General features: G+C 43.9%; 1 protein-coding gene across 1 annotated transcript in view; it reads right to left on the bottom strand.

The window, feature by feature from the left end:
• Positions 1-70,944: 70,944 nt before the first annotated feature.
• The window catches only part of FOXL3 (forkhead box L3), a 6,028-nt gene continuing 4,883 nt past the window's right edge, over positions 70,945-72,089 (bottom strand). The window contains exon 3 of the mRNA XM_069735425.1: positions 70,945-72,076. Coding sequence (XP_069591526.1) covers positions 71,606-72,076 — 471 coding nt within the window. The 3' untranslated portion in view covers positions 70,945-71,605. The remainder of the gene's footprint in view (positions 72,077-72,089) is intronic.

Here is a 72,089-nt window from a genome sequence, read left to right as displayed (position 1 = left end):
GATAGTGAAGTTGGTTGTTCTAATCAGTGCAGTAGTACGAGAAATCAGATACCGCCGTCTTCCGGTCTCTCACTGTTGCGGTAAACCCATAACAGATGAACACAGGCGTAGTAAATAGTTACTAGATCTCAGTTCATAATTAGGGATGATTGAAGAGCTTTGTAAACTCTCAAATAGATGCACCAAAAAAGGGGGAATAATAAATGAAACTCCAACAAAGAAAAACTACCCCTACATAGAGATACTCTTTATTTATTATCAAAAAACAACGTAAAAAAAATAATAGCAAAAATGTAAAAAAAAAACCCTTAGAAAAGGGAGTCATGGCAAGGGAATCCGGGTAGCGGCTTTGGAAAAAATTTTGAAAATAGCGATATGCCTAACATTATTCCTAGTAGGCCCTGGAATCTGATGACCTACCTGACAGCGGAGGTTGGTACCCTAAAATTGCGATGTGGCGCCTCCGCTCCATGACGGCTATTTCTAGGCCTTCCCTTTAATCTGTAATTAAATCACAGACAAAACAACAATGGACTACAGATCAAGGTTGATCTATATCACTTGTTGGCACCATAAATAATGCACCCAGCTAACCACCAAGCATAAATAATAGTGGTAAAGCCTAATTCAGAGATTTTTTTGCAAAAAACATATATAATGTGATCTTGAATATTTGTAAAAAAGTTAAATTAATCAGCGTCACTTTTGAAATGCTTATGGTCAACATTCGACAAGGGTTTGAGGCAACCGTTTGACTTGTGACTGACCCACAGAATATTAGTGTCATGTGAATTATACAATATTGTGGCCCTAGTTCACCTAGTAAAACAATGATTGAAGGGAATCTTCCATCATGTTTGCTACTCCATCTCAGACCAACATTATGTAGGAGAAGAGACCCCAATTCCAATGATGTATCATTTACTGAGCTGCTTGCTGTAGTTTTGATTAAATCATTATTTTATTTCCTGTAGATCTACCAGTTCTCTGAATGCTGAGCTCGGTATAACCCTGCCCACGCCACTGATTGGCAGTGTACACTGTACATAGGCAGAAAGCTGCCAATCAGCTGTGGTGGTGGTGGTATACATAGTTCATGAATATGGAGAATTACATGGCAGCAGGTTTATTAGTCATCTAATGATAATCTCCTGCTGATAAAACAGGGATTTTTTTCAAAACTACATAGAGCAACCCAATAAGTGACACATCATTGGAATCAGGGTCTCTGCCCTTACACCATAATGCTTCAATAAACCTGCTTATCAATTCTGTTTAAGTACAAGGTTTATGATTTTAAATATCATTTTATATTGAGATGAAAGGAACTTGTGGACTCCCCAATGTGGCAATCACTCCTGTCCCTATGCATTACAGCAAAGCAGAATATTATATGTGTGGTCTTTTCCGCAGCTGAGAGATGTTCACATCCTCCGACCTGTGTTTTGGCTGCTACAAATGAAAATAAACTAGAAATTATTTTGAGAACCAAAGACAATAGATAAGAAGTAGTAGTAACAGTTTCTAGGCAGTTACACAGAATTCTAAAAATGTTATCTCTACCCTGGCTACCCATATGTACCACCTCAAAGTCGTAGCCAATATGTCAAGCGTTTTTCCCATAGTAGGCAATATTTTCATCAATGTGGTCCGATATTTAAGGGATCTGCCCTTTTATCTCCTCTTTTTCCTTCATGACGCGGCTATTTTGCAATGTTTTACTTCTAAATTTACTCCCTGTTCATATCCCTGGGACCACAACCAATAGTGGTTGACTTCACACAGACCTACAACAATCCCTCATACATCTGGCAACAATATCGCTCTCCATCCCAAACCCACTACCATTACTGACTGGCTGCAGTGGACATCTCATTGACTTAAGAGGTCATCCCCGGTCTCATTGAGTTAAGAGGGCATCCCCGGTGGAGACCAACGGGGTACTGGGAAGTGCCAGACCCAGAACAGCAGAGGATCAGTAAGGTGGGTATGGCTATTTTTGCAATTTTATAACATTCTGCAATGGTTTCAAAATCTTTTTTTCTGGCTGAACAATCTTTTTAAGATTTTTTGTATTATGTTCATTTAAAGAGGACATGTCACCAGGTCAAAACTGCCCAGTCCTTGCTCTTAATTAATTCCCGCTGCTCCCCTTCCTGATTATTACATTTTTGTTTGTCACATTTCCCTTATGGTCTCAGAGATATGGGTATTTTTAGTTAGTGCTCATTTTTATGGTCTTTACCAAGGGGGTGATGCTCACAGGTTAGAGATGAGCAGATCAATTCACGGGACTCCGGTCTAGAGTGCAAGTCAATGGCACCTGGTGGCTAGGTGGGAGGCACAGATGACATTGCATCAGACCTGACAAGTCGAAAGCCATACCCCGGATGTTGAGAGGTAAGAGATTCTTGGGTCTCCCATCTAGCTCTCAGGTAGGAAGATTCCCCACGAACTAGTTCTGCCGTTTTGGAGAGGTGAGGCAAAATTTTGTGACACCATAGAATTTTGCACCCTGGAAGTCGACCTCCTTCCCACCCTCTGTCCATCGTTAACCAAGTTGAATTTAAAAGGCCAAAAAAATCAATTCGCGGGACTCCGGACTGGCATGCAAGTCAATGGTGCCTGGTGGCTAGATGGGAGGCACAGATGACATTGCATCAGACCTGACAAGTCAAAAACTGTACCAGGGATGTTGAGGGGTAAGAGATTCTTGGGCCTCCCATCTAGCTCTCAGGTAGGAAGATTCCCCAGGGACTAGATCTGCCATCTGGGAGAAGTGAGGCAACATTTTGTGACACCATAGAATTTTGCACCCTGGAAGTTGACCTCCTTCCCACCCCTCTGTCCATCGTTAACTAAGTTGAATTTAAATGGCCAAAAAAATCAATTTGCGGGACTCCGGTCTAGCGTGCAAGTCAGTGGTACCTGGTGGCTAGATGGGAGGCACAGATGACATTGCATCAGACCTGACAAGTCAAAAACCATACCAGGTATGTTGAGTGGTAAGAGATTCTTGGGCCTCCCATCTAGCTTTCAGGTAGGAAGATTCCCCAGGGACTAGTTATGCCATCTTGGAGAGGTGAGGCAAAATTTTATGACACCATAGAATTTTGTACCCTGGAAGTTGACCTCCTTCCCACTACTCTGTCCATTGTTGACCAAGTTGAATTTAAAAGGCCCAAAAATGTCAGAACTTGAGCCACTCTCACTTGGTTGCTCTTCATTCTAACTCATAAAGGTGGGTAACAAATCCGACCTATATCTATGAGATCAACATGCCCTAACAGGACATTAGGAAATTAGTTGTTTTTATGAGACAGCCCGTTCTTTTGCTTTAATACCAATTATCATCAATTGACGCTAAAAATATTTTAGTTTTTTGGATTTAATATTTGTTGTACTTTTTGTATTTTTTGTACCATATAACTATTTTTTAGCCTCTTTTTACATTTCTAATAAGCGAATCTTACCATTCGGATAGCCATACTGGATGCAACATATAGACCACTGACCTGTTTCTTGTGTTGTCTTGTTTCAGGCTAGACATAAAGGAGAGGCCTCATCAAACACAATCTTAGAACATCGAACTCAGTTTACTTGGAAGATCGCGATTCATGTCTACCTGCAGTATTTCAACGTTTCGTAATGAAAAGAATTCCTATCTGCCAGACTGATAATCTGAGGTCCTGCACAATGAGCTCAATAGATATGGGTCATAGAAATCAGATAAAGAGAAATTCTCAAGAAAACTCCAAAACTGCTGCCGCAGAGTCGATGGAAACACAATGCAAAACCCATACAAAAAAAATCCAATTTCCTATAATTTCATATGGGTGGGAATAAAGTGGCAAATATATTCCGCATATTTTTTGATTTGGAGTAGTAATTGCTATGTTTCAGCGCCCCAAATTTTGCTAACCATTGCAAACTAAAGAAGCCTTCAAATATTAGGCCTCACAAACACAGACAGAATTTGCACAATTTTACTTGTTTCTTGTACCATTTCCCCATATTTTATATGTTTTTTCTTCCCTACAGATTTCTTATGGGAACCATTTGTAACACGGTAATGTACACAGTAATGCACAGCATTTAGGGTCTATTCATACATCGTCCTGTAGATTAATGCGAAAATGTGAGGACATGTTAAACACCTCAAAAAAAAATGGCATGTCCTCCTCAGGATGGAATATACCAGATACAACTTTATGCAGCCAAAATAAATTTTGTTCAGTAGATTTGTTCTCAATAAAATCCATTTTGGAATCGAAAGTGCCCCAAAAAGACATTTTATTATACTTGGAGATCTCGCTATACCCCAAAGTATAATAATGAACGGAGGTGAAATAGTAAGAAAATAATAAAAGATAATTTTCACCTATTTTAGGTCCACCCCGCCCTGACCTAGACCCGCCGCTATCCCCTACCTGTCCTAGACCTGCCCCTGCTCTTTCTTAGGGTTGCCCCTCAGCTAAATTCAACACTTTTCCAGGATTTAGTGACATAACTAGAAGCTCCTGGGACTAAATGCAAAAACTGTAAGCTTTCCCTTTATTAATGTGGGGCAAGTACCTCCACAGTCCCTTTATTACTCCACATCACCATAGTACAAATTGACTCATAAATTAAGTTAAAAAAGATCAACATTACAAATAAATATTTTTCCATTTCTAAGTCTATGACCATTTTCTTTTGGATTTTGCCAAACCTAATTGTGTAGCATTTTGAAAAAATGCTTATCCCCCTCCTAGATTTCTTATGTTCTTGTATTGGTTTTCCATCCAGTAGAAATGGGTGAAACCATGGGAGTCCCAGAACATTTATTATGTTCTAAGGCCGGGTTCACATTGCGTTAACAGCAGCCCGTTCAACACATAAGGTAACGGGCTGCTGTTAACGCAAGTGCTGGTTTTGCAGCGCGCTAGCGCAGATAGAGCATCTGCTAGCTCTATCTGCGCTAGCGGTGACGGACCCGGAAACGCTGCAGCCCGCGTCTCAGGGTCCGTTACTCAATGACGGCACATCCCTAGCGTACGCCCATTGTGGGCGTGCGCTAGCGATGCGTCCAACATTGCTTTCAATGGCGGTGTTAACAGATTACGTTACACCGCGTTATGCCGCGGTGTAACGTAGTCCGTTTAACGGAGGCGCAGAACGCAATGTGAACCCAGCCTAAGGTTTCTCCAGATTCCAGAGAATAAAAGTAGGATTCAAAATAAATAAATATACGGTAATACCCACCAGTTCCACCGCGCAGGTTGCTCTTCAGGGCTCTTCAGAGCTTCGAAAACTTACTAGGCCTCACAACATCATGTAGTGCATCACCCTGAGTTGCCGTTTCATTGAGGTTTATTCAACATTGTGATGCCTAATTAGTACTGGAGGAGCCGAAGAGCCTAGAAGAATAACAGTATTATATTTATTTTATTTTTTTTTTACAACTTCCTGGCCTTAAAAGAATCCAGTAAAATGGCTGCCATTTTGATGGATTTGAGGGAAGCAAATAATAAAAAAAAAGTGGTTCCGGTAATCTAGAATTGTTTTTGTGAAATTCGGACCAAATTTGATTTGCTTATCTCAGAAATATTGTTATTTTTTTATAATATTATCATATGTAATCTAAGAAACAAAAATGACCAGCATCTCCTATCAGAATGAAGCAAATGTGAACAGTTGTAAGCAGCTATGACTGCATGATATACATACCATAAAGTGCATACTTTGCCCTACTTCGCACTACGATGTGGGCAAACTTTGAATACCGTATGTGAAATGTAAACTACATTACTGCTATATAGAATAGACTTGTAAAAATACGGCGATTAGAAAAAAATCTGTATATCAGAGGTGCTATAAATCTCTATAGGATCCTTATTTTTGCTCTGTATGAAATGCAGTTGTAATACAATTGTGTGCATGAAGTCGTAAGCATTAAAGAGGTTGTCCAGTCTTAGACTACGTGCACATGCTCAGTATTTGGTGAGTTTTTTACCTCAGTATTTGTAAGCCAACCAGGGATGGGTGATAAATCCAGAAGTGGTGATGTGTATCTATTGTACTTTTCCTCTGATTGTTCCACTCATGATTGTGGCTTACAAATTCTGAGGTAAAAAACTCACTAAATACTCCATGTGTGCACGTGGCCTTAAACTACAAGTCTGCAGTCACTCTATGACTACAGACTTGTGAGTCCTCACATTGCGTAGTGGCGGTCATGTGACTGCTAGTATCAGGGCCGTATTTAGAGTTTCTGCTGCCCTAGGCACTTTTAGTGCTGCCTCCCCCTTTGGTGAGTATGACACTATCGGCAGTGACTTTGGCAAAAATCGCTGATGTGAAAGTCGCCTTTTGCAGCAGATCCGACAGTTTTTCCGCATCTGCCGCGTAATGGATCACTTAGGGCAACACTGCGTTCGGCCTCATTCATTCCCTATGGGACTTACAGACATGTGCGGCTCTTGCGGTTTTGCCGCCATCCGGCAAATGCGGTACTTGCAGCAATGAGAAAAAACACTACTAGCAGTGTTTTATGTATCATCGTAAGTGCAAAACCGCAATTGCCGCACATGTTCGCAAGTAGCCATCATTACCTGTCCCTGCACCTTGCTAGCTCATCCCTATCCAACCCTCCCTGACCTAAAACTACACTATAAAGCTTCAGAAAAGCAATTTATTAACTGCCATATTCCTATGATAATGAGGGCTCTAGGCTACGGCGTAGACTGGGACGGGCCGTCTCCGGGTCTCCATCCTCTCTGTGCACACCCTCAGTCCCTGCCTCACTGCCTGTGCACAGACCTCCCTCCACCGCACCCGGTAATCACCGCTCGCAGTAGCATACCAGCAGAGGTGTATCTAGGGTTTCTGGCACCCGGGGAAAGAATTCATTTTGGTGCCCCCCCTCCGCCAAGGACATATGTGATTTGCACACTCAGTCATGTGCCCACGAGCTCCTCTCCCTAATGCTCTCAATGTTCAGTGAAAAACTAAGAGAAGCAGAAGAGAAGCTCGATGTCACAGGACCATAAGAGTATGTGTCCACGTTCAGGATTGCATCAGGATTTGGTCAGGATTTTTCATCAGTATTTGTAGCCAAAACCAGGAGTGGAACAATTAGAGGAAAACTATAATAGAACCATATGCTCCACTTCTGTATTTATCACCCACTCCTGGTTTTGGCTACAAATACTGATGTAAAATACTGACCAAATCCTGATGCAATCTTGAACGTGCACACATACCCTAAGTCTGAAAAATCGCATATGAGTGACGTGTCCATGTGACGACTACTGGAACTTGCAGAGCTGAATCCTGACATCGCAGCTTCTGAATTCTCACAACGCATGCACTGCACTTTTAGGATTCTCCCTTGCCGGTGGACGGTCATGTCAGCACAAGTATGTGATTTGTAGACTTCTGACCACATTCTGACTAGATGTGCCCGGCCTCGCTCAGTTCATTTTCATTGACGGAGGTCACGCATGTCTAGTCAGCACGTGATCGCATTAATGTAAATCCCCAGCATGAGAGAATCCTGACAGCGTGCAGTGTGCACTGTGAGAATTCAGAAGTCTGCAGTCACAAAGAATGACTGCAGACTCATCACAAGCCTGGACATCCCCTTTAAAAGGGACTCTGTCACCTGAATTTGGAGGGAACAATTTTCAGCCATAGGGGTGGGGTTTTCGGGTGTTTGATTCACCCTTTCCTTACCCGCTGGCTGCATGCTGGCTGCAATATTGGATTGAAGCTCATTCTCTGTCCTCCATAGTACACGCCTGCGCAAGGCAAGATTGCAGATTGTGCAGGTACAGTATGTACTACGGAGGACAGAGAATGAGCTTCAATCCAATATTGCAGCCAGCATGCAGCCAGCGGGTATGGAAAGGGTGAATCAAACACCCGAAAACCCCACCCCTATGGCTGAAAATTGTTCCCTCCAAATTCAGGTGACAGTGTCCCTTTAAATCTCCTAACATATATAAAAACATGAGAGTTAGCATCACAAATAACATTTACATCCAGGTACCTGATAGATGACGTCGCCTCTGGAGCCGTTCTCCTTTTCTTCATCTTGTCCAGATCCCATGATGAGTTTTCTCATCCACAGCCGTCTCTGCAGACTTCCATCTTCGCCGCTCTTTTGCAGAAAGTCTCCACATGACGCCCTTAAAGATACAAGTGTCATTATAATGCTCCCAAATAAAAAATTGCCCCTCACTATATTGTCTGCACAAAGTATGACCCCCACACTGTCCCTCTTATGGTACATGCTCTTCACACTGTCCTCTCCTTTCTATACCAGTCCCCTCTTCACACTGTCCTCTCACACTGTGTCCCCCTTATAGGGCCCAGTATTTATACTCCATATTTATACTCCATCCTCCCACACTGCGTTCATGCCTCCCCCATCCTCCCACCCTGCGTTCATGGCTCCCCCATCCTTCTCCCCTGCAAGCATGGCTCCCCCATCCTCCCACTCTGCGTTCATGGCTCCCCATCCTTCTCCCCTGCGTTCATGGCTCCCCCATCCTTCTCCCCTGCGTTCATGGCTCCCCCATCCTTCTCCCCTGCGTTCATGGCTCCCCCATCCTCCCACTCTGCGTTCATGGCTCCCCCATCCTCCCACTCTGCGTTCATGGCTCCCCATCCTTCTCCCCTGCGTTCATGGCTCCCCATCCTTCTCCCCTGTATGCACGGCTCCCCATCCTTCTCCCCTGTATGCACGGCTCCCCATCCTTCTCCCCTGTGTGCACGGCTCCCCATCCTTCTCCCCTGTGTGCACGGCTCCCCATCCTTCTCCCCTGTGTACATGGCTCCCCATCCTTCTCCCCTGTGTGCACGGCTCCCCATCCTTCTCCCCTGTGTGCACGGCTCCCCATCCTTCTCCCCTGTATGCACGGCTCCCCATCCTTCTCCCCTGTGTACATGGCTCCCCATCCTTCTCCCCTGTGTGCACGGCTCCCCATCCTTCTCCCCTGTGTGCACGGCTCCCCATCCTTCTCCCCTGTGTGCACGGCTCCCCATCCTTCTCCCCTGTGTGCACGGCTCCCCATCCTTCTCCCCTGTGTGCACGGCTCCCCATCCTTCTCCCCTGTGTGCACGGCTCCCCATCCTTCTCCCCTGTATGCACGGCTCCCCATCCTTCTCCCCTGTGTACATGGCTCCCCATCCTTCTCCCCTGTGTGCACGGCTCCCCATCCTTCTCCCCTGTGTGCACGGCTCCCCATCCTTCTCCCCTGTGTGCACGGCTCCCCATCCTTCTCCCCTGTGTGCACGGCTCCCCATCCTTCTCCCCTGTGTACATGGCTCCCCATCCTTCTCCCCTGTGTGCACGGCTCCCCATCCTTCTCCCCTGTATGCACGACTCCCCATCCTTCTCCCCTGTATGCACGGCTCCCCATCCTTCTCCCCTGTATGCACGGCTCCCCATCCTTCTCCCCTGTGTGCACGGCTCCCCATCCTTCTCCCCTGTATGCACGACTCCCCATCCTTCTCCCCTGTATGCACGGCTCCCCATCCTTCTCCCCTGTATGCATGGCTCCCCATCCTCCTCCCCTGTGTGCACGGCACCCCACTTTTTTCCCTGTCATACTTACCTCTCACCGGCGCGCAGCACAGAACTTCCTGGCATCTCAGCGTCTTCCTTCCTGTCTTCAGCGGTCACATGGTAGCGCTAATTAAGGGTGATGAATATGCGCATATTCATCACCCTTAATGATCGGTACCATGTGACCGCTGAAGACAGGACGGCGCTGAGACGCAGTTGCAGCCACCGCTGGAGGAAGGTGAGTATTACGTCTTCAGGGAGGGAGGGAAGGGGGCGGGAAGGAGGGAGGAGGGGGGGGCGGGAAGGGGGGAGGGAGGAGGGGGAGCGGAAACTTGACCCCGGAGTTTTATAAAATAAAAAAAAAAAAAAAAAGGAAAAAACCTAGCTCAAGGGCGCCCCCCCGCATCCCGCCGCCCTAGGCACGTGCCCTCAAGTGCCTAGTGGCAAATACGGCCCTGGCTAGTATGCGATGCGAGTATTAACAAATCTGCAGTTAAAGATCGCTCCTGTGTTTGGGACAGTTGCGAGAGACAGATGGCGGATGAACGATTGACCAAACGATTAATGGCCAACTCAGGGCCGGCTCCAGGTTTTTGAGGGCCCCTGGCGAAAGAGTCTCAGTGGGCCCCCCCTTTAACACATATCACGATTCATGATCGCATATAACACAGCCATGTAGTATATAACACAGCCCACGTAGTATATAACACAACCACGTAGCATATAACACAGCCATGTAGTATATAACAGCCCATGTAGCATATAACACAGCCACGTAGTCTATAGCACAGTCCATGTAGCATATAACAGCCCATATAGTATAGCACAGCCACATATTATATAACACAGCCCACGTAGTATATAACACGGCCCATGTAGTATATAGAACAGCTATGTAGTATATAACACAGCCCACATAGCATAACCAGCCCACGTAGTATATAACACGTCCCACGTAGTATATAGAACAGCCATGTAGTGTATAGCACAGCCCACGTAGCATATAACAGCCCACGTATTATATAACACGGCCCATGTAGTATATAGCACAGCCCATATAGCATATAACAGCCCACATAGTATATAACACGGCCCAAGTAGTATATAGAACAGCCATGTAGTAAATAGCACAGCCCACGTAGCATATAACAGCCCATATAGTGTATAGCACAGCCACATAGCATATAACACGGCCCATGTAGTGTATAGAACAGCCATGTAGTATATAGCCCACATAGCATATAACAGCCCACGTAGTGTATAACACAGCCATGTAGTATACAGCACAGCCTCCCTCCCCCCAAGAATGGTCCCATAGTCCAGTACTCACTGTTATAGTTACAACAACAAAAAAACACTCCTCACCTCTCAACATGCCCGCGATGCTCCCTGCTTCGGTTTCAGCGGCTGCCGCTGCACTGCCTGGCACTCAGCGAGTGCACAATGACGTCATCGTGCACCCGCAGCGGCGGTGTCAGAGGCAGAGTGGGGAATGATGGGAGAGGGAGCGTTAGGTGACGCTCTCTCCTCTATCATTTGCTTTGAACTTTACCGGCAGACGCCGGTATACTTCAATGCGGCGGCGGGGGAGTTGACGCTGGTGACAGGCGGGCCCCCTTGCCTCACAGATGCCCCATAGCGGCTGCATGATGTGCCGCTAGCTGAGGGCCCCTGGGGGAGCGGGGGCCCTAGGCAACTGCCTGCCCCTAACCCTGGCCCTGATTGGGCCCCCCTGTCTCACCAGGGCCCCGGCACTTGCCCGGGTACGCCGGGTGCTGACGCCGGCCCTGGGCCAACTGCTATTTAAGGTTTACGAGGGGCTATCTCTCTGGACTCACCAATTAATTGAGCGCTCTTCTTGTGTCATCTGTGAGAAAATTCCAACCACTTGATCCCTATCTTTCCCAACATCATCTTTAGCAGATCACCATATACAACAGTTCATTGGGCGATGGTTCCAAATCCACAGGCCCGGCTGACTTTTATCTGACATGTATGGGGGTCGTTACTCTGCTCCTGATATAAATAGGAATACCTTGAAGTTGGACTCGGAGCTAAATCAAACATATATACTGGGATCCAAAAAATCATAGGATCTGTAATTTTTTTTTCGGGGGGGGGGGTTTTATAATGGTGCATGGCTCTATTTTCTGAGAAATACATGACAAATATACTACATATAATGATATCATGGAGATCTCTCCAACTTTGCTGTAGGCAGGATCTCCTAATGCAAACGTCGGATTTACGATACAGCCCGCCATCAGGAACATTTCTGTCAGCGGGGCTTTTCTTCTCCTGAAGTCTCCAGGCCACAATACATGAGTGAACTTCCCTTTTGTACAGTTATGTGGAGCTGCTCATTCCAGCCATAATAGCCAAGAATTTAAAGTAAAAGGAAAACCAAGCTAAACGATCACCTGGGCAAACATAATCCCATGTCAAGTGATTTACAAGACAACGCTGACATAGAGACTACTGAACCAGCAGGGAATTCTGCTAAGCTTAAGGGGTTGATAACAATATTGTAACTTGAGACTTTTTTTTTTCTCCCAAAATCAAATAAAAATATTTTTGGGGTTCCTTGGTTACAATGGACAACAGCTTTAACAGATGGAAGCTGTAAGCTGGCGGCGTAACTTCTTAACATAGACATGTGTAGGTTGGTACTAATATCTGCCTAGTACTGCCGCTGGTAATGCTGGCTATAATGGGAAGTGTATACAGCTATCAAGGGATTATTTTTGTTTGGTCACCTTTATTAATATTTAATTCTACTGTATCTAAACAGGGAAGGTGAACAGGAGGATCGAAGGCCAGAATTCCATGATACGAAGTGCATCCATTAGTAAATAGATCTCTTGGACCTGATAAGGCTGTTGTATTTACTTTGAAAATTCATGTCAAAATAGCAATATAATCCATGATAAAAGTTTAAGCTCCAATTTGGCAAATAGTGTCCCACTTTACTCCTGCTGAATTTCTGCCCACATAGTCTGAATGACAGCTCCTAAGTGTACCTCCTCCTTGCTACTGCTGGTGAATCTTTGCCCATCAAGTCGGAATGTCAGCTTCTCAATTTCCCTCCTTCCTGCTGCTGAATTTCTACCCACATAGTCTGAATAATAATAATAATAATAATCTTTATTTTTATATAGCTGTTGTGAATTCTGTGGCAGAGCTCCCTCTTGTGGTCACAAGTGGTACTTTGGCTGGTTCTCTCTGTGAGCTTCCGTTGGTGGAGGAAAGTGGTACTGCGGCTTCTGAGTTTCCTTCCTGAGGTGATGTGGTGAAGTCGTTGGGTGCTGCTCTATTTAACTCCACCTAGTGCTTTGATCCTGGCCTCCAGTCAATGTTCTAGTATTGGACCTGTTTCCTCCTGGATCGTTCATTTGTGGACTCAGGCGCTGCTCTGAATTTGATGGACTTGGAGTATGCTAGGCGTTGTGGGTTTTTCTTGGAGCCCTTGCAGTGTCCTATTCCATTGAGAGGAATTGATGCTACGCCTTTGGCCAAGAATAAGCCTCAGTACTGGACCCAGCTGACCATGTGCATGGCTCCTGCACATCAGGAGGTTATTCGCTTTCTGGTGTTGCATAATCTGCATGATGTGGTCGTGTTGGGGTTGCCATGACTACAAGTCCATAATCCAGTATTAGATTGGAAATCCATGTCTGTGTCGAGCTGGGGTTGTCAGGGGGTACATGGTGATGTCCCATTTCTGACTATTTCGTCATCCACCCCTTCTGAGGTTCCTGAGTTCTTGTCTGATTACCGGGATTTATTTGATGAGCCCAAGTCCGATACCCTACCTCCGCATAGGGATTGTGATTGTGCTATCGATTTGATTCCTGGTAGTAAATTCCCAAAAGGTCGACTGTTTAATTTATCTGTGCCTGAGCACGCCGCTATGCGGAGTTATGTGAAGGAGTCTTTGGAGAAGGGGCATATTCGCCATTAGGAGCAGGGTTCTTTTTTGTAGCCAAGAAGGATGGTTCACTGAGACCTTGTATAGATTACCGCCTTCTAAATAAGATCACGGTTAAATTTCAGTACCCCTTGCCATTGTTATCTGATTTGTTTGCTCGGATTAAGGGGGCTAGTTGGTTCACCAAGATAGATCTTCGTGGTGCGTATAATCTTGTGCGTATTAAGCGAGGCGATGAATGGAAAACTGCATTTAATACGCCCGAGGGCCATTTTGAGTATCTAGTAATGCCATTCGGACTTGCCAATGCTCCATCAGTGTTTCAGTCCTTTATGCATGACATCTTCCGAGAGTACCTGGATAAATTCCTGATTGTGTACTTAGATGACATTTTGATCTTCTCGGATGATTGGGAGTCTCATGTGAAGCAGGTCAGAACGGTGTTTCAGGTCCTGCGTGCTAATTCTTTGTTTGTGAAGGGATCAAAGTGTCTCTTTGGTGTTCAGAAGGTTTCATTTTTGGGGTTCATCTTTTCCCCTTCTACTATCGAGATGGACCCTGTTAAGGTCCAAGCCATCCATAATTGGACTCAGCCGACATCTCTGAAAAGTCTGCAAAAGTTCCTGGGCTTTGCTAATTTTTATCGTCGCTTCATCTGCAATTTTTCTAGTATTGCTAAAACATTGACCGATTTGACCAAGAAAGGTGCTGATTTGGTCAATTGGTCTTCTGCTGCGGTGGAAGCTTTTCAAGAGTTGAAGCGTCGTTTTTCTTCTGCCCCTGTGTTGTGTCAACCAGATGTTTCGCTTCCGTTCCAGGTCGAGGTTGATGCTTCTGAGATTGGAGCAGGGGCTGTTTTGTCGCAGAGAAGTTCTGATTGCTCGGTGATGAAACCATGCGCCTTCTTTTCCAGGAAGTTTTCGCCTGCTGAGCGAAATTATGATGTGAGCAATCGAGAGTTGCTGGCCATGAAGTGGGCATTCGAGGAGTGGCGTCATTGGCTTGAAGGAGCTAAGCATCGCGTGGTGGTCTTGACTGATCATAAGAACTTGACTTATCTCGAGTCCGCCAAGCGGTTGAATCCTAGACAAGCTCGTTGGTCGTTGTTTTTTGCCCGTTTTGACTTTGTGATTTCATACCTTCCGGGCTCTAAAAATGTGAAGGCGGATGCTCTGTCTAGGAGTTTTGTGCCTGACTCTCCGGGTGTATCTGAGCCGGCGAGTATCCTCAAAGAGGGAGTAATTGTGTCTGCCATCTCCCCTTATTTGCGGCGGGTGCTGCAAAAATTTCAGGCTAATAAACCTGATCGTTGCCCAGCGGAGAAACTGTTTGTCCCTGATAGGTGGACGAATAAAGTTATCTCTGAGGTTCATTGTTCGGTGTTGGCTGGTCATCCTGGAATCTTTGGTACCAGAGAGTTAGTGGCTAGATCCTTTTGGTGGCCATCTCTGTCGCGGGATGTGCGTACTTTTGTGCAGTCCTGTGGGATTTGTGCTCGGGCTAAGCCCTGCTGTTCTCGTGCCAGTGGGTTGCTTTTGCCCTTGCCGGTCCCGAAGAGACCTTGGACACATATCTCTATGGATTTTATTTCAGATCTTCCCGTCTCTCAAAAGATGTCAGTCATTTGGGTGGTCTGTGATCGCTTCTCTAAGATGGTCCATTTGGTACCCTTGTCTAAATTGCCTTCCTCCTCTGATTTGGTGCCATTGTTTTTCCAGCATGTGGTTCGTTTACATGGCATTCCTGAGAATATTGTTTCTGACAGAGGTTCCCAGTTTGTTTCGAGGTTTTGGCGAGCCTTTTGTGGTAGGATGGGCATTGACTTGTCTTTTTCCTCGGCTTTCCATCCTCAGACTAATGGCCAGACCGAACGAACCAATCAGACCTTGGAAACATATCTGAGATGCTTTGCTTCTGCTGATCAGGATGACTGGGTGTCCTTTTTGCCTTTGGCTGAGTTCGCCCTTAATAATCGGGCCAGCTCGGCTACCTTGGTTTCACCGTTTTTCTGCAACTCTGGGTTCCATCCTCGTTTCTCTTCAGGGCAGGTTGAGTCTTCGGACTGTCCTGGTGTGGATACTGTGGTGGACAGGTTGCAGCAGATTTGGACTCATGTAGTGGACAATTTGACTTTGTCCCAGGAGAAGGCTCAACGTTTCGCTAATCGCAGACGCTGTGTGGGTCCCCGACTTCGGGTTGGGGACTTGGTTTGGTTATCTTCTCGTCATATTCCTATGAAGGTTTCCTCTCCTAAGTTTAAACCTCATTTTATTGGTCTGTATAGGATTTCTGAGGTTCTTAATCCTGTGTCTTTTCGTCTGACCCTTCCAGATTCTTTTTCCATACATAACGTATTCCATAGGTCATTGTTGCGGAGATACGTGGCACCTATGGTTCAATCTGTTGATCCTCCTGCCCCGGTTTTGGTGGAGGGGGAGTTGGAGTATATTGTGGAGAAGATTTTGGATTCTCGTGTTTCAAGGCGGAAACTCCAGTATCTGGTTAAGTGGAAGGGTTATGCTCAAGAAGATAATTCCTGGCTCTTTGCCTCTGATGTCCATGGTCCCGATCTTGTTCGTGCCTTTCATATGGCTCATCCTGGTCGTCCTGGGAGCTCTGGTGAGGGTTCGGTGACCCCTCCTCAAGGGGGGGGTACTGTTGTGAATTCTGTGGCAGAGCTCCCTCCTGTGGTCACAAGTGGTACTTCGGCTGGTTCTCTCTGTGAGCTTCCGTTGGTGGAGGAAAGTGGTACTGCGGCTTCTGAGTTTCCTTCCTCAGGTGATGTGGTGAAGTCGTTGGGTGCTGCTCTATTTAACTCCACCTAGTGCTTTGATCCTGGCCTCCAGTCAATGTTCTAGTATTGGACCTGTTTCCTCCTGGATCGTTCCTGTGGCCTGCTGCTCTGCATAGCTAAGTTCCTCTTTGCTATTTGTTTGCTGTTTTTTTCTGTCCAGCTTGTCAATTTGTTTTTTTATGCTTGCTGGAAGCTCTGGGACGCAGAGGGTGTACCTCCGTGCCGTTAGTTCGGTATGGAGGGTCTTTTTGCCCCCTTTGCGTGGTTTTTGTAGGGTTTTGTGTTGACCGCAAAGTTACCTTTCCTATCCTCGCTCTGTTCAGAAAGTTGGGCCTCACTTTGCTAAATCTATTTCATCTCTACGTTTGTCTTTTCATCTTAACTCACAGTCATTATATGTGGGGGCTGCCTTTTCCTTTGGGGTATTTCTCTGAGGCAAGGTAGGCTTATTTTCTATCTTCAGGCTAGCTAGTTTCTCAGGCCGTGCCGAGTTGCATAGGTAGCGTTAGGCGCAATCTACGGCTGCCTTTAGTGTGGTTGGAGAGGATTAGGGATTGCGGTCAACAGAGTTCCCACGTCTCAGAGCTCGTTCTTGTTTTTTGGGTTATTGCCAGGTCACTGTATGTGCGCTGACCTCTATGTCCATTGTGGTACTGAATTACCTTTCATAACATATAGCGCTAACATATTCCGCAGCGCTTTACACATTATCAATGACCTCTTCAGTGCACTTCTTCCCTGCTGCTGCTGAATCTTTGCCCATCTAGTCTGAATGGCAGTTCCTCAATGTCCCTCCTTCCTGCTGCCACATTTCTACCCACATAGTCCGAATGACATCTCTTCAGTGCACCTCCTCCCTGCTGCTGAGTCTTTGCCCATCTAGTCTGAATAGCAGATCCTCAATGTCCCTCCTTCCTGCTGAGATCTCACACTGTTCAGTATAAGCTGCAACTGTCAGTCAGGAGGAGTGAGTCAAGACTGATCACACACCTATGCAAAAAGGTTAGGGTTTGTTTAAAAATGGCCATCTGGGTGGGGCCTTTGTTTTCTCAGAAGAAGTGTAGGCATTCCATGTAGGACAGAAGGACTAGGAAATATACCCTCAGAAAAGTGGCCAACTATACAGATGGGACCAAAACTGTCATTCTGTAAATCCCATGTGCTTATATACATCTGACATGGGCTTGAATTTGAAGGTGACCCAGGCAATGTTTCTGTTGAATAAGGGCAGATTTTGCTTGTTTTTTCTTGCAGTTTTTGCATTTTTTTTGTGTTTTTGGCATGCTAGATTTATCCCTTGTGCATGTTGATACAGTTTAGTGCAACAAAAAAAAAAAGTCCTATTCTACAGAATGATGCTTTGGCACAAAAAAAAAGCAGCATGGGGTCAAGGGGTGAAAAACACGAAAGAAATGGCGTGGTCTAATGTGCAAAAAAACATGCAAAGAACAAAAAAAACTGATGACAAAAAAAACAAGGTGTGTGCGTGAGGATTCTGAAATCTCAAAGACTTTGCTGGTATTGTAAAACGCACCTGAAAATTTGCATTAAAAAATGCAGAAAAAAAAAAATGCTGAAAAAGTGCCTAGTGTGAACCTACCCTTACAATGCAGAGGATCAAACTGGAAGCAGAGCCACATCAAAAATTCTTATGTAAGTTGTGCAGACTTTACGGCAGAAAATACCGCAGTCTAATGTATATATAAAAAAGTAATCCACGCTCTACCCCCAGGTGATGTCATGTCGACAGCCAATCACTGAGCTCACTCAGCAGGACATTCCATCTACTTGGTTAAAGTCACTGAACTCAGTGATTGACCACGACCCTCATCAGCGCTGCAAGCAATCTCAGGTGCTGGGAGCAGAGACAGAGACTGCGGTACTTGGGGACATCGAGTAAAGTTTTTTTTTAATTATTTAACGGCGCCTATAGATGGGGGTATTCTGAAAGGGGACAACCCCTCTAAATTATGCCTTATGTGAATCCGACCTATAACGCACATATTGGCCCGCTTGCTTGTGAATATTAGTGTGTTCAATCCAAAAATATGCAAATGAGCTCTCCCATCCAGAAAGTAGAAAACTGGCCCTCTACTGCCACCCATTGGAGGGAGACCCAATTTTAAGTCAATGTTCAAGCCTCATATATTTGGATTTTTAACCTTCTTATAAAGGCAAATAAATGATCCATCATGTGACACTGACTTATAGGGCAGACGCCACCGATGGTGACACCTAGCGTCAGTTTTCATCCACCCACAGTTATGGGTGCAATCTTTGTTTTTCACAGTACCTATAGTACTGAATGAGGCTGATGATTTTGCGCGGAACGATCGTTTTGCGCAATATTGCGCAGACACGACTGATATTGATCTGATCAAAATGGGCAACGCAAGTCTATGTGTTTGTAAAGAAATCGGATGACGTCCGAATGCGGTCCAATTTTTACGGACCGTCGAAAAGGAGAAGGTGGAGAAACTTTTTTTTTTTCTCTCCAAGGACGAGAAAATCTGACGACCAAACTTTGTTCCGAACTTTGACTCTTTTTTTTCTCGTAGGTGGAAAACACTGATGTCTGAATGAGCCCTTAGGCACAAGAGGAAAAACAGCCCCACGAGACCTCGTCAGAATTTGTAATGTATAAAATGCAACAAGAAGTTAATTGAGAAATTCAGTTCCATTCGTTGGACGTCATCACGGGGGTCTGGTTAAACATTACATAAGGCGAGTGCGGGGTGGGTGTCGGTTCCCGCTGTCCCCGCTGATAGAGTTCCTCTCCTTTGGGTCATGATCAGTGCGATTTTTGCAGCTGACATCATACATTTAACACTTTATCTCCCGCGGATTAGTTCAGCTGATCGTGAAGCCTTCGGGATACTTTAGGGAATAATCAAGACTCTCGACCCCACCTTGAGTTTTCGAATGTCTTTATTATTTTTTTTTTTTTCCGCTGGCATTGAAAGCATGACCTGCTGATTGTGCTCAAGACGGCAGCCCACTCCTTAATGAGCAGAGATAATTATTTGGCATTCTCATTCATTCCTTGGAAAAATAATCATTCAGAGCCATAGGATGAGGAAAGAGGTGGGTGAGATAACTGCCAAGTTACAAGATGCAGATGTAAGATGCTTTCTGGTGCCAGCGGTGCAAAAAAAGGAATAAGAAAGGAAATAAAAAAACACTTGTGCGACTGCCGGATATTACAATACACGTAATATTAAGTAAGGCTGAAAAAAAAAAATATCATTTTTAATTCTAGTGAAAAGTGGAAAATGTTTAGAAATTTAAAAAATTAGACCCAAAAAATAACCATTTGGAGAGATAAATTTAACTACTGCATTTTTACCACTGAGTCATGTAAAAGTCAGACGGAAGTGCAGGGGGACTATAAGGCCATGTTCATACTGTCAGTATTTTACCTCAGTATTTCTAAGCCAAAACCAGGAGTGGGTGATAAATGCAGAAGAGGTGACGTGTTTCTATCAAATACTCACCATGTGCACAAGGCCTTAGGGTATGTGCACATATTTAGTATTTGCAGCAGAATTTTCTACAGCAAACTCCTGAATGTCCTGCATAGAATATGCTTGTTTTTGATTAGTTTTTATTTGTGTTTTTTTTTTCTCTAAATTCAATTATATGTGCAAAAACTGCTGCTAAAATGCTGAAAGAATTGACATGCTTCAAATCTACAAGAAAAAAAAACTAAAAAGCATGCTGGTAGTGTAAAATGCGGTGGTTTTGTGGTTGTAAAAAGGCACTGCAAAAACGCCATGTGTGATCTTACCCTTAGGCTATGTTCACACGTTGCGTTTTTGCTGCATTTTTTTAATGTAAAGTTTAAGCTGTGTTTGAGCTGACTGTTAACAGACAGTGTGAATGCACACCTAAGTATTGCAGTTCTTTCTACATATGCTCCGGCTCAATTTTTTTGTTTTGGTTCTTTTTTTGTACTTTGTACAAGCAGGGGAGTGTCTCTTTTTTTGGGTTGTTTATTTTGTTGATCTAGCTTTCTACGGATGCGTGGTTCAACAGTTCGGACCCAGGTCCTACTCTGCCCTTCTGTTTTTATGTCTACTGGCATACGGGGAGGCGAACTACAAGAGTTAAGAACCATCCCGATTGGGGTACACTTTGTCGAGGTGGGGTGGCTTTTTGCTTATCGAAAAAATGTTAACTAAGTACCCTATGCTATTTACATGCTCTATTACTATTCACCTACTTATTACAGGGTATTTGCTCATTTTGTGCTTATCTTAGGCTACTTTCACACTAGCGTCGGTACGGCGCCGTCGCCATGTGTCGGCCCGATGTACCAACGCAAACTGCGAAAATAATGAACAATGGGGGCAGCAGATGCAGTTTAACAACACATCCGCTGTCCCATTGTAAGGTCCGTGGAGGAGAGGGCGGAGTTCCGGCCATGCATGCGTGGTCGGAAATGGCGGACTCGACGCACAAAAAAAGTTACATGTAACTTTTTTTTGCGCCGACGGTGCGCCAAAACACGACGCATTTGTCGCACGACGGATGCGACGTGTGGCCATACGTCGCAATGCGTCGCTAATGCAAGTCTATGGAGAAAAAACACATCCTGCGGGCACATTTGCAGGATGCATGCGTTTTTTCTCCAAAACGACGCATTGCGACGTACAGCAAATAACGCTAGTGTGAAAGTAGCCTTAGGGTCTGTCTGTTAAATGGCCACAGTGTGAATGCGCACCTATGCATTGCACTTATGTAAGGAGGTTGCTTTCCCTGCTCCTTACCTGGAACCACTTAGTCAGACAGCTGGGTTGTCGGGGGAAGACTTTCTGCCCTGGACAGAAGGGACCATGTGACGGCTGGGGCAGGGAGGAAGAGACGGGGGTGTGGTCAGAAAAGAGCAGAGTGGGAGAGCAGAGCGCGCCAGACAGAGGGGACAGCGTGCCAGAGAGAAAGCAGGCTGCAGCACCGCGCTCCTCATGACAGAGTGCTCCCCGTGAGGGCACTAAGGCTGCAGTGAGAGTGGGGACTTGGAAGCCTCCATAATCAGAGACGACGTATCCCCATACAGTGACCTGAGTGCGCAGCCCCGGAGACCGCACTGACCAGCCAGGACCCCTGAGTGTGACTAAGGAAATTGCTCAGTGTGTGTGAGAGAGAGAGAGACTGTCAGCCTATTCCAGAGACTCCCAGCAGAGTGGCTGTGTGACTTCCTGCTTCCAGCTGCACAGGGAGAACAAGCTGCGGAGGCTTAACCCCGGAGTTTCCAGGAGACAGAGAAGAGACTTCAGGATCTCAAGCCCTGCTGGTGACTGTATGCACAATGGAAAAAGGACCCTCCTGTCAGGACCTCCCTGGACTGATAAGTTACAAGAACACTCGTTAACCCTTTTGATTCCGCTTAACTGTTTACTGTTTGATTTGTCTCTATTAACCCCCTGTTTACTCCCTGCAAGGAGAATTTTACCCCTGTTAATAAATCCCCTTCAACAGTTCGTCTGTCTGTTCCATGGTGACATACTCAACCCTGCACCCTATTACACTTATACCACCATATACCCTGGCTCAATTTTTTTGTTTTGAAAAAGTATACATAGTGGTAAATTGATGAGAGCTGTGGGTTTAAGATCCGCAGCAAATCAGTTTAAATTAATAAAAAGCAAACATGCAATAATCAGACTGCTATTAAGTATTTTGGTGTGGACATATGCAGAAAAAATGAAGTGGAAAAAATGCAGTGTTTTCCACTTATGGTAAAGTAACGTGGTGCTGGGCGGTAGCCGTGGGCAAGTTACTCATCTCCTTTGCATCGGCACGTTACATAAACTGGAAGTCCTGGCTGCGTGTGTGGACTTGTGTTGTGATGGCGCTACACCCATACAGGCCGTATGTAACCAATGTTGCTGGTTGGCCAGGACCAGATGTTTCACACTTTAAGTCGGGAGACCACCAGTTTAAAATAAACATTTTACTGACCATTGCCTTGGGGAGGGTTATATACAAGGGATAGTGGGTACATATCTTCTCAAACCTAACATTTTCCTCACACAAATTCAATCCCTTTCTCTTGTCTCCATTTACTTGTCCTCTGCATTCACCGTTCCTCCATACTTCACCACAACCCAGCTCGACACTACACTTCAGTTAGCAAGAGTCCTTTACTCAACCAATGGTTCCGCATCTTCTTTCCCCTTAGGGGAGCTATGGTGCAAATATGGCTGGTACTTATCCTCTCTGATGCTTTGGAACTCGCGCACGGGACACTATCTTCATCTCGCCTACTCTGTCCTGTCTAGGCCCTTTACCTTTAGGAGTTGTAAATTTTGGGCCATGCAGCTAGGCATACTCCTAGGACCCGTCTCCAATCTATCACTCTGTCGCTCTGTCATGCTTCCTCTATTCTGCTCCCGATCACGCTATCTCTCTCTCTCTGGTCTTCTCTCACTTCTAGGGGCACCCAAGAAATGCGGCACTGCTCACACCAGACCTTAGGTGTCTTCTCTATACACTACGGGCCCTATCTAGCGTTCTAACGGGAATTGTCTCTTGTCCCTTCAGCTTAACCCCTTCTACTCTGGGCTAGTCCCAAACATTAACTCTTGCTTTCCCTACTGTCAGACAGCACCCAACATTAACATCATTAACGCAAGTCATCATTCACATTACACAACTTCACAAGATACTTGTTCTTCAAGGGAAGAACGCTTGGCAATATGTCCATCTCTTTTCAGTAGAATACCGTAAATCGACATGTCATTCCTTTCTAAAACCAAAATTGCATATCCTGGTTTTTTTTTTTACCTGTGGATTTTCACTAGTCACTGGGGACACCTATGGAAGTAAGGGCCCTGGTAAATTGCCCATTTTACCCCACCCTACCGTCGGCCGTGCCTGAAAGTCATTGCTTACTTTGCAGCTATAACATAAGGTTCATCCACAAGAAAACAGCAGCCAAGTGCCAAGACTGGCAAAGATGACAGGGGCATCGGTGCTGGAGCAGAATGGAATTAATATCACTATGATAGTAAATTCTATAGGGAAAATCCATACTTAAAACTTGAGAAATTGACATTTTGCAGATATGAAACTCGCACCGCAGTTTACGCAGCATGAAAAAAAGCACAGTGGGCAGGAGATTTCTAAAAACTCATTATGGGAAATTAACAAAATGGATTGTTCTCGACAGCACGTTTGCATGTTTACACAGGACAGTGTGCTGCAGAGAACAATGATTTTAAGGGCTCGTTCACACAACTGTATTTTCGGTCTGTGAAAAAGAAAAGCCTGAAAGGACTCGGACCAATGTCATTCTATGAGGTCGTTTACATTTTCTCCTTCTTAGGACTGTGTAGTCTATGTGCTAAAGCTAAATGGGCATTTTTCAATGCAAATTCAACTCCCTTGGACTTGTACGATCCACAGCCACTGAATGTCACTGGGGGTAGCCCTAAACTGAACCAGGCTACCACTTGTTTGTTAAATGAAAAGTTGAATCCGCAAAAAGTTCTGTACTTCCTAAAATAATCTCTGACACTGTATTATTTTTCAATATCTCTGTTTACTGTGCGTGAAAAGAAACATTCTAAGGGCAGGCGCAGACAACCATAGATTCTCTCATCCGTAAGAGCTCATCCTAATCACGCTCTGATCAGTGTGATTCGATTCTCTCGGATGAGGGGAAGATGTAGAAAAAAATGTCTCCATCTTCTCTATTCTATGAGACCGTAGAAACCGGACTGCACTCAGATGTCATCCGAGTGCAATCTGATGTTTTCCATGAGCTTATTGATCTGCATGGCCGAGAGCGATCCGAATATTGGACCAAACTTGGACATGCTTCAGTGTCTGTCCAAGGATAAAATCGGACACGTGCACGGCCTCATATCAAAATATTGGTCTGGGGTGATCCAGTGTTTCGTCGGATCGCAATGGGACCGAAAATACGGTCGTCTGAACCTGCCCTTAATGGAATCAACTCAGAAGCTGGAGCTTGTACGGTTTTAAAGAACTGAGGTTGGATGACGCTGGCAGACATTTCACACGGAGCAGAGCAGATGTGGCGCCATAATTTGGACATTTTAGCACATACATATATGAATCCGACCTCAGACTGGGGCCATAACCCAACTTATGACGTGTTATCTTCCTGGATTCCTTTTATTACACGGAAAATATACTAACATTGACATTTAGTCTTAATGTACAGTACATTGAAGTAATATGCAAAAAACTGCGAAAAAGTTGGAAATATCGTCGCACTCCACATAATGTGCAACTTTTTCATGTCAACTGATGCGCATTGGTTAGTGAAGTATAGAGGTAGGTGATCCAAGAGTGTATTGCTACAAATTTAAAGGGATTATCCAGCATCTCTCACTTCCACATCTGGAAGTGAGAAGCGCTGATGAGTTGCATTGGCAGGTGCTTGTCAGGTCTCATGCACATAGGCACTGATGAGTTGCATTGGCAGGTGCTTGTCAGGTCTCATGCACAGAGGCGCTGATGAATTGCGTTGACAGGTGCTTGTCAGGTCTCATGCACAGAGGCGCTGATGAGTTGCATTGACAGGTGCTTGTCAGGTCTCATGCACAGAGGCGCTGATGAGTTGCATTGGCAGGTGCTTGTCAGGTCTCATGCACAGATGCGCTGATGAGTTGCATTGGCAGTTTGTTAGGTCTCATGCACAGAGGCGCTGATGAGTTGCATTGGCAGGTGCTTGTCAGGTCTCATGCACAGATGCGCTGATGAGTTGCATTGGCAGTTTGTTAGGTCTCATGCACAGAGGCGCTGATGAGTTGCATTGGCAGGTGCTTGTCAGGTCTCATGCACATAGGCACTGATGAGTTGCATTGGCAGGTGCATGCCAGGTCTCATGCACAGAGGCGCTGATGAGTTGCGTTGACAGGTGCTTGTCAGGTCTCATGCACAGAGGCGCTGATGAGTTGCATTGACAGGTGCTTGTCAGGTCTCATGCACAGATGCGCTGATGAGTTGCATTGGCAGTTTTGTTATGACCTGGTGGTTAGGAGCACCCGGAATGACCTGATAGTTAAACCACATACAGGACAAACTCTGGGATGTGGGAACTCTGCTGACTGCAAGCCCTAATCCTATCACACACACTAGAAATAGCCGTGGAGCGCTCCTGACCAGACCTAGGCGCCTCGTCACAGCCTAAGGGCTATCTAGCCCTAGAGAAGGAAAATAAAGCCTACCTTGCCTCAGAGAAATTCCCCAAAGGTAAAGGAAGCCCCCCACATATATTGACTGTGAGTAAAGATGAGTCACAAACGTAGAAATGAAACAGGTTTCAGCAAAGGGAGGCCAGACTAACTAAATAGACAGAGGATAGGAAAGGTAACTTTGCGATCAGCACAAAAACCTACAAAAGACCACACAGAGTGTGCAAAAAGACCTCCGCACTGACTTACGGTGCGGAAGGGGCCACTCTGCATCCCAGAGCTTCCAGCTAGCAAGACAAAATCATAATAACCAGCTGGACAAGAAAACAGTGAACAAATAATGACAATCAGGAACTTAGCTTCGGCAGGAGAAGGCAGGTCACCAGAGAGATCCAGGAGCGAACTGAACAAATGCAAAAACATTGACAGCTGGCCTGGAGTAACGATCTGAGAGGAGTTAAATAGCAGAGCCAACTAAAGGATAAACCACGTCACCTGTGTAAGGAACCTCAGAAGCCGCAGCTTCACTCATAGCCACCAGAGGGAGCCCATAGACGGAACTCGCCAAAGTAACATTCACGACCACAGGAGGGAGCTTGACAACAGAATTCACAACAGTACCCCCCCCCTTGAGGAGGGGTCACCAAACCCTCACCAGAGCCCCCAGGCCGACCAGGATGAACCAAATGAAAGGCAAGAACAAGATCGGCAGCATGAACATCAGAGGCAAAAACCCAGGAATTATCTTCCTGACCATAAACCTTCCACTTGACCAGGTACTGAAGTTTCCGTCTCGAAGCACGAGAATCCAAAATCTTCTCCACCACATACTCCAACTCCCCCTCGACCAACACCGGGGCAGGAGGATCAACAGAGGGAACCATAGGCGCCACGTATCTCCGCAACAACGACCTATGGAACACATTATGGATGGCAAAAGAAGCTGGAAGGTCCAAACAAAATGACACAGGATTAAGAACTTCAGAAATCTTATATGGCCCAATGAAACGAGGCTTAAACTTAGGAGAGGAAACCTTCATAGGAACGTGACGAGATGACAACCAAACCAAATCCCCAACACGAAGTCGGGGACCAACACAACGCCGGCGGTTAACGAAACTTTGAGCCTTCTCCTGGGACAATGTCAAATTGTCCACCACATGAGTCCAAATCTGCTGCAACCTGTCCACCACCGCATCCACACCAGGACAGTCCGAAGGCTCAACCTGCCCTGAAAAGAAACGAGGATGGAAACCAGAATTACAGAAAAAAGGAGAAACTAAAGTAGCCGAGCTGGCCCGATTATTAAGGGCGAACTCAGCCAAAGGCAAGAAGGACACCCAATCATCCTGATCAGCAGAAACAAAGCATCTCAGATATGTCTCCAAAGTCTGATTAGCTCGTTCGGTTTGGTCATTAGTCTGAGGATGGAAAGCCGAAGAAAAAGACAAATCAATGCCCATCTTAGCACAAATGGACCGCCAAAACCTCGAAACAAACTGGGAACCTCTGTCCGAGACGATGTTCTCTGGAATGCCATGCAAACGAACCACATGCTGGAAAAACAATGGCACCAAATCAGAGGAGGAAGACAATTTAGGTAAGGGTACCAAATGGACCATCTTAGAGAAGCGATCACAAACCACCCAAATGACCGACATCCTTTGAGAAACAGGGAGATCAGAAATAAAATCCATGGAAATATGCGTCAAGGGCCTCTTCGGGATCGGCAAGGGCAAAAGCAACCCACTGGCATGAGAACAGCAGCACAAGTCCCACAGGACTGCACAGAAGAACGCACATCCCGTGACAAAGAGGGCCACCAATCTCTGGTACCAAAGATTCCAGGATGCCCAGCCAACACTGAACAATGAATCTCAGAGATAACTCTACTAGTCCATCTATCAGGGACAAACAGTTTCTCCGTAGAACAACGGTCAGGTCTATCAGCCTGAAACTTTTGCAGCACACGCCGCAAATCAGGGGAAATGGCAGACAAAATTACCCCTTCTTTAAGAATACCCGCCGGCTCCGGAACACCCGGAGAGTCAGGCACAAAACTCCTTGACAGGGCGTCAGCCTTCACATTCTTAGATCCCGGAAGGTATGAAACCACAAAATCAAAACGGGAGAAAAAGAGCAACCATCGAGCCTGTCTAGGATTCAACCGTTTGGCAGACTCGAGATAAGTTAAATTCTTGTGATCAGTCAAGACCACCACGTGATGCTTAGCTCCTTCAAGCCAATGTCGCCACTCCTCGAATGCCCACTTCATGGCCAACAACTCCCGATTGCCCACATCATAATTGCGCTCAGCAGGCGAGAATTTTCTAGAAAAGAAGGCACAGGGTTTCATCACCGAGCCATCAGAACTTCTTTGCGACAACACAGCCCCTGCTCCAATTTCAGAAGCATCAACCTCAACCTGAAAAGGGAGCAAAACATCTGGCTGGCACAACACAGGGGCAGAAGCAAAACGTCGCTTCAACTCCTGAAAAGCCTCTACAGCCGCAGAGGACCAATTGACCACATCAGCACCTTTCTTGGTCAAATCAGTCAACGGTTTAGCAATACTGGAAAAATTAGCGATGAAGCGACGATAAAAATTAGCAAAGCCCAGAAACTTCTGCAAGCTCTTCACAGATGTCGGCTGAGTCCAATCGTAAATGGCCTGAACTTTAACAGGGCCCATCTCGATAGTAGAAGGGGAAAAAATGAAACCCAAAAATGAAACCTTCTGAACTCCAAAGAGACACTTTGACCCCTTCACGAACAAGGAATTTGCACGAAGGACCTGGAACACCATTCTGACCTGCTTAACATGAGACTCCCAATCATCCGAAAAGACCAAAATGTCATCCAAATATACAATCATGAATCTATCCAGGTACTCTCGGAAGATGTCATGCATAAAGGACTGAAACACAGATGGAGCATTAGAAAGCCCGAATGGCATAACCATGTACTCAAAATGGCCCTCGGGTGTATTAAATACCGTTTTCCATTCATCACCCTGTTTAATTCGCACAAGATTATACGCACCACGCAGATCTATCTTGGTGAACCAACTAGCCCCCTTAATCCGAGCAAACAAATCAGACAGCAGCGGCAAAGGATACTGAAATTTGACTGTGATCTTATTAAGAAGGCGGTAATCAATACACGGTCTCAAAGAACCATCCTTCTTGGCCACAAAAAAGAATCCTGCTCCCAATGGTGACGACGACTGACGAATATGACCCTTCTCCAAGGATTCCTTTACATAACTCCGCATAGCAGCGTGCTCCGGCACAGATAAGTTAAACAGACGGCCCTTAGGAAACTTACTACCAGGAATCAAATTAATAGCACAGTCGCAATCCCTATGAGGAGGTAGGGCACTGGATTTGGGCTCTTCAAATACATCCCGGTAATCTGATAAAAACTCAGGGACTTCAGAAGGAGTGGAAGGCGAAATTGACAGCAATGGAACATCACCATGTACCCCCTGACAACCCCAGCTGGACACAGACATAGATTTCCAATCCAACACTGGATTATGGACCTGTAGCCATGGCAACCCCAAAACGACCACATCATGCAGATTATGCAAGACCAAAAAGCGAATATCCTCCTGATGTGCAGGAGCCATGCACATGGTCAATTGAGTCCAATGCTGAGGTTTATTCTTGGCCAAAGGTGTAGCATCAATTCCTCTCAATGGAATAGGATACTGCAAGGGCTCCAAGAAAAAACTACAGCGCCTGGCAAACTCCAAGTCTATCAAATTCAGGGCAGCGCCTGAATTCACAAATGCCATTACAGAAAAGGACGACAGAGAGCAAATCAGAGTAACGGACAAAAGAAATTTAGAGTGTACCGTACCAATGGTGGCAGACCTAGCGAACCGCTTAGTGCGCTTAGGACAATCGGAGATAGCATGAGTGGATTCACCACAGTAAAAACACAGCCCATTCCGACGTCTGTGTTCTTGCCGTTCAGCTCTGGTCAAAGTCCTATCACACTGCATAGGCTCAGGCCTATGCTCAGAGAACACCGCCAGATGGTGCACAGCTTTGCGCTCACGCATGCGCCGATCGATCTGAATGGCCAAAGACATAGACTAATTCAGACCAGCAGGTGTGGGAAATCCCACCATGACATCCTTAAGGGCTTCAGAAAGACCCTTTCTGAAAATTGCCGCCAGGGCACATTCATTCCACTGAGTAAGCACAGACCACTTTCTAAACCTCTGACAGTACACCTACGCTTCATCCTGACCCTGACACAAAGCCAGCAAGATTTTCTCTGCCTGATCCACTGAATTTGGTTCATCATGAAGCAATCCAAGCGCCAGAAAAAACGCATCTACATCACGCAATGCAGGATCTCCTGGCGCAAGGGAAAATGCCCAGTCTTGAGGGTCACCACGCAACAAAGAAATAATGATTTTTACTTGTTGAGTGGGGTCACCAGAGGAGCGGGGTTTCAAAGCTAGAAACAGTTTACAATTATTTTTGAAATTCAAGAACCTAGATCTATCCCCAGAAAATAAGTCAGGAATAGGAATTCTAGGCTCTAACATAGGATTCTGAACCACAAAATCTTGAATGTTTTGTAATCTTGCAGTGAGATGATCCACACAAGAGGACAAACCTTGAATGTCCATAACTACACCTGTGTCCTGAACCACCCAAAGATCTAGAGGATAAGAAAGACAAAACACAGTGCAAAGAAAAAAAAATGGTCTCAGAAGTTCTCTTATCCCTCTATTGAGATGCATTAATACTTTTGGGCCAGCTGTACTGTTATGACCTGGTGGTTAGGAGCACCCGGAATGACCTGATAGTTAAACCACATACAGGACGAACTCTGGGATGTGGGAACTCTGCTGACCGCAAGCCCTAATCCTATCACACACACTAGAAATAGCCGTGGAGCGCTCCTGACCAGACCTAGGCGCCTCGTCACAGCCTAAGGGCTATCTAGCCCTAGAGAAGGAAAATAAAGCCTACCTTGCCTCAGAGAAATTCCCCAAAGGTAAAGGAAGCCCCCCACATATATTGACTGTGAGTAAAGATGAAAGTCACAAACGTAGAAATGAAACAGGTTTCAGCAAAGGGAGGCCAGACTAACTAAATAGACAGAGGATAGGAAAGGTAACTTTGCGATCAGCACAAAAACCTACAAAAGACCACACAGAGTGTGCAAAAAGACCTCCGCACTGACTCACGGTGCGGAAGGGGCCACTCTGCATCCCAGAGCTTCCAGCTAGCAAGACAAAATCATGATAACCAGCTGGACAAGAAAACAGTGAACAAATAATGACAATTAGGAACTTAGCTTCTGCAGGAGAAGGCAGGTCACCAGAGAGATCCAGGAGCGAACTGAACAAATGCAAAAACATTGACAGCTGGCCTGGAGTAACGATCTGAGAGGAGTTAAATAGCAGAGCCAACTAAAGGATAAACCACATCACCTGTGTAAGGAACCTCAGAAGCCGCAGCTTCACTCACAGCCACCAGAGGGAGCCCATAGACGGAACTCGCCGAAGTACCATTCACGACCACAGGAGGGAGCTTGACAACAGAATTCACAACACAGTTTGTTAGGTCTCATGCACAGAGGCGCTGATGAGTTGCATTGGCAGGTGCTTGTCAGGTCTCATGCACAGAGGCGCTGATGAGTTGCATTGGCAGGTGCTTGTCAGGTCTCATGCACAGAGGCGCTGATGAGTTGTATTGGCAGGTGCATGCCAGGTCTCATGCACAGAGGTGCTGATGAGTTGCATTGGCAGGTGCTTGTCAGGTCTCATGCAAAGGCAGCATGTATTGTGCACCTGCCATTGGGTGGGCCTCCATCCTCGCTGGCACCTGCTGATAAAAAACTCATCAGCTGCCTCCTGATGCGGAAGTGACTGGTGCTGGAGAATCATTTTATGCTCACAGGCGGTCATATAAATCAGAACAGAGTGCACGGACTGGCCGGTGGCTCTCCCGACCCAAGCATGTCAGCTGCATAGAGATATGAAGCTGTCACGCGTGGGTAGGGAGAGCTGCCAGCCAGTCCGTGCACTCTGTTCTGATTTATACGGCAATCTCATTGTGCCCTAAGCATTGCAATGAGGGTTTCCATTGTAGGAGTCCATAAAAGCTGGATGGCAGCCACTATAGGAACAAAAATGCTATCCTCATATTTGTTGCAACCCACCTTCTCCAGAAATATGTGACAGTTTTTAAACACTTTTTTCTTTGTGCTGTGTGTTGCAAATAGTAAATAAAAACAGATACATAAAACAAAATGAAACAACTCGGAGCCAAATATATCTGTTCTGCAGGATTTATACCCCACAACATTTACATGAACATTTACGCTGCAGTCAATAGCTTGCAACATATTCACTGTACTCTACTGCCATCTAGTGTGGATAAAGTACCGTACACCACAAAAATAATAATTTACTTATCTGAATTTTTCCTTTCCTGGAGACCACAGGTAGCACACACCTATGGGGTTAATTGTCCCTATGGCACAGTCCAATAGAGACAGATTAATTAGCAATAATGCAGAGTAATTCATTTAACTATTGATAGTAACTAGGGCAGGTTTTATACAAATTCCGGCCCTGGGCAAAATTCAAAGTTAGGTCCCAAATTCTGAAATACTTTGGTAACAAGAACGGCACAGACAATTCAGTATATTAAAATCAAAATAATTACTAAAAAAGGCGACACAACTGGAGCACCGTGTTAGTTTTTTTTTCTTTTTAAAAGTCACAAAACACTTTAAGGCTGTGTTCCTACGACGAGTATTTGGTGAGTTTTTGATGTTGTAGATTTTCTGTATCTATTTGGTCACGTTTTTCTATTGCATTTTTAGTGCATTTTTATACATGCGATTTTATCGCCTTTTTGACGTTGCGGTTTTTGTCTCATTTTGTTGTATCATGCTATAAATAAAGCTGCTTTGTTTTTGATACTGCCTGGCTTTGACAAAACTTTATTGATACAGTCATGATCCCTTATTGACCTACAGCTTTTTTTGCATCTAATGAGAAAGTCTATGAGAAAAATCTGCACATAAAGCTCAGTGTACCTGCAAGCGAAATTGAAACATACACCCCAAGTTAGTTTAAACTATATGTAATAGACGCACAGTGGTCAGGAGATTTTTATAAATCCCATACAGTTTCCTGGAATTGTAAGATGCTGCGTTTTTGACTCAACAAAGGGGCCATGCCAAATCTTATCAAAAACTCATCGTAGGGAGACAGTCTAAGGCTATGTGCACACAGATACTTTTTGACACAGATTGTGCCCTGATAGTTCAGTGGTCCCACCCAGAAAAAGGTCAGTTGCCCCGCCCAAGAATAGTTCAATTGTCCCGCCCAAGAATAGTTCAATTGTCCCGCCCAAGAATAGTTCAATTGTCCCACCCAAGAATAGTTCAATTGTCCCGTCCAAGAATAGTTCAGTTGTCCCGCCCAAAAATAGTTCAATTGCCCCGCCCAAGAATAGTTCAATTGTCCCGCCCAAGAATAGTTCAATTGTCCCACCCAAGAATAGTTCAATTGTCCTGTCCAAGAATAGTTCAGTTGTCCCGCCCAAGAATAGTTCAGTTGTCCCGTCCAAGAATAGTTCAATTGTCCCGTCCAAGAATAGTTCAGTTGTCCCGCCCAAGAATAGTTCAGTTGTCCCGCCCAAGAATAGTTCAATTGTCCCGTCCAAGAATAGTTCAATTGTCCCGTCCAAGAATAGTTCAGTTGTCCCGCCCAAGAATAGTTCAATTGTCCCACCCAAGAATAGTTCAATTGTCCCGTCCAAGAATAGTTCAGTTGTCCCGCCCAAGAATAGTTCAATTGTCCCACCCAAGAATAGTTCAGTTGCCCCGCCTAAGAACAGTTCAGTTGTCCCGCCCACAGTGATCACATCTGCTAAATATGTCATAATAGAAGTTACTTAGTAAAAGAATTCTTAGCATTGGAATCTTCGTGATTTCCTCAGTCTGTTCTATGCCACAACCATGGAGCAGGTAAATAACGTCACTTGTTGCCTTTACTACCTCATCTATACTTGTGGTGTGAATTACTGGTGGAAATTGTGTACATCTACAAACATTTGTATTTTGTTTTGTTCACGATCAACTCAAAGAGCACAAAGGCTTATTTTTAGGCCAAGTGAAGCCCTAGTGGGTGTATGAATTTGGGGGTTGTAAATAATTTTGGGGGTCAGGCTTGGATAAAAAAAACCTTATCATCGCTATAAAAAATTGTAAGCATCATGTTCAACAACATCCCTCTAATCTGTCCTCATTTTACGGTCTTCATATTGAGGACAAAATACATGGAAAATTCTGAAAAAAATGTGTATTCTGCTAAACCCTGCCCCATTGCAAGCCATGTAAAACAAACTTCAGTTCCATATTGGTAATTATTTTGTAATTTACATCTGTGGCTCCTCCACCACTGACGCTGTTGCTTGTGCGGCTATTTAAAATTCAGGTGTGGGGTCCTGTGATTTTAAGAAACATACTTTCATAAGTTAATTCCAAGTACTGTGACTCACAAGATTCAGCTTCTGTCTGCATCACTGTGAAATTTCCATGCATTTTCACTTCCTCACCCACAAGTAATTCATTTACCATGCTCATGCACAGTTCAGTTGCCCGCCCATATACAGGTTTTTGCCCCGCCCACACATAGTTCAGTTACATTGTCCACAAATTATTCTGTAGGCCCACCCATGCACAATTCAGTTGGCCCTCCAGTTCAGTTGCTCCATTAATGCAAGTAACTACCCCCATGCACAGCACAGTTGCCCCTTCCACACACAATTCAGTTGTGCCACCCATGCACAATTTAGTTGCGCCATTCATGCACAGTACAGTTTCCCCTATGCACAGTTCAGTTTCCCCATGCGCAGTTCAGTTTTCCCACCCACGCATAGTTCAATTTCCCCACCCATGCACTGTTCAGTTTAACCCCATGCACAGTTCAGGTTCCCCACTCGTGCAAAGTTCAATTTCCCCACCCATGTATGGTTCAGTTTAACCCTCATGCACAGCTCAGTTTCCCCACCACGCACAGTTCAGTTTCCCCACCCACGCACAGTTCAGTTTCCCCACCCACGCACAGTTCAGTTTCCCCACCCACGCACAGTTCAGCTTCCCCACCCACGCACAGTTCATTTTCCCCACCCATGCACAGTTCAGTTTAACCCCATGCACAGTTCAGGTTCCCCACTCATGCACAGTTGTTTCCCCACCCATGTAACATTCAGTTTAACTCCATGCACATTCCAGTTAACCCTCATGCACAGTTCAGTTTCCAACATGCACAGTTCAGTTTCCCCACCCATGCACAGTTCAGTTTCCCCACCCATGCAGTTCATTTTCCCCACCCACGCACAGTTCAGTTTCCCCATGCACAGTTCAGTTTCCCTACCCATGCACAATTCAGTTTCCCCACCCACGTACAGTTCAGTTTCCCCACCTACGTACAGTTCAGTTTCCCCACCCACGCACAGTTCAGTTTCCCCACCCACGCACAGTTCAGTTTCCCCACCCACGCACAGTTCAGTTTCTCCACCCACGCACAGTTCAGTTTCCCAACCCACGTACAGTTCAGTTTCCCCACCCACGCACAGTTCAGTTTCCCCACCCACGCACAGTTCAGTTTCCCCACCCACGCACAGTTCAGTTTCCCCACCCACGCACAGTTCAGTTTACCCTCATGCACAGTTCAGTTTCCCCACCCATGCACAGTTCAGTTTACCCTCATGCACAGTTCAGTTTCCCCACCCATGCACAGTTCAGTTTCCCCACCCATGCACAGTTCAGTTTCCCCACCCATGCACAGTTCAGTTTCCCCACCCATGCACAGTTCATTTTCCCCACCCATGCACAGTTCAGTTTAACCCCATGCACAGTTCAGGTTCCCCACTCATGCACAGTTGTTTCCCCACCCATGTAACATTCAGTTTAACTCCATGCACATTCCAGTTAACCCTCATGCACAGTTCAGTTTCCAACATGCACAGTTCAGTTTCCCCACCCATGCACAGTTCAGTTTCCCCACCCATGCAGTTCATTTTCCCCACCCACGCACAGTTCAGTTTCCCCATGCACAGTTCAGTTTCCCTACCCATGCACAATTCAGTTTCCCCACCCACGTACAGTTCAGTTTCCCCACCTACGTACAGTTCAGTTTCCCCACCCACGCACAGTTCAGTTTCCCCACCCACGCACAGTTCAGTTTCCCCACCCACGCACAGTTCAGTTTCTCCACCCACGCACAGTTCAGTTTCCCAACCCACGTACAGTTCAGTTTCCCCACCCACGCACAGTTCAGTTTCCCCACCCACGCACAGTTCAGTTTCCCCACCCACGCACAGTTCAGTTTCCCCACCCACGCACAGTTCAGTTTACCCTCATGCACAGTTCAGTTTCCCCACCCATGCACAGTTCAGTTTACCCTCATGCACAGTTCAGTTTCCCCACCCATGCACAGTTCAGTTTCCCCACCCATGCACAGTTCAGTTTCCCCACCCATGCACAGTTCAGTTTCCCCACCCATGCACAGTTCAGCTTCCCCACCCACGCACAGTTCATTTTCCCCACCCATGCACAGTTCAGTTTACCCTCATGCACAGTTCAGTTTCCCAACCCATGCACAGTTCAGTTTCCCAACCCACACACAGTTCAGTTTCCCCACCCACGCACAGTTCAGTTTACTCACCCATGCACAGTTCAGTTTACCCTCATGCACAGTTCAGTTTCCCCACCCATGCACAGTTCAGTTTCCCCACCAATGCACAGTTCAGTTTCCCCACCCATGCACAGTTCAGCTTCCCCACCCATGCACAGTTCATTTTCCCCACCCATGCACAGTTCAGTTTAACCCCATGCACAGTTCATGTTCCCCACTCGTGCACAGTTGCTTCCCCACCCATGTAACATTCAGTTTAACTCCATGCACATTCCAGTTAACCCTCATGCACAGTTCAGTTTCCCACATGCACAGTTCAGTTTCCCCAGCCATGCACAGTTCAGTTTCCCAACCCATGCACAGTTCAGTTTCCCCACCCATGCACAGTTCAGTTTCCCCACCCATGCACAGTTCAGTTTCCCCACCCACGCACAGTTCAGTTTCCCCACCCATGCACTGTTCAGTTTCCCTACCCACGCACTGTTCAGTTTCCCTACCCACGCACTGTTCAGTTTCCCTACCCACGCACGGTTCAGTTTCCCTACCCACGCACAGTTCAGTTTCCCTACCCACGCACAGTTCAGTTTCCCTACCCATGCATAGTTCAGTTTCCCCATCCACGCACAGTTCAGTTTCCCTACCCACGCACAGTTCAGTTTCCCCACCCATGCATAGTTCAGTTTCCCCATCCACGCACAGTTCAGTTTCCCCACCCACGCACAGTTCAGTTTCCCCACCCATGCATAGTTCAGTTTCCCCATCCACGCACAGTTCAGTTTCCCTACCCACGCACGGTTCAGTTTCCCTACCCACGCACAGTTCAGTTTCCCTACCCACGCACAGTTCAGTTTCCCCACCCATGCATAGTTCAGTTTCCCCATCCACGCACAGTTCAGTTTCCCTACCCACGCACAGTTCAGTTTACCAACCCACGCACAGTTGAGTTTCCCCATCCACGCACATCTGACCCACCATATTTGACATTCCTGCTCTAATATCCATTATTGACCGTTTCCTGACTTCATCATTAGTCAGGTAGTAGGTTCTCCGTCTAAGATTAGATCTGAAGTTTCTTCTTCGATTTCCCATCAGATAAGGAAGCCATATACAGGAACATGGATCTGGAACGATGAGAAGAAGGAACTCGAATTCCTAAGGTAAGAACTGACCCTTCATCCTCATCTCTCATCTCTATTATTTCTCTCCAACTCGCAGGTGGATATTAAGTGATTGTGGTCAGTCTCTTCTGTAATATATCATCTACAGTGGCAATAAATGTGGAGCTTCCTTTTAATGGTCAATAGCTGCGAATTATATGTGGATGGAATACTATATGGGAGTGCATCATTTTCTATTAGATGTTATTTATTAAAAATCACTCTGATCTCGAGTCATTCAGAAATAACCCTCATAGACGGGGTTATACTCCAAGACGTCCCAAGGTTAACCCTTTCTGAAAATTATGTGCACTATAAAGCCAGTAAGGAAAAGGAGAAAATGTTCAAGTCTACAATGATGCAAAATAGTTTATTCAGTGGAAGAATACAAACAGATAACTATATGAAAAATACAATTAAAATGTACAAGGAAAGAATAAAATTAAAAACATTGTATTATCGCATTTCTGGTACACCCTTCCAGGGTTTTTCCCAGAAACAAAAGTACATTTTAATCAATAGATCTTGGAATAATAATAATTTCCACAATTGGATGTGTTTAAATAAAATGTTCCTGTGCTGAGATAATCTTATAAATGTGCTCCTGTTGTGGCTGTGTCTGACCGGGCAGGAACATGGTCTGATCGTACCACATCTCCTGGGCAGGGGAGGACACAAAAGAGAGAATACAGAGAGGACAGCAGGGGATTGCAAATGATTCTTTCTTTTAGGTAAAATATTAATTAAAAACAGGCAGGGAAATGTCACAAAAAAAATCAGCTGCGATCCCATGCTGTCCTGTCCATATATGTTTTTTTCTCCCCCTTTTCCTGGCCAGATGTGTGAGCCTGCCTCCTATGACTCCTGCACCATCACAGCCGCCCCACATTCCCCGCTAAGTTACATTCGGATTGTACAATGCATTCCTACGTTCCTCCCAAATTCGGGGGGGGGGGGGGGAAGTGTGTCTTATAATTGGAAAAATATGGTATATTGCACCATCATGGGACTGAACAGTTTCTCCTGGCATCCTGGCACAGACGGTTTCTTGCTCCGATTGCTGCAACCATATAGGCGGGTGAGCTGGACTTTCTTTTTATATTTAGTATATAGCCAGTGCTCATGTTTGGGATGATTTAGTCCTCAGTCTGCCGGTCTGGACTCTTGAGTATAAGCCTGTACGAGGATGAATCATTTCCACAAGATGGCATCTAGTCCCTTTTGCCTGTATACCTATTCTTCTCTTCTCTGGATCCTGTTCCTTATAGTTCTTCTCTTATTATAATATTACTTTAGACAGAGCAATGTGCAGATCAGGAAATCCCTCGGTTGCAGGAGCAGCATTATTCATGGGATCCAAGGAGAACCTTCTATTTCTGGATCGCCCAGCAGACAGGTACCATTAGCATAGCCTTACAAAAGAGAAACGAGCGGATGAGGAGAAGTTGTAACATCAGATACTGTGGAGAATTAGTGGAGTGATATAAATTTTCACGTCTTTCATAAGAATGAAAACGTTTACTGTTATGTTCATAGACGCATCCACAGTATAGGAGATAAATGTACGATCAGTGGGACCCCCGTAATCCCCAGTACTGAGTCTTTTGTCCTTTCTCATTACACAACCTCGTTGAGAAGAATGACTAGGTTGGCGGTCAATCACAATCATGTAATGGTGGTTAGGTGCCCCAACTGTGGCTCCATCGCAACGTAACAAAAGTTTTTATTAGTGTAAGCTGTGCCCGGGCATTACATTTCAATTTTGGCAAATTAATACGTCAATGGTGGCTACTGAAAACCCTTTGGAGACTACAGATAGAGGGCTATCAGGTAGGGGTGGCTAGTTTAGGAGCAAAACCTTGTTTTACTAAACTTGTTTGACAAGGATAATGACCTGTTCTCATACTTATATGTTGTACAAGTGGACATTCTGAACAGCTGAGAAACCAGTAACTTAATCTCCTATTGTCGCTTTAAGACAATCATTCACCTACTTCAGACCACAACTAGGAACTACATTTTCAGAAAGGACCTTCACCCCGAGGTACATGGTTCTACCAAGAATGAGACAACATGACAAAGTGACTCTGGAAGACGTGAAGAGTAAGTATGGTCAAGGTGACAAGTACATGACATGTCTATGTGCCATCAATCCATTGGTGAGGGGACAAGTGAAAACCATAAAGGAACCCAATGATTTTTTTTTCCCCATTCACTTGGTGACCAACAGATCCATCTCATGTGTCCATTCTTTTCCAGGGGTTGCTTTAACTTTGATTGAGGACCAACATCGTCTGTGCCTAACATCTGAGTTTTCTTCTGTCCTCGCGTAAGTTATTTCTAGAAAACCAACAAAATATTCTGTTTCTGTTCATCTTGATTTAAGTTATAGCGATGGAAACTTGATAGATCCCAGAAACCTTCAGTGTCGAGAATCTAAATATCTTCCACTGTGTTAACCATTTTGACCTTCATGCTGGATCTAAGTAGCGAAGCCAAGGATATGAGGAGTCTTCTAATGGGGCCACAACTACTAGGGGTGTGGTCCAGCCCTGACCTTCCCACCTGAGCTTTATCTACTCAGAAATCTTTTCTATACATCAAAAAAGAAAAACTTGCTGGAAAGCTGTACCGATGTACACAAAACCCGCAGGCAACTTTACTATTGCCCCATGGACTATATGGGTGGTAAGAGGTGGTAACGGGGCAGAGAGAATTGATGATTGGTGTCTCTATGTTTTATGAGCATTGGTTCCCAAAACTGTTATTCCAAATATTTCTGGACCCATATGTGATTTATTGGAGTCACTTTTCATCTTTTGTCTTGTGGTATTTGCTGATGGTTTTTTTGGACCAAATTCTTCAAAACGGCACATTTGACCCATTTTGGCACAAAATAGAAAAAAAATGCTCTTTTATTTCCATAAACCGGTTTTTGAAGGATTTAACACTTTCGGTCTTCAAAAAGTTGCTAAAGTAAGTCAAATCGAAAACTTCTCCAGGGAGAACTGGAGGGAGATGTGTAAAAAAAAAAAGTGAAATTTGGTTAAATTTGCATTACACGAATCTGTCTTAAATATCCGGATAAGCAAAGTTATCAAAGAAAAGTAAAAGACTTAAAAAAGACAAAAAAATGGTACAAAATGTATAATAAAATGCAAATACTAATGCCACTAAAAAGGAGCAAATGACGCCAGAAAATCGGAGGAGCAACAATGATGAATCGGGGCCAAGGAGTCTTAATTAAATAAACTGTTATAATTTTCCTTTAGATCTAAAGAAGTGGATGAATTCCTCTTGGCCGTGATTAATTATGTATACTGCCATCTAATAAAAAGATCTCGAGGAAAAAAGCCAGAATCTTTACTGCCGTAAGTGTCTTTACGAAAAGGATCATGAGTCTGACATGGAAAGAAAGGGCTATTCATTGTCCATTATGCTGCCCCTCAACCCCTCTAAAGGGGAGTCTTTCATACAATGCTGTTTATTGGTGTTTTTCAGAGTCATAATACCTCCAGAAAAAATGGCAGAGTTGTCCGATCTGGAAAAAAGATCAAGAGCCGCACTGAGACAACTGGCTGTCAAATACTCTGCCATTATCCTTGGAGCAGGACTGGACGATCGGCACCACTTGGCACGTGGAAAGTACGATATCCTTCTAGAAAATATCGAGAAACTCAAAATCCCATAATTTTATGATCAACACAAATATAGAGAAAAGTTTTGTACCAGGCTACAATAACAGTCTTCACAATCTTCACTCTCCGCTAAGCACATGCTGCCATTTACGAGTTTACGTGTACACCATGAGGATGTTCTCCTGGCTGCTCTACCTCCCAAAACGCTCATTTTATTTTCTTTCTCCTGTATTTATGTTCTAGGAGCAAAATAACAGCAACATGGAGGGATCGGAGATTCTTTGAGGTACCAGCATTAAATTTCTAAGATATTTCCCCGTGAGCTGAGATCGATATGTCCTGGTGTGGACCTGGTGCTGACCATCTTCTCATTTCTAACATTGGTTGTCTTTGTTACCTTACAGTCTTTATTCAGCCTCTGTACTAAAGTTTCCTGGGTGACTTTCATAAGGAAAAAGCTTGAAAAAATTGAGGATGAATTAGGCAGAATCTTCAAAACAGAATATTTCATTTCAAAATTGTGGTTGAGGAACCTGCTTGGAGAGGACAGGTACAGCACTTGCTGACCATTGGTGTAGGGTCAACATACAATCCTAGTTATAGTGAACAAACGGCGGTGTATCCATATGATGGTGCAGCTGCAAAGGGACATGGTGCCTAGGAGGGCCCAAAAGACCAGAATTATAAATGGCACTTGACCGTATTATATACGTAATTTTTATTGGGGCATTTGAGCTCTGTCATTAGTCACCTTATCAGAGGTCATTCATGGAGGACTATACATATTTTTATATGTGACACCATTACTTGAGTCACCTTCTCCAGAGAAGTTTTATTGGGCACCAATCTATTTACCAAGCCTATATCTATACTTCAGTCCTGAGCTAGGCCTCTCTACTCGTAAGTGACGCACTACCTGCCCTCCTACATCCAATTGTTAGCCATTTATTATTACTTCTAATATTGATTTTCTAATAGGAAAACCAAACTACCATCAATTCACTGCTGTAGAAAGCTGCACTCCCCACTAATTGCCTCCATACTTCCCACCTCAGAGGACACATCTCAAAAGACCATGGTTGAGTATTCGTTCCCATCTCGGTAAGCACTTGATCATGTCGAATATCCATCATTTCCAGAAGCTAATGAATGGTTCAGGTAGTGTGGTGCCCAATCTACTAGATATCACTCTCTTATCACCTCTCGGTGGTCCCAAAGCTTCGTCCATCAGATGAGTGCCCGTACTGAAGGCTCCTCACTTGTCCAAACAGTTCTACTTGACCTCACCAGAAGCGGCCATTATAAAAATTAGGCTTTGTTGTTAATGTGCCAGGAATGAGGGTTGTCCAAAATGTTGGGTCTAAATGTCAAATAAGTTCTTCATAAGAACAAGAGACGGAAAATCAGAAAGGCCAGGTGTCATGCACAATGGATGTTGGCGGTGTAGGACGCTAGCTGGGCACTTTATGTGCGTCCACGTGATGAGCTTTTCCTGGAAAATGTGAGTTTTATTTTATTTGGGTACTATGCACAACTCTATATCCTGGGACCATGTGGTACGGTAGTCATATATAAAGATGATAGTAAGTATGGTGACACATGGTAGAACTAGGAAAAAAAACCTGTGCTGTGTCCACTGCTGTCCCTTGTTCTTTTCCCAGATGTTTGGGAGTGATGCAAGACTGTGATATGTCCTGATATTAGCTAGTATGACAGATATGGATTCATCATGTGCTCTTTTCTCCTCTGTCTTCAGTCTCGGGATAATAGGAGAGCCAATCAAGAACTTTCACTTCCAGGATTTAACACCACTTGAACCTGGTGAGGAGGAAGAAAGCACCATTTAATCCTGGGACCACTATGATAACCCAAAGATGATTGGACATGGACCTTACTCACATTTGACTCTTTAACTCGATATCATCAATTTACATGGATGTGACATGTTCTACCGGATATGGCAATACTACAAATACCCGCAGCATACCACCCCACCCACCATCACCACCACATATGCCATCAGCCAGCTAATAACACCCTGCTCTATGCCCACATCAATCTGAGTGTGTAATTATTTATCTCGTCTACTTTGGGCCATCGAATTATAGCTATGGTCACTGTCTCTTACAAGATCAACACAGTCATCTCCTGCTGCTGTAATCTGTCTAAACCTTGCCGCATGGTTAGGATACATTTTCTCAGGGTGCATACACAGCTGATTTTCCATACAAATTATTATGACAATCGTTTTCGGTATTCCTGTGTCTGAGGTTTTAAGAAAAGTCATGTAGATGCTGCAGAATGTCTATTTATACAAAGATGAAATGTGCCGATTAATCAAACCATGTCCACAATGACATCCAAGGTGGAAGTTTATGTTCTGGGAGGTCCAAAGGAAAAATGTCTCATTTGCACGTCTTATCATTTTTTTTTTTTTTTACATAAAATCTTCATTTAAAAATCAAAGGCGTAGCCACAAAGGATAAGGGGCAACGATCCCCTAAACATACAAGTGTATGTAAAAACAAAGATGGACCACAAATGATACATAGAAGACTTAATCCGTGAAGACTACTGCTTATCAGTGTGGGGAAGGGATTCTTCGCTATAGGAGTCACCACAGCGTTTTTGAAATGCGAGAATGATCGAATTGTAGCCATAACAGAGGGAGGGAAGGAAAGTAAGGGAGGAAGAAAAGGAAGAAAAGGAAGAAGGAAGCAAGGAAAGGAAGAAGGAAGCAAGGAAAGAAGGAAGGAAGGGAAAAGAAAGGAAGAGGAGAGAAAGAAGGAAAGGGAGGAAGGAAGAAAGAAGGAAGGAAAAGAGGGAGGCAGGGATGAAGAAAGGAAGGGAAAAGGAGGAAGGAAAGGGAAGGGAGGTAGGAAAGAAGGAATAAAGGGAAGGGAAGGATGAAAGAAAGAAGGAAGAATGGAAGGAGCGCAGGGAGGAAGGAAGGCAAGAGAGGGAGGAAGGAAAGGAGGGAGCAAGAAAGGGAAGGGAGGGAGGAAAGGGTGGAAGGAAGAAGTAAAGGAAGGTAAGGGAGCAAGGAAAGAAAGGAAGAAAGGATGAAGGCAGGAAGGAAGGGAAGAAAGGAGAGGAAGGAAAGGGAAGGGAGGGAGGGAGAAAGGAAGGGAAAAAAGATAAGGGAGGAAGGCAGAGACGGAGGAAGAAAGGAAGGGGCAGGGAAGAAGGAAGGAAGGGAAAAGAAAGAAAGGGGAGAGAAAGAAGGAAAGGAAGAAAGAAGGAAGGAAAATAGGGCGTCAGGGATGAAGAAAGGAAAGGGAAAGGAGGAAGGGAAGGGAGGTAGGAAAGAAGGAAGAAAGGGAAGGGAAGGATGAAAGAAAGAAGGAAGAATGGAAGGAGCGCAGGGAGGAAGGAAGGCAAGAGAGGGAGGGAGGAAGGAAAGGAGGGAGCAATAAAGGGAAGGGAGGGAGGAAAGGGTGGAAGGAAGAAGTAAAGGAAGGTAAGGGAGCAAGGAAAGAAAGGAAGAAAGGAGGGAGGCAGGAAGGGAAGAAAGGAGAGGAAGGAAAGGGAAGGGAGGGAGGGAGGGAGGAAGGAAGGGAAAAAAGATAAGGGAGGAAGGCAGAGATGGAGAAAGAAAGGAAGGGGGCAGGGAAGAAGGAAGGAAGGACACTGATGAACCCAATGTTCACACTAGAAACTTCAGGCCTAGGCTTAGATAGATCCGTGTGTTCTTGTATTTGCTGCACTTCCATCCAGTAAAGTCAAGTGTTCTAAAATCTCTCATGTGAATTGTGAACCATCAAAGAGACGTCCTTCATGGGCATCATGTAATTTATTTTGGAAAACCAGAGTCATGTGGACGAGATTTATCTTATATGTTTTATGTTGGGGAACTAGAAGCCATTGCCCAATAGTATTAGGCTGAGATTCTTCAGGAGCGCTGTCAGAAGCTGATGTCTCTCCATTCATCATTCTTGCAGCAGGTTACAACAGCCAAAGATGCTCTATGAAGTATTACTGAGATGACTGAATCAATTTGATGCAAATTAAATTCATGTTGAATTTTAGGACATTTGCTTGACTCAACAAATTTACACAATTCGAGATGCGAATCATCCAAACAATGCTTGCCGCCATATTGCACATTGCAGAAAATTGCATCAGCCAGAGAAAAGTCACAGGACCTCAGGCAAGAGCACAAAGGCTTCCTCTAATGCTTTGCAGCTATCATATCATATAGTATACTACTGCCAATCAGGTGGAACTATCAGAGCCCGTATAAAAGCCGCTGCAAGGAAACCAGCAGCCATTTTAGTGTGAATCAGGAAAGTCAGATGACATGAGAGCTCACAGCTCTGCAATAGAGGTTCGAAGAGAACGAGTTAAAACATATGACGAATGCCCCAGTCAGTGTGTGCGGCACAACTGTAGCAGCGAGGAAGATGAGTGAAGTTTTCTACGAATAATACAGAGATTCATTTAACCCTGCTGTTGTCTTCGGTCAAAAACGACCGACCTTCAACTTCAATATTCTTTAAAATATTCAAGATGCGGCTCTGAAACCCGTGGTCAACCGACCCATCCTCATTTAAGTCAATCAACCACAAGTTTCAGAACCGCATCTTGAACACCCCAAAAAATACCAAAGTTCAAAATAGTCTCCCCAGACCGGAGACAACAACAGGGTTAATAAGTGAAATAGCGATTGCAACAGTGCCAGTGTGATAGATCAGTTATATGGTCGTGCAAAAAACCAACCCCTCATGCAGCTCCATTGAAGGGTAAATATAAAAGATATGAATCTTGGAAAATAGCTGTGCTACACACCTGTCCCCGACTCCACTTCCTTCCCCTAGGTCCGCTGCCCTCTGTTGCGCTGCACGTTGAGTTTTGCAAGTTGCCCGGCGTGGTTCCAGTGATATATGACATAGTTTACGGGGTGCAGCAGTTGTGATACAATCCCAGTTTTCTCTTCTGCAGATCCAGCAGAGCTCGGAATGCTGAGCGCTATATAACCCTGCCCACAACACTGATTGGTCACTTTCTGTATACAATGTATAGTGACAGCTGCTTAATCAGTAGTGTGGGGCGTGGTTGGACCAGGAGACACCCAGTCATGTAGTGATAATAATCTCCTGCTGATAAAACACTGATTTTGTTGAAACTGCAAAACACAGCCTTATAAGTGGCACGTCACTGAAATCAGTGTCTCATCACCAACATCATGCTGCCCTCAGATCACATAACATAAATCTGTTGAAAGGTTCCCTTTAAAGGTAACATATTGCCAGAATAAATGTAATACCGGCATCAGCTTCCTGATATTAATATCGACAGGGGCTATGGTTTACAGATCTAATTTCTGAGAGCACTGCAGGGCAAGTCATTAGTACGTAAGCCCTCGATTCGTCTCCCATAAATACTATGCAGAAAGTATGAAAAGAACAATATGTCAGGTGGTCACAGACAAATTCCTTTTAATACCGGGCAATAAAGAGACATAATTGGTTCTGGTCTGGATTTGCCTAACAAACAGACAATCCCTGCTGGTGTTGCAACTGTAAAACAGCCGCGAGACATGCAGCCGCGGGGACTCGAACACAGTATTTGAGCACGCCGAAGTCACTCTCTGCTAATCCTTGTGAGTTCCAGTGGATGGACATACACCGATCAATTATCTATCACCTATCCAGTCGATAGGGGAAAATTTTCACCGGAGAACCCCTTTAATACAATGGATCATTTTCCCAACTTTTGATAGTTGTAATTTCAAAAAAGAACTCTAGATGGCGCACATATTCTTTTCTAAAACATCTTTTTCTCTTTTATGACACTGAAGAGTCCTTTCTCCAATAGACTGTGCATCTCTCTGTCCCAGTGCTCCCAATAGACATTTATATATCCTCTTTATGCTATAGAGGCCATTACAGGCGCTTATGTGGATGATCAGTGCGCCACCTGTCTATATACTCAGGCATAATTTAGCAGATTAGTTAAATATTTGCAACACTCCCAATCTTTTATAACACTATATGCCGCTGTCGAGCTTTTATACAGAATAATAATGGTTTTTGTTTATGCGCTGCAGTGTAAAGTTTGGGAGAAGGAACAGTGCAGCAGCCTCAGACATAAGGTGGATTTTCGTCTATAATCATATTATGATTCGTGCTGCACTGGCAGTGGCTGTTTGTCTTGTCTTCTAAATTCCTTGTATAAAAACGGAGTGTTTAGTGCTGTCCTCGCAAATATAGATACCTTTTGGAAGGAAAAATGTGATATTAAACCATCTCCTTTATTTGCATAAATAAAATGAACAGTGCAGGTCACATATCGGGTGCTCAGTTCCTACGCATGTCAAGTGCCAGCTGTGTTATACAGCCAGCAGCCCTCTCTAACAGCAGCAATTGGAGCTAACCCCTTAAATGGGATTTCAATTCCTGAAAATGGCATTTAAAGACGCCCTCCTCCTGATCCCATCCTCTTAATATATCACAATCATCATATTATATAGCACTTTGTACTTACAATTGCTCATTTTGCCTTTCTATCCGGCTAATTCTTCTCTTTTCCATTAGGTCTATGATTAAAAACTAACTAGCTGAATCCTTCTAAGCGCTATGCAGAAATAGTAGATTAATTTTTTCTTCATGAGTCATCATTAGAACTACAAAAAAAAAAAGTTTGAGTCACCGCGTCTGCATGTCCCGCGGCTTTTTTTTAGGCAATCCCTGCATGTGCATGTGTTGCAGCTGTCAATAAGCAGTTATGGTAACACGAGCATTTTTTTCCAGAACGCCGAAAATACTTGATTAGGGCGCGAGCATGCTCGGATAACACCATATCCGAGCATACTCGCTCATCACTACACGTGATGTCATAGACTTAATGGAAAAGAGAAGAATTATCTGGGTAGAAAGGCAAAATGAGCAATTGTAAGTGCACAGTGCCATGTAATATGATGATTCCAATATATTAAGAGGATCCAAATTTTGATGTTTCTTTAAGGCAGGCAATCTTGTCCGAATATCCATTTGGGAACCCATCATCCCCTCCCGTCCAAAGAAATTTTTATTTGTGATGACAATGCTGAACACTCATTTTTTTACCACTGATGTCATGTTCTGATTACGGGTTACCGTAATCAGAACCGGTAGAGGATGAAGATGACTATTTTCGTCCTAGTTTTCTGAAGACAGAGAATACACAAAAACATGGGAGTGGTATCCGGGCAAATATTGAAAAGAGTTTATTAGCAATGTTATATGACAGAAGGAACGACATGTGTAACCAATGTAAATCTTCTTAAAGTAACAGTATTTATTGGGCCTACCCATATGAGACACCTATTGGTATTTGTTTATACATATATTTTAAGTTTGTAACTCTTTGTGATTCTTTCACATTTAACCTCAGTCTCATGATCTTTCCGATACCAGTTGTCCACCTGACCTCATCTGTTCTCATATTATCCATCCACTGTGTGTTTTACCTGATATTTTTTTTATATTACAGGAAATATTTCACTTTATATGAAGTTTCTATTTCTTGAAAAACCTTTTCTGAAATTCCTCTGAACGAAAAACAGCGCTATTATGTTGAGATGTTATAAAAATGTATACCATTAAATTCTTTTCACATTTTTGAGACATGTTTATTGTTCGGTTCTGGCTTACAGTACATTGTTATGTCATATATTTCATTACACTCTGTACAGATAACCTTGATAAAGGCTTGAGGGGCCGAAACGTTGACATAAGTTTTGAATATTGGTCAAATAGTGGATCACAGTCACTAAATTCTCAACTATCAATGGTCACCTCACCAATATAACTAAATATCGTCCATGTTGAGATATATCTATATCTATCAGGAAAAGCACAGTGGAGCAGAGGGAGGGACCTGCAGGACTGAGGAGTAGCAGGCCTCTCGGAAGGTTAGTTGCAGCAGATAATCGTCACAAGGAGGTTTTTGCAAGTATCTCCAACTGTCATGGTGGCATCTGGGGCTGTGCAATTCACATTCTTACACTTTTCCTTTTAATTCCATTGATAGCCATGATCATCGCAGGGTGACTTGGTGATCCATTCAGAAAGAGATGGAGCTCCTAGGCAGGTTAGCAAGAGTTGCTGGGCTGGGGTTGTTACTGTAATCTCTTTTAGTATCATGCTGTGGATGAAAGAGTCTTGTCTACTCTCCTTCTATATATGTGGGCTTTGCTTTACAGCTATAGTCTATCCTGGTCTGTAGAGGTGAACAGGACACATCCTGGTTTACTGGTGGTTATTTCAAAGTTGTGGCGAGCAGCATTTTGTGAAACCTTTCCTTTTCCCTTGGTATCTTTATGTTACTTTGTTGCCTCATGGGCTTTACACCTTTGTTCCTTAGTGTTCTTCCCTGTCAGAGTGCTGTTTGAATGTGCTTCTGTTTTGCACCGTATGTCTTGTTTGTGTTCTCTCTATACACTTAACAGATTTGTGCTATTCAGGAGCATAGTGAGGAGCGAGACCCAGGCATCCCCACCATCAGGGGTAATACTGAGAACAGGAATAGTGCAAGTTGTACACCAGGGTGTGTTCCTCACAATACAGCAAAGTCACCAGCAATAAAACCGACTCTTACACAGTTCACTAACCATAATTATTTTACTTAGTTATGTGGATGACTCAACCAGAAAAAAGAAAACATTTAAAACAGTATATAGACATTCAGATGAGAGGCTGAGACCTTTGTGCTGTACAGAGTGGCGCTTAAACAATCTATGCCTACTATACTTTCTATAAATCTACCTACTGGTGCACCTATCTAAATCGATGGCCTAGGCTATTACCTAAGAACTGTTATGGACCTGGTGGTTAGGAGCACCTGGAACGACCTGATGGTTAAACTAACACAGAACAAGCTCTGGGAAGTGGGAGCTCTGCTGACCGCAACCCCTAATCCTATCACACACACTAGAAATAGCCGTGGAGCGTACCTAACTTGGCCTAGACGCCTCTTCACAGCCTAAGAGCTAACTAGCCCTAGAGATAGAAAATAAAGCCTACCTTGCCTCAGAGAAATTCCCCAAAGGAAAAGGCAGCCGCCCACATATATTGACTGTGAGTTAAGATGAAAGTCACAAACACAGGAATGAAACAAGTTTCAGCAAAGGGAGGCCAGACTAACTAAACAGACTGAGGATAGGAAAGGTATCTTTGCGGTCAGCACAAAAAACTACAAAAGACCACGCAGAGTGTGCAAAAAGACCTCCACACCGACTCACGGTGCGGAGGTGCCACTCTGCATCCCAGAGCTTCCAGCTAGCAAGGCAAAATCATGATAGCAAGCTGGACAAGAAAACAAAGAACAAATAATAAACTAGCAGGGACTTAGCTTCTGCTGGAGTAGACAGGTCACCCGAAAGATCCAAGAGCGAACTGAACCAGTACAAGAACATTGACAGCTGGCATGGAGTAACGATCTGAGTGGAATTAAATAGAGCAACCAGCCAAAGAATAAACTACGTCACCTGTGGAAGGAACCTCAGAAGCAGCAGCTCCACTCACAGCCACCAGAGGGAGTCCATGGACAGAACTCGCCGAAGTACCATTCATGACCACAGGAGGGAGTTCGATAACAGAATTCACAACAGTACCCCCCCTTGAGGAGGGGTCACCGAACCCTCACCAGAGCCTCCAGGCCGATTAGGACGAGCCAAATGAAAGGCACGAACTAGATCGGCAGCATGAACATCAGAGGCAAAAACCCAGGAATTATCTTCCTGACCATAACCCTTCCACGTGACCAGGTACTGGAGTTTCCGTCTCGAAATACGAGAATCCAAAATCTTTTCCACCACATACTCCAACTCCCCCTCGACCAACACCGGGGCAGGAGGATCAACGGAGGGAACCATAGGCGCCACATATCTCCGCAATAACGACCTATGGAACACATTATGGATGGCAAAAGAAGCTGGAAGGGCCAAACGAAATGACACAGGATTGAGAACTTCAGAAATCTTATACGGACCAATGAAACGAGGCTTAAACTTAGGAGAGGAAACCTTCATAGGAACATAACAAGATGACAACCAAACCAAATCCCCAACGCGAAGTCGGGGACCAACACAGCGCCGGCGGTTAGCGAAACGTTGAGCCTTTTCCTGGGACAATGTCAAATTGTCCACCACATGAGTCCAAATCTGCTGCAACCTGTCCACCATAATATCCACACCAGGACAGTCCGAAGGCTCAACCTGCCCTGAAGAGAAACGAGGATGAAAACCAGAATTACAGAAAAACGGCGAAACCAAAGTAGCCGAGCTGGCCCGATTATTAAGGGTGAACTCAGGCAAAGGCAAGAAGGACACCCAATCATCCTGATCAGCAGAAACAAAGCATCTCAGATATGTTTCCAAAGTCTGATTAGGAAGGCAATTTAGACAAGGGTACCAAATGGACCATCTTAGAGAAGTGATCACAAACCACCCAAATGACCGACATCCTTTGAGAGACAGGGAGATCTGATATAAAATCCATGGAAATATGCGTCCAGGACCTCTTCGAGACCGGCAAGGGCAAAAGCAATCCATTGGCACGAAGGACCTGGAACACCATTCTGACCTGCTTTACATGAGACTCCCAATCATCCGAAAAGACCAAAATATCATCCAAATATACAATCATGAATCTATCCAGGTACTCTCGGAAGATGTCATGCATAAAGGACTGAAATACAGATGGAGCATTAGAAAGCCCGAATGGCATAACCAGGTACTCAAAATGGCCCTCGGGCATATTAAATGCTGTTTTCCATTCATCGCCCTGTTTAATACGCACAAGATTATACGCCCCTCGAAGATCTATCTTGGTGAACCAACTAGCCCCCTTAATCCGAGCAAACAAATCAGACAGCAGCGGGAAAGGGTACTGAAATTTGACTGTGATCTTATTAAGAAGGCAGTAATCAATACAAGGTCTCAAAGAACCATCCTTCTTGGCAACAAAAAAGAACCCTGCTCCCAACGGTGATGACGACGGGCGAATATGACCTTTCTCCAAGGATTCCTTTATATAACTCCGCATAGCGGCGTGCTCTGGCACAGATAAATTGAACAGTCGGCCCTTAGGAAACTTACTACCAGGAATCAAATTAATAGCACAATCGCAATCCCTATGAGGAGGTAGGGCACTGGATTTGGGCTCATCAAATACATCCCGGTAATCCCACAAAAATTCAGGGACTTCAGAAGGAGTGGAAGGCGAAATTGACAGCAATGGAACATCACCATGTACCCCTTGACACCCCCAGCTGGACACAGACATAGATTTCCAATCCAATACTGGATTATGGACCTGTAGCCATGGCAACCCCAAAACGACCACATCATGCAGATTATGAAACACCAAAAAGCGAATATCCTCCTGATGTGCAGGAGCCATGCACATGGTCAATTAGGTCCAGTACTGAGGCTTATTCTTGGCCAAAGGCGTAGCATCAATTCCTCTCAATGGAATAGGATACTGCAAGGGCTCCAAGAAAAAACCACAGCGCCTGGCAAACTCCAAGTCCATCAAATTCAGGGCAGCGCCTGAATCCACAAATGCCATAACAGAATAGGATGACAAAGAGCAAATCAGAGTAACGGACAAAGGAAATTTAGACTGTACCGTACCAATGGTGGCAGACCTAGCGAACCGCTTAGTGTGCTTAGGACACTCGGAGATAGCATGAGTGGAATCACCACAGTAAAAACACAGCCCATTCCGACGTCTGTGTTCTTGCCGTTCAGCTCTGGTGAAAGTCCTATCACATTGCATAGGCTCAGGCCTATGCTCAGAGAATACCGCCAAATGGTGCACAGCTTTGCGCTCCTGCAAGCGCCGATCGATCTGAATGGCCAAGGACATAGACTCATTCAGACCAGCAGGCGTGGGAAATCCCACCATGACATCCTTAAGGGTTTCAGAAAGACCCTTTCTGAAAATTGCAGCCAGGGCACACTCATTCCACTGAGTAAACACAGACCACTTTCTAAACTTCTGACAATATACCTCCGCTTCATCCTGACCCTGACACAAAGCCAGCAAGATTTTCTTTGCCTGATCCACTGAATTTGGTTCATCATAAAGCAATCCAAGCGCCAGAAAAAACGCATCTACATCACGCAATGCAGGATCTCCTGGCGCAAGGGAAAATGCCCAGTCTTGAGGGTCACCACGCAACAAAGAAATAATGATTTTTACTTGTTGAACGGGGTCACCAGAGGAGCGGGGTTTCAAAGCAAGAAACAGTTTACAATTATTTTTGAAATTCAGGAACTTAGATCTATCCCCAGAAAACAAATCAGGAATTGGAATTCTAGGCTCTAACATCGGATTCTGAACCACAAAATCTTGAATGTTTTGTACCCTTGCAGTGAGATGATCCACACAAGAGGACAGACCTTGAATGTCCATATCTACACCTGTGTCCTGAACCACCCAGAGGTTAAGGGGAAAAGAAAGACAAAACACACTGCAGAGAAAAAAAAATGGTCTCAGAACTTCTCTTATCCCTCTATTGAGATGCATTAATACTTTGGGCCAGCTGCACTGTTAAGGACCTGGTGGTTAGGAGCACCTGGAACGACCTGATGGTTAAACTAACACAGAACAAGCTCTGGGAAGTGGGAGCTCTGCTGACCGCAACCCCTAATCCTATCACACACACTAGAAATAGCCGTGGAGCATAGCTAACACGGCCTAGATGCCTCTTCACAGCCTAAGAGCTAACTAGCCCTAGAGATAGAAAATAAAGCCTGCCTTGCCTCAGAGAAATTTCCCAAAGGAAAAGGCAGCCCCCCACATATATTGACTGTGAGTTAAGATGAAAGTCACAAACACAGGAATGAAACAAGTTTCAGCAAAGGGAGGCCAGACTAACTAAACAGACTGAGGATAGGAAAGGTATCTTTGTGGTCAGCACAAAAAACTACAAAAGACCACGCAGAGTGTGAAAAAAGACCTCCACACCGACTCACGGTGCGGAGGTGCCACTCTGCATCCCAGAGCTTCCAGCTAGCAAGGCAAAATCATGATAGCAAGCTGGACAAGAAAACAAAGAACAAATAATAAACTAGCAGGGACTTAGCTTCTGCTGGAGTAGACAGGTCACCCGAAAGATCCAAGAGCGAACTGAACCAGTACAAGAACATTGACAGCTGGCATGGAGTAACGATCTGACTGGAGTTAAATAGAGTAACCAGCCAAAGAATAAACTACGTCACCTGTGGAAGGAACCTCAGAAGCAGCAACTCCACTCACAGCCACCAGAGGGAGTCCATGGACAGAACTCGCCGAAGTACCATTCATGACCACAGGATGGAGTTCGATAACAGAATTCACAACAAAGAACACCCTAAGAAGTGGGACAAATATGAGTGTAATGTACGGAATTGCGTGCAGTACAGCAGAATAGTTCACACTCATAATTAATTACCTCTATCCCAAAACCAAATACCCCTTCCCCATCACGATGTGACTTTAATGAATTCAGAGGAATAGTCCATCCTCAAGTATACTATAATACAGTTAACCTACTGCGATAGCTATTTAGCCGTAAACAAAGACTGTAGAAGGTCTTCCTGATGTTCCTCAGAAACTCTCTCCTGAATCAAAAAGAAGTTCAATTTTGATCTGAAGTCCATTGCGTGCCGTGTCAGCACCTTGGCGTGGATTAGGATTCTTAATTATAGAACAAACAGTAAATGTGGCAGCAAATCCGGAAGTTATGGATGCTGATTTTGGCAATAAACGTGGCCTGAAAGAGTCAATATGCCTATTTATCTAACTACAGGCTCTATCTCAGCCTTGAGTATTTTCGCTCCATAATGTAGTGAAGTGCGTGCACGGTTACAAACTTAGGTGGCGTACCGGGCCTTAGTTTTCTTACCTACTTGAATCTGCTCCAGACAAACAATTGGTGTATATGGAGGGATGAAGAGTCCATCCAGCAGGTGAACGGTACCATTTATAACTTTGACTTAACTCTTTAGCAGCATCCAACACTTCTCATGCTAGGTCCCGGCCTTTTCCTTCTCTCAGTGCAGTCCCTGTCAGAATCTCCTCACATCTGGACAAGTTCTGTTCACGGACAAAATCAGCTCCACTTTGCCGCTGCTCTGGACTCGGTGGGATGCTTCCACTAGAGGATGTCAATGGATTCCCCTTTGGTACGTACTCTCCCTGTTCTCAACAATGGCAGAATGCCCTTAAGATGGCCTCACTTCCCCTTACTGTATTTCCCATCACCTCTGATGGTAGCTCCACCTCTGTGAAGCTGGATTCACCAGTGGGCAGAAGAAGATGAAAAAAAGACGTCCAGGTACAAGAAAAAAAACTTTATGTTGGGTTTGTACTGTCTATTAACAATAGTCATTTGATTGTGTGCTATGTAAATGAAGGTATTTCAATTGTGGAACTAACCTTTTAAAGGAGTTGTCTACTTTGTTGTTTTGTTGTTTTTTTAACAAATATGTTAAAGACATGATTTTAGGTTAGAAGGAGATGTGGATATGCTGTGCTGCTGGCGAATCAGTAAATATGGATGCCCGAAAAACCTTGGAAAATGTGCTATTTATTCTCATCTCATTTCAAGTCTATCACGAAATGTAAAAAAAAGATAGACCTGACCGGCAAAGTGGACAATACCGTACATGGCAAGTGAATTCATCAAACAATAACCAAACTCAACATTACCTCCAACAGTTATTCATACATTGGAGAAAGATGACAAATAATAAACCATTCAGGGTCGGGAGGTATGCCTCCGCATGATGAGCTGGATGGGTTCGGTTGGAGGTCCATTGATTTCCGATAATTCCTTAGTTGACCTTTTGCTGTTTTCAGAAGTGCTAGTTGGGAAAGTTACATAAGAGTCTATGAAATAATTTGAATGTGTCTGAAGCAAGAAATCTTGAAGGACTGAATCCAACTACTTCATAACCCGTGGCAAATCATTTGGCACATTAGGAACAAGACTGTTTAATTGTTTGGAGACATCCAGTCTCTGAGGCTGGAGAACACTTTACTTTCACATGAGAAAAGATTATATTTCTGGTGGTTGCTTGGCTTCACCTGCTGCTAACCTCTCCACGAAATCAGGATTATAACATTCTTCTGCGATATTCACATAAATTGATATTTTATGAACTGAAACTTATTACTATTACAGACACACAAAACTACATTTTTACTTACGGTAAATTTTGAAATAAGGGAAAAACATTTTCTGTCTTCATAAAAGGAAAAATCCAATGAAAAGTAATATACTGTTTTATGTCTTCTGCGGGGTCTTTCAATTCGTGTGACACCCTATCCAGAATCACACATTACTTTAAAGGGGTATTCTCATGTGATATAATTCTGGCATATTTCTAGGACATGCCATCACTATATAGTCATATGGGTCTGATCTCAGAGACCTCTATAGACCCTGAGATTTAATTCCTGCGTCCCTATCCAAAGTTTTTCTTGCACAGAAGCAATCTTAGCCATGGCTATGCAGAGAGACACAGAATGGCCCCATTCATTCCAATGGAGATGTTCTACAGCCTTGCCTAGAAAAAAAAGTGAAGGAGCTTCAGCCCTAGAACATTTTGCTCTTAATTTTAAGATTTGGTGACATCTAAGATGCAGGACATCCACTGATCATAAATTAATTACGCATCCTACTGATAGGCCATCTCTTCAAAAGATTGTAATAACCTTTTTTAAGGTTTCCTCTCTCTAGGCTGACCCCTTAATTTTGGGGCATATTCAAGATCTCCAAAATAAAGAATTTACCATGTATTTGGTAAAAATTCATTAGGAAACAATAAAAGATTTCACCACATTCTATGTAAATAAGTGTCTGCCTGTCTCTGCCAATCAGACTGACCTACAGCTAGGGCCAGAAATATTTGGACAGTGACACAAGTTTTGTTATTTTAGCTGTTTACAAAAACATGTTCAGAAATACAATTATATAATATGGGCTGAAAGTGCACACTCCCAGCTGCAATATGATAGTTTCCACACCCAAATCGGAGAAAGGGTTTAGGAATCATAGCTCTGTACTGCATAGCGTCCTCTTTTTCAAGGGACCAAAAGTAATTGGACAATGGACTCTAAGGGCTGCAATTAACTCTGAAGGCGTCTCCCTCGTTAACCTGTAATCAATGAAGTAGTTAAAAGGTCAGGGGTGGATTCCAGGTGTGTGGTTTTGCATTTGGAAGCTGTTGCTGTGAGCAGACAACATGCGGTCAAAGGAACTCTCAATTGAGGTGAAGCAGAACATCCTGAGGCTGAAAAAAAAAGAAAAAATCCATCAGAGAGATAGCAGACATGCTTGGAGTAGCAAAATCAACAGTTGGGTACATTCTGAGAAAAAAGGAATTGACTGGTGAGCTTGGGAACTCAAAAAGGCCTGGGCGTCCACGGATGACAACAGTGGTGGATGATCGCCGCATACTTAATTTGGTGAAGAAGAACCCGTTCACAACATCAACTGAAGTCCAGAACACTCTCAGTGAAGTAGGTGTATCTGTCTCTAAGTCAACAGTAAAGAGAAGACTCCATGACAGTAAATACAAAGGGTTCACATCTAGATGCAATCCATTCATCAATACCAAAAATAGACAGGCCAGAGTTAAATTTGCAGAAAAACACCTCAAGAAGCCGGCTCAGTTCTGGAAAAGTATTCTATGGACAGATGAGACAAAGATCAACCTGTACCAGAATGATGGGAAGAAAAAAGTTTGGAGAAGAAAGGGAACGGCACATGATCCAAGGCACACCACATCCTCTGTAAAACATGGTGGAGGCAACGTGATGGCATGGGCATGCATGGCTTTCAATGGCACTGGGTCACTTGTGTTTATTGATGACATAAGAGCAGACAAGAGTAGCCGGATGAATTCTGAAGTGTACCGGGATATACTTTCAGCCCAGATTCAGCCAAATGCTGCAAAGTTGATTGGACGGCGCTTCATAGTACAGATGGACAATGACCCCAAGCATACAGCCAAAGCTACCCAGGAGTTCATGAGTGCCAAAAAGTGGAACATTCTGCAATGGCCAAGTCAATCTCCAGATCTAAACCCAATTGAGCATGCATTTCACTTGCTCAAATCCAGACTTAAGACGGAAAGACCCACAAACAAGCAAGACCTGAAGGCTGCGGCTGTAAAGGCCTGGCAAAGCATTAAGAAGGAGGAAACCCAGCGTTTGGTGATGTCCATGGGTTCCAGACTTAAGGCAGTGATTGCCTCCAAAGGATTTGCAACAAAATATTGAAAATAAAAATATTTTGTTTGGGTTATGTTTATTTGTCCAATTACTTTTGACCTCCTAAAATGTGGAGTGTTTGTAAAGAAATGTGTACAATTCCTACATTTTCTATCAGATATTTTTGTTCAACCCTTCAAATTAAACGTTACAATCTGCACTTGAATTCTGTTGTAGAGGTTTCATTTCAAATCCAATGTGGTGGCATGCAGAGCCCAACTCGCGAAAATTGTGTCACTGTCCAAATATTTCTGGCCCTAACTGTAGGAGACTTGTATGACAGCTCCTTCACATTAAGGAGGGTTTAAAACTTCCTATTCTTATCCTCTTTTTGGAGATAACAGCTTTAAGGGTGACTTGGGCTTCCAGTAGTGTGAGTGCAACCTTGAAGAGATGAGCCCAGACCTGGCTGGACTTATATTGCTTCTGTCATATTTACCGAAATTCACGACAATACCTTCAAGTCATGTAAGCTACACCACTAGAAATGGCCCCAAAGCCAGGAACACCCACAAATTCCCACTGTTGAGGTTGGTTTTGGCAAGTTTCTTTCCAGTTGCAGTCTGGTGTGTAAGTATCAGAATTGTTGGCTTTGCTATTAAATAGAAAGAACCTGGGCAGGAATTCCCAAAGGAACTATATTGTTAATTAACAACATTGGGGAGAATTGCCCTGAGGGACATGTTAAAAGGGAAATAAACGTCAGGATCTACTTTCCTTGGTGAAAAATTTGTTTGATGGGGAGCCGAGTTGTTCTTTCCCGAAGCAGAGATGGGGGAGTTCCTCACAGGATGATACTCAAGGGTTGGTTGACATTTAAAAAAGAAAATGCTTATGGGTTGTGGTCTAAACAAAAGTTTGTGGCTAAATATATATGACCTCCCCATATTATTTTCAGACCCCTGACAAGGCCCCTAACTTAATTCAGAAACTAGATCAGGTTAAGAAAAGATTAAAACACCAAACCAGAGCATATTCTTATTCTCCTCACTCCTCGCTCCTGTTCAACCCTGGTGGAATAGTTGGCCATCATCAATTTTTCCTAACGATGACAGCAAATGTTTTATTTATTTTATATTATTATTGGACAAAAAATAAGACTATAATTTATTATTATGGGAGATGTTATACATTTTGAAGGCTCTGCTTTCCGGCCGCTGTGCTCACGGCCAGTGCAGGAGGAGTGCAGAGAAGCAGAGCGTCGGGGACAGACAGCGGTAGGTAAGTATGAAGTGTTTTTTTTTTAACTTTTACGCTGGTAACCAGGGTAAACATCGGGTTACTAAGCGCGGCCCTGCGCTTAGTAACCCGATATTTACCCTGGTCACCAGTGAAGACATCGCTGGATCGGTGTCACACACGCCGATCCAGCGATGTCAGCGGGAGATCCAGCGACGAAATAAAGTTCTGGACTTTATTCAGCGATCAACGATCTCCCAGCAGGGGCCTGATCATTGGTCGCTGTCACACATAACGATTTCCTTAACGATATCGTTGCTATGTCACAAAAAGCAACGATATCGTTAACGATATCGTTAAGTGTGAAGGTACCTTTATTCTGCTCTGCATTATCTGTGATTACAAGTCCAGGGAAGAAAGCAGAGCTGTGTGTCTGGGATAGATATAGAGAGATGTATTTGATGACACACAACTCTACTTTCTTCCTACCTCCCAAATTGCCAGTGCAGTGAGATGAGAGCTGCAGTATGTCGCATACATTATAGTTATGTCTGGGATAGATGCAGAATAGTATATTTAATGACACACAGCTCTCCTTTCTCTGCAATTATAATCATTGTAGTTGCCGGCAGTGAGATCTCAGTGTTTTCTAGTCGGTTCTAATTTTCTCTGGAGATGTTTTCTTTTTTTTTCCCTGATTATTTTTTTTGCCAGCTTATGATTGAGCGATGCCATACAGGCGACAAATACATTTCCTAGAGTAAAATTCCTCCTAACGCCCCATTAGTTATAGCAAAAATAGCGCATAAAATTAACAAGCTTTCAGCCATTTTTACTACTTTTTAGAACTTGTGTTACTTTTAATGCTAAAATGTGGCAAAAACTGGATAAAGAAAATAATAATGAGCAATTTAGATTTGGCGTCAAACTTATGAACTGCTTGCGCCATTTTGAAGAACATGATATGAAAATTGTTAGCGAATACCACGAGATTAAAAAAAAAAATGACTTCAATAAATCGCAAGTGGTGAATCTGGGCCTGAGTGCGTAATAAAGGGCTTTGTTTGCTATTTGTAAGGCGACACGTGCAGTATTTAGGGTTAAACTTTCTGTTATAAATGTAAGTAGAATAAATCATAAAACCGAGGCTGATTTGTTTCCTATTACTGAAGGCCTTCTCGGTAACATGACTTAAATGTGAATTTGTGTAAGAAAAATATAGTCCCAAAGTCTAAATTACATCTCAATCAATGTTAAAAGACATTTGACATTTCTGTTTGATTTATGTATTAACCTTTACATCTAATAGTCTAACATTTTCTGTTTTCGCTTGTTCTTTATAACTCAGTAACCTCAAAGCTCGTTGTGAGCAGCGGTCGGAGCTAATTATGTTTTTCCGGCATGATCAAACAACTGGAGCTCTTGATCCCCATTCTGTGACTGCTATACAAGCAGGTACTAAGTCCACGGGGGCATTTGTTTAACCCTTATGCGTATTCTGGCAAGTCAGTTGCCATTTCGCTGGACTCATATGGACAGGTTGGGGTGAAAAAATATGTATATATATCCTACTCAACTGTCCACCCTGCTGGTCCTTTAGTCGCTCTCTAATCCACCCGTTTAGACTGCAGTCTTTTCCTTCTGGTGGAACCTCAATGCGCGTTCTGACGTCATTACGTCAGAATGTGTATTGACCGATGTGGTCACGTCGGCCAACATTACCACCTTGGCTGATGCACATTCCAATTGTATGAATTATTTTTTATTATTTGATAGTGTCTGCATCTTTCTCTGCCCACCATCTATTTTGAGGTCTGCAGACACAAAGCGAGGTGAACTACAAGAGTTACGATCCATCCTGATTGGGAACACCTTGTCGCGGTGGGATGGCTTTTGCGCCATTTTGATCAAAATAGTGTGAACTACATACCCTATGTTATTGATGTGTTCTACTACTGTTTCCTTATTGCAGGGTATTTGCTCATTTTGCTTTTATCCCAGGTTCTGTGTGTTAAGTGTGAACGTTCACCTACTCATTGCACTTATACCAACATGTATTCTGACTCATTTCTTTGGTTTTGCTTTGGTTTTTTAAATGTTTTACATACAGGGGAGTGGCTCCCCATTTTGGGGCAGTGCATCTTGTCTATATTGTGTTCCAGGGGCAGATGCAAAACAGTCAGGTCTGAGCCCTTCTCTGCATGCATCTATTTTGAGGTCTGTTGACATATACATAGCAAGGTGAAGTACAAGAGCTAGGGTCCATCCTGATAGCCTCAATCCCCTGATGACACCAGTTAGTCTGGTGAATCATGTTGGGGAGGCTTAGGATTGTGTTTAACATGACAGAGAGGAGCCAGAAGACCACAACGTCTGATTTCTCCTTCTATTGCACTGATTAGAAGCACTTCACCTTCATATTAAATGGTGTAAATCTATTTTAACAGTGCATGGGTTAATCTGCTCAGCTGAAAGCTCCTGGAAACTGTCTTGCATTAAGGCTCTCAGCAGTTCACTGTTAGCCACTCCCATCTCCTATATAAACTGGGCCATGGCTAGCACTGATTGTCAGAGTTAGCTTTTGCTGCATGGCTGGAGGTTGTTGGTGGTTATTATTGGAGAAGGCGTTTGGTGGATTTATCTGTGACTGTTCCTATGTGTATGGTAAATACTGTAATATAGGACAGCGTAGGTTGTGGCTGGACCAAACTATTGTGACACCACAAAAGGGAGATTGTTTATGGGACATCTAAGTGTTGAAGTTAATGAGGAAAATCTGTAATATACCTGAGTGTCCTGGAACACATACTGATTTATGCAAATTTTACATTTTAGATTTAAAATTGTATTCCTTTTAATAGTAAAATTAAAAGCTATATTTTAACAGTTTTAATTAGGGATTTTTTGCATTTTTGTGAATAATTCCAATTGCCTTGCTAACCATTGATGTTTGTGGAGGTGGAAAAGCACCTGTAAGTGAGAGTCAAAGCCAGAGAGAAACAGAGAGGGGAGACTACAGTTTTCTAGCAATTATCACACTATAGAGCTGAAGCTGATTTCACAGCTACACAGCTCAGTACTGCTATTTAATGTTCTCCTTGCTGCTTCGCTACGTATTTATGTGGTGTATACGAGACCTGAGAACAGCTAGCTCTGAGATAACTGACCATCAGAAATCAGCTTGTAAAGAGGCTAAAACCTGTTGAAAAAAATTCAGAATAAAATTCACATAATGGCCATAAAGAGTTGTTCCTAGTACGTAAACAAGACAGCTTTTGTGGGGGTATACAACAGCTGCAGGCTTATTGTAACACCCCAGGTAACCAGTTATTACTGTGATGTTGTCATTCTTTTGGGGAGGGTGATGTCATGCTTGGAGGCAAGGAGGACTCCCTTTACCAGGTAAAGCACCTACATGCAACATGTTCTGAATCCAGGCCAGAAGGGGAAGCTCTGAATCCGGATTCAGGGGAGCTTCCCCATATATATATATATAGGAAGAGTAGAAAGGGGGGGTCATGCAGCCACGTGTGTGCTGCAGCTCCAGGATGGAAGAGAACCTGAAGGGTTGCAGTGATAGTGAGCATTTGAGGGGAGAAGCAAAGGAGAAACAAGGAGCTTGGAGGGGAATTGGGCACCCTCTGAGCTGAAGCACAGGAACCGGGCACCGGGAGCCCGAGGCTGTGTTGTACTCCAAGTCGCACAGCAGAACCGGAAGGACAGAGGAATGCAAGTCGTCTGTCTGCACCTACACCCGAAGGTGCAGCAGTACACAGAGAGAGAGGTTACAGTCTCAGGACAGGAGAGGGGACTTTCTAAGGGAGCCACAGGCAGCAAGGACCTTACATAAGAGCGCAAGCAGGAAGGCTTACGGACCTTACCTTGGAGAGAGATCCACTATTGCCTCCAGGCCGGCCAGATAACATCACCACCTGTTGCTGGTACCCTGGACTGTGGCTTACTACAACCAGTAAACCAGGTAAAGAGACTGTATTCCTGTATCCTCTGTTTATTCTGGCACCACACCACTGTGGGGACCCAGCTTCACCTGTGGGAAGGGTCACCATCTTTGCCGCAGTACCATCACCCCAGAGGACCCCTTTAAGCAGCGTCCGTCACTACTGACCGAGAACTACAAATGGCGTCACGAACTTATATTATTTTCACAACCCCTTTAAAGACTGTCCCTTTTACTTGGGCACCCAGGGCCACGGACCAGGTTGCAGTGACTTCCCCTTTAATAGTGACCGGACCCGGTATCGAGTACCTCTAGGCCCTGGCGGGCGTTCCATTATACTGTAGGAATGTGCAGATGGTGCTGTACAAATTGTTAAAGCATTTTTAAATTCTGTACCTTATAACTTTTTAATTTGGGGTATGTCAGATTCTCCAGAAATCCTTCATGTTGCTAATGACAAAGATAATGGTTGCTGTGTGCCCCAAAGATATTGCACAAAAAAAATTGTCCTAATTTTCGAACCGTTCTGAGAAAAACTGATGAATCGGGGCCGCGGTACTTTTCTGGTAGTGCAGTGATTGATAAAGTCAGCAGCTGGGGACACCTATCTTGCAATGTAGCACCTACAGTCATCCTTTGTCGAGGGTCATCACACAGATGGATAGTGAATAATTCATTTGCTAAAAAGTGATAAAATATTGGCAGATGGAACTTCCGAAGCTTTGTAGGTGTTAGCCTAAGATTCTCATTAAATCACATTCCAACTATAATACATGGCTGTTTACTCGGAGTTTTTCACTTTTACTTCAGGCTGAAGAACATTTTTATTATGCCCCCAGGAGCGTTTTATATAACGTGGATTGCTAGATGCAGCCTTTACCGAAAACTGCAAATTTCAACTTATATTATACAGACTAAAGAATAGAGTTTTCCCAAGTTCAGTCATTGACTACTCCCAAGAGATCATCTATAAGTGGTGTTACACCTCCAAAGACATTCTGATAGGGAACTTAGATTGTGAGCCCTAATGCTCCTTGTATGTGGTATTATTCGGTCACTATGTGGTGGTAATATGTGGTCTGGTCATGGTGTGTCTCTATTTCTCCCTTGTACATGGTATGATTCGGTCACTATGTGGTGGTAATATGAGATCTGGTCACGGTGTGGCGGTAGTTGTTTCTTGTATGAGGTATTATTCAGGCACTATGTGGTGGTAATCAATGGGTGAAAAATGCAGAAAACACGCTGAAAGACGTGACATGCACTAAAAAAAACATACAAAGCACAAAATTTTGATGATACTAAAGAACAATTTGTGTGCATGAGATTTCTGAAATCTCATAGGCTTTGCTGTTACGGTAAAACGCAGCTGAGAATTTGCATTACAAAATGCATTTAAAAAAGCCTAGTGTGAACAGAGCCTTAGTGTCAGGGTGGAGTTAATTAAATTATTATTATTTATTATTATAGCACCATTTATTCCATGGCGCTTTACATGTTAACAGGGGTGTACATAATAATAATTAGGCTGACCTCTGTGTGGTCTCTATATGAAGATTTTTGCCATTTTTCATATTTTTCTTGCGATTTCTATGAACTTCTGGGAAGGTTATATTAGCGCCAAGGTATATACGTACTGATGGCTTCTTGTATATAAATCTCAGTGCTCCGCAGATCTTTGTGCGACACATTAATTTATGTTAATTTGACTTTGCGCGTCGTACGGCTCAGCCTGCAAGTTTTCTAATAGAAAGTTGGTGATCCGTATCAATCCAGAAGCCGACGTTTGCTCAGGGGTAATACCGTATTAATGTTAATATCAGTGATCGATCAGGAGATTTGCAAGAAATTAAATTATAATTGCGCTTGGGAACGGCGTTTCCTGACTCCGACATTTAAATAAGGTCACGACGTCGGCACCTGTGTTATGTCGCTCCATATTAAATGCCATTCACGTGAGTTCCATACAAGACCCCCGTGTGGCTGGCAGGACGGAGAAAAAGAAATATAATCTGTGCCATCACTTTATATGATTGATATCCCGTCATAAACGAAATGCCGGCAGTTACGTGCGCACATTTTTATTATTACATTACAATAATGCAATATATAGAGCACGTTTGTGGCTCACAGGCATCGGGTAAAGGCTATCCTCCTCCTACTACTTTTTCACACCTTGGCGGAGTATCCAACATAAAGAGCTTTTGTAATCAAGGATTTAAAGGATAAATATTTTATTATTTTTTATTTCATAAATTAATAGTATACGTGACTATAATAAACTTTTATAATATATAATTTATTAATAATATATGTAATAAAATAATAAATAATAAATAAATAATCTTTATTTTTATATAGCGCTAACATATTCCGCAGCGCTTTACAGTTTTTGCACACATTATCATCACTGTCCCCGATAGGGCTCACAATCTAGATTCCCTATCAGTATGTCTTTGGAATGTGGGAGGAAACCGGAGTGCCCGGAGGAAACCCACGCAAACACGGAGAGAACATACAAACTCTTTGCAGATGTTGTCCTGGGTGGGATTCGAACCCAGGACCCCAGCGCTGCAAGGCTGCAGTGCTATCCACTGAGCCACCGTGCTGCCCTACATTTGCTTCTTTCTCCTCCTGGATTGATTTTTCACTCTCAATTCAGGGGTAAAGAAAAATGTATTCAGTGAAAACAGACTTTCCCATTACTGAGATAGGAGATGACAGTTGGTGCTCATAAAGTTCTATGGAGAGTGGGAGGAGCTAGAGGAACACACAGACATTCTGCTGCAAGTTCTCCCGAAATGACAATTTCACTTCAGGAGAACTTGCAGCAGAATGTCTGTGTGTTCCACTAGCTCCTCCCCTCTCCATAGAACTTTATGAGCCCCGATTCATCAAAACCTATTTTTTTGCAAGAATTCTGGAGTAAAATGCTTTGAATAGTCACAACAGTTTTGCGCAAATGGGAGGCTACGCAACTTTTGACATTTTCACTTCATTGTCGTACAGCTCCGCCAAAGTGGAAGGAGATGGAGTGTGGCGACAGCCACTCCACAAATTCATGACATTCCTTAGGTCGCAAATCTTACTCTAGTCTTTGAATGGAATAAGAATTATGGCAAGGTGTACACCGAGGCGCATGCCACTTCATGCCTCACCAGAGTCAGGCACTGCACTGCACCCCCTCATGAAGACTGGCGCACCAAATGCTAGTCTTGATGAATCCAGGGTCTTTCAAGCCATTGAGAGCAGGAAATTTGCTTCAGAGTCTTAGAACTTCTTCCAAAAGCCATAAATATGGATGCTGAAAAGCATAAACAGCACCTGAAAACCCCCTTCCCTAGTTGTCTTGATCAGAATTTAGCCCAAACATAGAAACCTATGGATATATCATTTGGGATCATTTAAAGGAAAACTGTCATCATATTTTTACATATAGAGATATTGGTATGGTTGCATAGGTGCTTGTCTCCCAATAAAAATGATGCTTTGTTTGTAGAGATCCGATGTGCCAGTGATGAGATATTAAGCATATACGTTGTATGTAAATTAATCAGATTAAGCTTGAGAGAAGCAGCCCAAGGTCACTGACACGCCCCCACAGAGCACTTCCTGTCTAATTTGCATATTGCTTCTACCCTAGATATGTCAGGAGTGGCACATTGGATCTCTACGAAAAGGGTATCATTTTTATCGGGTGACAAGCGCCTACACAGTCACACCACTTCTTACATATGCTAAAACATGCTGACAGATTCCTTTTAAAGGGGTTATCCAAGACTAGAGATGAGCAAACATTTTTGGCTCCCTCCTTAGTCAGCAAGCTATAGCGCTTACAGAAGAAGCTGCATTGGGAAACCGGAGCGCTCCCGATAATCAGCTGTTTGGTGCCACAGCTGCATGTGGCGGCTGTGTGACAGTCACAACAAACAGGCTTTCCATGCATGTATTTTATGAGTCATGGGGATTCAACTGCTGGAACCTTGATGATACCTAGAGGGATAACTGTGCAGCAGCTGCAGAATTTCCCAGTGCAGACACCTGCCATGCAGGGAACGGGGAACAGTGTTGGACCAGAGTGTTGTGGAGGAGAACAGGTCCCAGAGGTCCCACACACATCAGACCTCCAACCATCAGAATGTTATGGCATTTGCCATGCCGAAATATAGGTATACCGCTATACAGTGATATACAATCTTACTGCATAACCAGGCAGATTTGCTTTTCAAGACAATAGGAAAACTGTGTGACAACCCTCTCCGACCTTTCCTGGTGGTGGGTATAGAATTTTTGGCAGGAGATGGTTTAAGAGCGGTGTCATCTCTCCTTGTGGAGTATTCCGAACTCGCATAAGGAAACTTATAGGCCATGCAGCGCTCCTCTGAGAAATTAAATATGCAAATAATTTATTCAGGCAGGAAGATCAGCTACTGTAAGTAGCAATTCCAAAGGTCAATATCGGCCTTAGAATGAAAGTCAAATCAGACACGTGTTTTGGGGTGTTTGCCCCTCATCAGTGCAAATCAAGAAGTCTGATTTGGCTGGGTGAGAGGCCTCTGATGGGGGTCTAAGGGGTAAAATTGCAAAAACATTAAATAACAGTAACATCCCCTTGATTTAAAAAAAATTAAAATAAATAAAAACACAAAAAGTCATTACGATCATTGAGCATTTATGTACAATTCCAGCAATATATATGTGATATACACCGATGGAGACACATTTACAGCGCAGAAAGCTAAAAGGTACATTACAGCCTATGTCATTTGTTAAAAATTATTTTTCCAAGTCTTAATGGGGTATTACAGTTCTAGCAACAAAATTAAAAAAAAGTTATAAAGTTTTCCAAAAACTTTCCGCATCAGTTCTTCAACAGTTTTCAAGAATCCTGCTCATTTTTTACTTCTGGTTGATGAAAAAAAAAATTTGCCAAGGTCATATGATCATGTTATTACAGCTGCATCGCGTACAACAAGATCACATGACCAGGAACTAAACACGGAGGGTTCTCACTGAACTTAATCAAGCAGAGATCTTGAAAAATTTGAGAAATTTTCACGTAAAGTTCACTGGAACATGGTACAACTCTTAAAGGGAACCTGTCACCCCGTTTTTTCAGATTGGGATAAAAATACTGTTAAATAGGGCCTGCGCTGTGCGTTACAATAGTGTATGTAGTGTACCCTGATTCCCCACCTATGCTGCGAAATACATTACCAAAGTCGCCGTTTTCGCCTGTCAATCAGGCTGGTCAGGTCAGGTGGGCGTGGTGACATCGCTCTTTTCTTCCCTAGCTTTCCGTTGGTGGCGTAGTGGTGTGCGCATGTCCAAGTGCCGAATCCACTGCGCGCACGTGAAGAAACAGCGCGCGATCTGCGCTATTACCCCTGTCATTGGTGGGTGCGGCCATCTTCCTGGGGCCGCGCATGCGCAGATGGAGTGCTCTGCTGCACGGGGCTTCAGGAAAATGGCCGAGGGATGCCGCGCGTGCCACCACGCCCACCTGACCTGACCAGCCTGATTGACAGGCGAAAACGGCGACTTTGGTAATGTATTTCGCAGCATAGGTGGGGAATCAGGGTACACTACATACACTATTGTAACACACAGCGCAGGCCCTATTTAACAGTATTTTTATTTCAATCTGAAAAAACGGGGGTGACAGGTTCCCTATAAATAAAAAAAAAAATTAACAAAGTATTTGCTGAAATCAGATTTTTTTTGAAGAAAAATCTGTTATTGCAAAAGCTGGAAAGTCAATACAGACACACGACAATAATGTATTTACATGGTAAGACGCAAGACGCAAGACGTACTAGAACACGGATATCTTTAATTGCACACATCAGATGTTGATGTCCGGCCTCACATGCTGCCTACATTATACTAATACATTTATTTATTTAAAATAATATAGAAAAATAGATGTTTGTCTATATAATACCAACATACAGAATAACTTATTTTATGTTTTACTGTTCTATGGAAATCAGACTGGTTAGTTATTATTTCGGATCAATTGAAGAAGTGTGTGGACGGTGCTTAAAAGGGGTTTTCTAGAACTTCCCTAGGATAGGTCATGACTATCCGATTGGTCGGAGTCTTACACCTGACACTCCCCAACCACCAATCAGCTGCGTGCAGAAGAGGAAAACGAGGTGAATAAAATGGGTATTTGTAGAACAGCTCCATAAACTGTGTAGTGGCCTTTCTTAGGTACTGCAGTTCAGTTATTGGGAGCTGTGCTGCTCGGAATCGATTCATAACGTGTCAAATTTGTGATGAACTTCTAGAAAAATTTAGTAAGGCGTCGGAAAATGTTTTATATTCTTTGGTCCTCCCGTTACCACGCCCTCTGTCTTCCATACTTCAATTGACACCTGTTTTCTATCATCTTTTTCTTTTTCTAGGATTCCCGCTCTGCTGTTCTTCAGTAGACCCCACGCCTATCACAGGGGCCCAGCACGCGTCAATCACGTAAGTCGCGCCCTGTGACAACGGGCGGCCTGGTGAAGAACGGCGGGGATGGAGACCTGGAAACAGAAGAAGAAAGAAGACAGAATAGAAAAAACAGAGGAGCCGATAGGAGGACTGGAGGTGATGAGAGGGGTATAGGGAGGAGAGGTGAGCATAAGAGGGTTTATTTTTAACCCCGTCCGATCTGATTCGATTCATACAAAAAAATTTAAAACCTCGTAAAGTGGCAGCTTGGGGATCCCACCATGCTTTGTGGAGAACAGGGGGCAACAGTAGGGTCATCATCATACTAAGCGTGTGGAGGTACTGTATAGGAATACACTGTGTGTGGGTATCATACAGTGTTTGCGGGATACTTTTGCTGGCATCATACTTTATGAGGGCAATGAAAAGGGAATCTAGGGGCTTCAATAGGAGGTAAATTACTTTGTCAGGGCTACAAAGTTGTGAGATATGCTCTTCGGTGACCCCACCGAATATTAGTATTTTTCTTTTTTGAAGGTGGGCCCAATTAGAACTTCTGCTATGGGGTCCCATGGTTTCTATGCATGCCCCTGACTTGAAAGGAACCTGTCACTCAATTCATGCTCCCCAAACCACAGGCAGCATGAATCAGAGCCTGGTTGCATGAGAGCCAGGTATGTTTTTCTGTTAAATACTCAAAGTATAGCTTGACGATCTGGCAGGGACCATAGGTAGAGATGAGGCTAGCCTAGCACCACCCCTGACTATCTTTACCCCACACCACTCCTGTTTATTAACTCGTCTCTTCCATGTGTGTCCTTAGTGAGAGACCTGTCAACCACGAGAAGCAGTGCGGGTAATAGTTGGCCAGGTTGGCACTGGACTAGTCGTTCCTCTGCCTATGATCTCTAGCTGGATCTTCAAACTTTATTTTCCCTGAAAAGTTGAAGAGCTTCAGAGAAAAATATACCTGGCTGTAATGATGCAGCCAGGCTCTGATTCACGTTGCCCTTGTTTTGGGAAGCAGGCTCTTTGTAACTGTACCACAGAATTATTTTGCAGAAACTCCATTTAATTGCATGGGACGTTGTTGGTTATCAGATATGATAGTGATTTCTTGACTTCCAGAAATCAGTTTCAAATACAACACGTTTTTGAAGACCCTCGGAATGAAAAGTTACCACCACTTTCTGTTTACCATCATTTAATACAGTTTATTGAACAACTTTGTGAGGAATGGGGGAACTCCTTTGTCCTTTCGAGCTCTAGGTGGATGGGGGAACTTCTTTGTCTTTTCAAGCTCTAGGTTGAGCGGAAGATTTGGAGAGGTGTTTCTTATGGGTTGATTTTTTAAAAATATTTTCGAATCCACCAAGATTTATTGGGAAAAGAATGGCATAAATCAGAATTTGTCTTAAGTGTCCATGGGAATAAAAAAAACTCTCAACACATAGGAGCCATATACAGTAGGTTTGCTTCCGATGTGAAGACAAGCCAAACAACCTTCACCAGGTGATCAGTAGAAAGCAGACCCTCTCTACTCCAGAATGGATGCTAAGTCCACAAATTGGGTCCATGACCCCATATAAAGGTTCTAGACAGAGAAATTTGGTTTCTTGGAGTTTTGTTTTATACTAACGTTTTTAAGACCTTCCACAAACCTACCGGAATTGTTGTGTTCATTAATTGCATTAAATGTATCTGATCTTAGGGAACTCATGATGAGATCTTTAGCCCTTTCTATAGATACTACGATAAAACTTGTGGCAAAACATCTGAAGGACCAAGTAGACATAAGAGAATTATTGAAGAGTCTGGTGCCAAATATTGCCAATAAAACTTTCCATCTTTCGAATGTCAAAGACTCCAGAGATGGAGGTTCCTTGACTGCGAGTCCAAAATATGGTATTTATTGTCAAGAATATTATGATGGGGTCTCAGAACCGGTAAAGGGTCTGGTGATGATAAAATATAATCAATACTAAATTTGATCTCTTCTGTTTTTCCAAGACCTGAGCCTGATTGACTCTGTCTGGTGGAGATGTTGCTGGAGAACATGATGTTGGAGTCCACCTGTCTACTTCTCGGTTCAGTTCTATTTTCTTGCCCATTTACCATTTGTTCTGAAGATCCAATTAAGGCAAATTCTCCATTATGTTGGTTTTTGGACAAGTTTTGTTTTCTGTCTTTTTGGGATTTTTTCATATTTCGTCTCCTCCTTCTCCGTTTATAATTCCCGTTTTCAAAAAGGTCAAGCATCGACTCGCATCCCGAGGCAAAAGACCAATAGTTTCCCTTTCCCTTGTCATTCCCTTCTGTTCTTGGAACCTGTGGGTATATA

Source organism: Ranitomeya imitator, chromosome 7, assembly GCF_032444005.1.
Source record: "Ranitomeya imitator isolate aRanImi1 chromosome 7, aRanImi1.pri, whole genome shotgun sequence".
Lineage (NCBI taxonomy): Eukaryota > Metazoa > Chordata > Amphibia > Anura > Dendrobatidae > Ranitomeya > Ranitomeya imitator.
The sequence above is the reverse complement of the archived record's forward strand: the minus strand, read 5'-3'. Positions and strand labels throughout refer to the sequence as shown.